The sequence below is a fragment of the Marmota monax genome, unplaced genomic scaffold, assembly GCF_021218885.2.
Source record: "Marmota monax isolate L192 unplaced genomic scaffold, Marmota_monax_Labrador192_F-V1.1 WCK01_AAM20220418_F8-fsc00053, whole genome shotgun sequence".
Taxonomy (NCBI): Eukaryota; Metazoa; Chordata; class Mammalia; order Rodentia; family Sciuridae; genus Marmota; species Marmota monax.
The window spans coordinates 8,949,517-9,021,605 of NW_026693153.1; the positions used below are offsets into that span (position 1 = coordinate 8,949,517).

At 34.7% G+C, this 72,089-nt stretch overlaps 4 protein-coding genes across 4 annotated transcripts; 1 reads left to right on the top strand and 3 right to left on the bottom strand.

The window, feature by feature from the left end:
• Positions 1-7,672: 7,672 nt before the first annotated feature.
• LOC124100045 (olfactory receptor 5K1-like) lies at positions 7,673-8,599 on the bottom strand. Its single transcript, XM_046455351.1, has one exon. It carries the CDS (start codon positions 8,597-8,599, stop codon positions 7,673-7,675), a length of 927 nt encoding a protein of 308 aa, XP_046311307.1.
• A 23,727-nt stretch (positions 8,600-32,326) lies between these two features.
• On the bottom strand, positions 32,327-33,295 carry LOC124100025 (olfactory receptor 5K1). Its single transcript, XM_046455334.1, has one exon. The coding sequence runs from the start codon at positions 33,293-33,295 to the stop codon at positions 32,327-32,329; it is 969 nt and encodes a 322-aa protein (XP_046311290.1).
• A 10,173-nt stretch (positions 33,296-43,468) lies between these two features.
• LOC124100026 (forkhead box protein O1-like) lies at positions 43,469-55,264 on the top strand. Its single transcript, XM_046455335.2, is given in 3 exon segments — positions 43,469-43,553; positions 50,621-51,844; positions 51,847-55,264. Coding segments are annotated over 3 exon segments (1,422 nt in total). The 3' UTR covers positions 51,960-55,264.
• Positions 55,265-66,796: 11,532 nt separating this feature from the next.
• Positions 66,797-67,723, bottom strand: LOC124100078 (olfactory receptor 5K3-like). The gene has a single exon (XM_046455394.1). It carries the CDS (start codon positions 67,721-67,723, stop codon positions 66,797-66,799), a length of 927 nt encoding a protein of 308 aa, XP_046311350.1.
• Positions 67,724-72,089: the final 4,366 nt, after the last annotated feature.

A 72,089-nucleotide genomic window follows, 5' to 3' on the forward strand; every position in this document is an offset into this window, starting at 1 on the left:
CTCCCTCCCATTTCCTCTCTTTGTCTCTCTTTCTTTCTTTAAGTAATTTTTGAGCACCTCAGCTGTTGCCATGCATTATAATAGACCCTAAGAATATAGATTGCACATCTGCCCTAATATAAGTAATATGGAACATAGGCTGCTACTAGAAATAAAACAAAAATGCTCATAAATATTTTTTCAAACATGAAGGTATATAATACATTTTCTTTTTGAATTCATGAACAACACTCCTAATCATTCAGTTGGGCAAGATAAAGATAAAAATCTCTTGACCATATTGGTCTCAATTTAATATCGTTATCATACGTAGCATGTACTTGCTACATTGGCTAGAATAGTTTGGCCCTCAAATTTGGGCTACTGAAATTGGGCTACCATATTGCTTCACATACACATAGAGCTAGTCCACATATGATTATCTTTTGAAATGAATAAATCAATTTTCTCTGTCCTGTTGTCTCTAATTATGGTAACCTAAAGTACCTCATTTAGTCTGTATTCAGATTTATTGGAAACATTCAGAAGGTGTCTTCCCCCCACCCACTTTTTGAAGGACAGAGCAGTAATCTTGGGCACCTGTTTGTTTAGAATGTTTAGAATGGCCCATCTGCATGTCCCAGCCAAAGGCTGTTTTTACTTTTTCTCATGTTCACTCTTTGGTTTAGTGAAGCATTAGTTCCACACTGATACATATCTTTATATGTATGTTTAAAAATTTGTTTCCCCAATAGAAATTTTTGGATTTTTATCTCTTATTTCATTTGTGTTCTTTTATCCTTATCTTCTAAAGGGAGTGTCAAACAAAACATACCAGTATATAATATCAGCATATGATTCATTTCTCCAAAAGTATCATACTAATTTGATGATATGTACTTTAGCATTTGCTTTCTTATCTTTATGAAAGGAAGCTGCCTTTCTTGTTAACTCAAACAGGACTAACGAGATTCTGTTCTCTGAAGTTGATTTTGATTCACTGGGAAAAGCAAAACACGAAGAGTTGAACATGACTTAAGTGAAGTATTAAATTCATAGGTAATAAAAGGGGAATATATGTTTGCTTGAAATGTATTAAGTTGACTGTTTTCTACCATATTTCTATCAAGTTTATACCTAAACTCTGAAGTATTTTCTTTAAAAAAAAGTATAGCTCAATAATTATCTCTTGACTCTCTGAGATTTTTAAAATATTAATTAATGTATTTATCTTATTTATTGCTATTTTTGTTTTTCATAACCATTTATATATAGATGTATAGTTTCCATATATATGGCTGTCAATGAATTAATGAAATAGCCCTTCTGAGACATTTTTGGTCATTTCTCTCCTTTTTAATATTTTCACTGTAAAACATAAACTAAGATAATGAAAAATTCTTCAAATTAGTATACTGTGTAATTTTAATAGCTGCATGGTAAATGTATTTACTTGAAAGTAGGTATTGAAATAATAAAGCATGATGACAGGAAATATTTTGTAATGCAAAATTCTACATTCAAGTGTTTTGAGGGAAGTAGAAAAGGGACTTAGTGAATGGGAGGGGTGGAAGCAGATATGGAGAGTGGAGGAAGAGAAGGTAAGGGGGGTAGAAGAAAGGAAGGTAGACATGGTCAATACAGGTATATTCATGTATGGAAATGTCAAATGACGCCCATTAACATGTACAATTACAATTGTACATTAAAATGTACAATTTAATTTAAAAAAAAAAACAACAACAAAAACGTTTTCAGAGGGGCCAGGCAGGTGGTATAGGAAGAACTAATTGTTGTCGGGCAGTTCTCTCTACTTTTCAGGAAAAGTTAAAATTTGCTTTTATGGGCTGGGGATGTGGCTCAAGCGGTAGCACGCTCGCCTGGCATGCGTGCAGCCCGGGTTCGATCCTCAGCACCACATACAAACAAAGATGTTGTGTCCGCCGAGAACTAAAATAAATAAATATTAAAAAAAAAAAATTTGCTTTTATAAAAAATTATCCTAGGCTGAGGCAGGAGGATCATGAGTACAAAGCCAGCTGCAACAATTTAGCGAGGCCCTAAGCAACTCAGTGAGACCCTGTCTCTAAAAAAAATATAAAAAAGGGCTAGGGATGTGCCTCAGTGGCTTAAGCACCTCTGTGTTCTATCCCTCCCCAACAACAAGAAACAAAAAATTATCCTGATTTTTAAATGTTTGAAATGAAATGAAACAAAGAAACAAACAAAAAATCATGTTGTTCTGCACTACTTGGGACTACCGGGGCTGAAGTCAACAATTTTGTGCAACTCTTGAGTGACCTCTTGTGATTTATTATGTGATAATTGAGAATGTCAGTTTTGTATTTAGACAGAATGAGGTCAGATTACACAGACTATTGAAGGACATGAGTGAGTGACTCAGTCACTGAGGACTTCATTTTCTCACCTGTCACTTGGGATAATAATTCTACTTATAGTATTCAAGTGAGTGTTAGATGAGGTAAGATTTACATATATCTTAGTATAAGATGGACACATAATATATATCCAAGTAAATTTGGTGATATTGATGGTGAAGGTGAAGATGTGGAGTCTTTATTGACTTAAATAATCCATAAGAGTTGACTCCTGGCTTATGGGGGTGGAGTGGGAGGTTGAGAACATCTGAGGAACTTGTATATTAAAAAGCCAAACTCATTTGGATTTCACTGCTTATTTTTGTTTCACAACAGCCACCTTCCATTTATCCAGGGGAAGACAGAATTTTACAAAGAATAGGTGAGTTTAGTTGGACCAACATTCTTTATCCAAATTCAGCCCTGTTATATCCTCACTCCTGCCCTGTGATCATTCTCAGCTCCTTTGTAAACTTTTAGTAAGTTGTGGAAGATTGTATTTTTTTTTGTGATAGGTAGATTCATTTTATTTTACATAAATTTAAGGTTTACAGCATAATGTTATGGGATACAGATAGTAAAATCATTACTAGAGTGAAGCAGATTATCATACGGAAGATTGTATTAACTAAAGATGTAAGCAATATAGTAAGTCTCATCCATGTGCTTTTCTTATATTGTGATGTTGATACTTTCTCCATCAGTGGATCTATTTCTCCTTTCCTTGAATATGGATAAAACATGACAGTCTCAATAATGAAAGTGAGGCGAAAATGATTTTATGTGATTTCTAAAACTGGGTCTTCAAAATGCCATGTAGTAGTTATACATTGAACCAAAATGGGAATATATAAAATATACTTAAATTGTACCAAGAGAAAAGGCTAAATATAAAGATTAACTGTGTTATTACACACTTGAATCATTTCTGAAGTTGGTATTTTTATAGTATCTTGAGAGCAATAGTCTAAACCTCTTGAGTATGTTGAATTTTACTTATTAAATTATATTTACTTGGACAAGAAAAATGCGATGTATTTCCATCTTGTTTAGTTGGTACATTTGTTCTCAGAACCCAGTAGCCATCATGCAAGGAAATGCAGGTTTATTCGTTTCTAGAACTGCTATAACAATGCAGCCACTAAGTACATAGATTGAAACAATTAAAAAATTTTTTATTTCAAGTTCTAGAGGCTGGAAGTCTGAAATCAAGGTGCTGATAGGGCCATATTCCTTTTGAAGCTTGTAGAGGCAAGTTCTTTGCTTCTTCTTAATCTCCAATGGTATGCTGGGAATTTTTTGCCTATAGATGCATTAATTCAATTCTTCTTCCTATGTCTTCCTGCATTGTCTTTTCCCATCTCTCTCTGTGTGCACCGATTCCCCTTTTACAAAAAGAATACCAGTCGTATTATATTAGGGACCATCCTAATGACTTGACTTTAACTTAATTACCCCTGTAAAGACCCTCTCTTCAAATAAGGTCCCATTTTTGAGGTACCAGGGATTAGAACAGTAACATATATTTTTGGGGGGACACAAAATACAATCCACAACACTAGGTTACAAGGAGAGGACACATGTTGATGGAGATTTTATCTGACAACAACCATTGCCATTCATGGAAGTGAAGAAGCCTTTGAAATGACTCTAATCCCAGTCATCATCGGACTGTAACTATGTAAGACATGTTGAGTGAAACGTGCCTAGATGATCATAGTCAAGGCCAGAAACATGAAAGATAATAACATAGCTATTGTTGTTTTAAATAACCCAATTTTAGGGTGTGTAGCAATAATTACTGGAACATGTCATGGTGGGACAGTAAAGAAGTTTCTCCACAAAAAGGTCCAACATACTCTACTTTGATTCTGTGGCTGGATCAGTATGGGTCTGTTCTGGCATTTGTCAGGGTGAACACATGTTTTGTGTGTGATAGAGGTCCATATTGCACTGGATTTCTTCCCATGCCAATTTTTTCTTTCGCTTTTCTTTCACAAGAGTTAAATCTCCAGGGCATTTCCTTACATTTGTACATTAAACTCCAACTCGGAGCCTGTCTTCCTGCCCTTCACACAGGCCTGATATAGTCCATTTAGACAGGTCAAAATATAATTTGAGGATTATCATATTAAACTGAAGAATTAAAACTTTAATGTTATAACTCTAGAGGATGGCCAACAACCACTATATTGTGCTTCTCTAATACTTCATCAACATCACTTATGATATGACATTCAAAATCATGTCATGAGATAGCTTCATTGATAAAGCAGAACGGTCCCACAAACAGTGTCAACTGCAGAGCACTTTTGTAGAAGTGGAAATGAGTGGGAAATGAGCATAAATTGAAGACCAATAGCATAAGAAAGATCTGGAAAGGAATTAAATGGTGAGTCTAAAGGTAAAAAGTACAATAAATATTCTCAGGGTCACCCATCTCTGTATAGCAAGATAACTTGACAATTCAGCCAGATAACAAAAAGTAGCAAGGATTCAAGTAAAACTCTCATGATTAAAATGTGAAAAAGAAAAGTGTAGGAAGCATAAAAATAACTATAAGTGCTAATCTTTGTATATATGGTGAAACCATATGGAACTGATCAGCCATAGAGTGATTTTTCTCACCACATTGCCCTCAACATGCCAGTCTTTGAAGTGACACTGCTGCTAGGGATGTGTGAGAATTGACACAATACATGAATATTCCTGAATAAACTGACCATGTATATAGAATTACTTATAAATATCCCTCCCTGCTTCACCCATTGTGCTGAGGTGTGTTACCTACTGATTTTCTGCTTTAGTAAACATTACTGAAGTTTAGTGTGAAATGATTAGGAAGATTGAAGAGATAGCATAAAATTAATTAAAATGGTGTTGGAGAACTGCTTGAACAAAATGTATAGCCCAAATGACAAATAGAGTCAAAATTATTAAAATTTTAATAAAACACATATTAGAAAAACATTTTAAATAGAGAAGAATTGGTACAATTAATAACTAAATGGGACACTTTTTTAATTTGTTAATGTTTGTGATTATAACTAGGATTTGGTTAAATATGAGATAATGTATTTCCAAATTTGGTTTAAAAGAAAATAAAGTTCTAAACAAAATTTCTTTTTTTTTCTCTACTTACTATAAAATACTGGTCAAGATTTTCAAAGTATTTATTTGATAAGATTTCTTTCTTTCTATTTATTTGATAAGATTTCTTTCTTTCTATACACAGTAATTCTCAGATAATGTTTGTAATTATTTTCTCCAGTAACCTTTACTACCATTTCAGACAGCAGCAGATTTAGGAAACATTTCTAATGATGTGTGAGAGCTAGGAATCATCATAGAAATAAGAATTGCTTTCAGATAAATGAAAGAAGAGTTCTATTGAAAGAGGGATAGAGTTGGTATTCACTGAGATGTGACTCTGTGACTTAAACTCCCAGAGGTTTTCCAGGGAATGGAGCTAGAGTGAAAATACCCAGAGAATTGGGAGGAACCTTTGTACAAATAGTTCCTTCCATGGAGAAACACAAAAATATTCAAACTGTTGCGTTGTAGTGTCATTGTGTGACATTAGAAGTGCAAAATCAATGTTCTTCATCTTTTCCTGGACTCAGAGGAGAGAGGGTCGGGGGAATTTACTTAGAAATTAGGGGACAACAAACTAAAGAGACCAAACCAGCAAAATTCAAAATTTAAGCCTTGTGGACTTGGACAAGCATATTTTTAGCTGAAAATTAGAGAAGCCTGAGGACTAGACATGGATGTGGATACTCAAAATGGCAGTGGCATGAAGAGATGACCACAGAGGGCCAGCTAGGATCCATCATCTAAGAGGACTACATCTTGGACACATGTACCAAATGCCAAATGTAAGGCAAGGACTTACACTTAAATGCAACCATAAAAGGAGAGAGATGAAGTTGGGAAAAATTCTAAACTGATGGGTTTAATTTGAACTAACCAAAGAAATCTTGAAATGACTGTATATAACTGTCTAAGTTAGGTTTTCTTGGAATTTACAAAGAGAAACTAGGTGGATATATTTTTTTAATTAGTGAATTTTGGAATTGGAAATATATCTTCTTTCCCATTGCTTCTTTTTAACAGACTCAACATGTTGATTTTCTCTATGAAATCAGCCTCTGGTAGGTGGCTAGCCTAGAGCACTGCATCAACCTGACAGTTGACTTTTGGGAATTTAAATGTGACCTCAGAGCATCAATAGAGAAAGTGGGAAGGGGAATTTTTGTTTTACTCCATGTGGGTCCTCCTTGACCCAGAAGTTATCAATGAAAATCTTCTCAGTGTTCTATTATTTAAGGAGATGAGAAAACTGATGTTTTCATTACTGATGTATATACTTCATTAAAAAATAAGGAGATCACTGCTTTTACAGATCACTGCTTCTATATAGCTGGGTCTAAATATGTACATGGTGAGAGAATAATTAGAAAGTAATTCTTTTATGATGTCACATTAAGATCATTCAGTCCTATTCACATGCTATACTTTCAGGGTTTGCAATGATGAAAAGAAAAAAAATAAGAATTACTTAAAATAAGTCATTTCCACAATTCAACAAGAATATTCTTCCTCATATCTATATATAATATACCTTTTCCTCACTTCCTCTCAGAAAGGGGCAAGAGAAGTTTTGACCGACATACCGACAAGGAAGCTCCTCAAATTTTACATGAGGTTTCACTGTTTGTCTAGAACTTTATCTATCTGCTGTGTGTATGTTTTTTATATATATATACACACATATACATATACACACACCCACACAAGTATAGAGGTATGTATGTGTACACATACACATGAGTAGATAAAACTCTCTAAAATAATATCTTCTCTTGAAGATTGACATTCTGTATTTAATTATTTAATTCTATGAGTTCAATTTTGAATTACAGTTCACTTTTATTTGACACATTTATTTCTGCACTACATATAAAACTAAATAAATTGTGTTGCCCTAAAATGCCATTGTAAGTACTAGTTTGGTTTTGTCTTCTGGGTACAGTTCATCACTGAAGCTGCACAGTCCATGAGCTTGGAAGCATCATAAGTTGATTCTTAAATAGGTTCAAAGGCAGCTTTTGATTTTTGTTTTCGTCTCTTAAGATTCAGCAGTTATTCCTTTCTGTGATTTTTCACCCTTTACATTTTGCTTCACAATTTGATTGCATTATAATTATTTACCTGCAATTTGTGCTTATTTTCTGCCATTCTGCTTGAAAGTTATTGCTTCATTTATAACATTAAGCTTCAGTAAATGCCATTTGTTTCAAACTTTCTCAAGATTACTTTTTCTTCAGAATTTTTCTCAAGACACTTATTACTTCTGTATTTCTCAGGCTATAAATGAAAGGATTTAATACAGGAACTATTATTGTAAACAAGACACCAGCAGGAATATCTTTATCTCCTTCTTCAAGTAAATTTGGTCTAATATACATGAAGAAAATAGATCCATAGAATAATGAAACTGACAAAAAATGTGAGGCACAGGTGGAAAAGGCTTTAACCCTTCCTTCTTTAGATTTCATTTTGAAAATTGTAAAAACAATGTAGACATAAGAAACTAAGACGCTACCTATAGTGAAGACTTCAATAGAACCTGCAAAGACAAAGAGCACAAGTTCATTGACATATGGGTCAACACAGGAGAGTCTGTACAAAGGAAGAATATCACAGTAAAAGTGGTTGATTTGATGAGACCCACAGAAAGCTAACCTAAAGAGTAGACCTACATGAATCATGGAGTGCAGGTTTCCAGCTATGAAGGCTCCTGTGGTCATCTGAACACAGAGTTTCTTTGACATCATGGTGTGATACTGCAGAGGACTGCATATGGCCACATAGCGGTCATAGGCCATTGCTGCCAGAAGAAAGCAGTCTGCAGTTTCCACAGTGCAAAGAATATAAAATTGTATAATACATTCATGAAGGGAGATCCTTCTGTCCTCAGAAAAGAAGTTCTCTAACATCTTAGGAGTGATAGCACAGGCACAACAGGAATCCACAAGAGCCAGGTTGCCCAGAAAGATGTACATTGGTGTGTGAAGTTGATGCTGTTTAAAAATCAAGGCCACCAACCCTAGATTCCCCACCATGGTGATCAGATAGATGGTCAAGAACATCACAAATAGAAGGGCCTTCAGGTCTGGGTGATCTGTAAATCCTGTGAGGACAAACTCATTTTTCATGGTGTGATTTTCTTTAATCATTCCTGACTTCTGAGAAAAAAAAAGTGTGAAATAAGGTGTTAGTTTATGATGAGCCCTAAACACTATTGAGCCTTCTTTGGTTCAAAGGAAGAGAAGCATCTTTCATAATAGTACCACATTTCACCTGGACTTTGGTGAGTGCCTAGTTCTGAGGAAGAATCCATGTTTCCAGTCTAAAACTCCTTTGTTCACTTACTGAACATTTTCCCAGCCTATTTTCAAGGAAATTTATGATTGAATGCATAAAGATGCCTTTGAATTCTTGAGAAACATAGTCAGGACAAAATGCTTCTTTATAATGGTTGGGTAAAGATAATTCATAATTTAAGTGTCAGCAATTTGTATTAGCATTCCTAAGTTCAATGACTATATATGTGGTGATTAACAATGTTGTTTAAAAGACTATTGTTGTCCACCAATTTTTATAGCACCATTGTTCACAATGGCCAAAAAGTGTAAATGACCCAAATATTCATGGATTGATGAATGTATAAAGCATGCTATACACATATGATGAAGTAGTCAGTCTGCAGTACAAATGAAAATGTGACACTTGTCACAACCTAGATGAAATTTGAAGACATTATGCTAAGTGAAATAAAACTGAAACAAAAGGAGTATCACACACACACACACACACACATATAGTATTAAGACACTACCTAACATGAAAATTTCAGTGGAAACTGTAAGGACAAAGAGTACAAGTTTATTGACATATGGGTCATTATATATATATATATATATATATATAATTGATTTACTTAAAAGTTTTGGTTTTCTAATTATAAGGATAATAGTAAAATAACAGTAGAGAATTGAAAGAAGAGTAAAACAAAAAAGAAAAAATGATGTACAATTTCATGAAACAAGCAAAACAGTATTAACATTTTGATGTGTTCCCATACAATTTTTCTTTTACCATCATACATAAATATTTATTTGAAACTTAGGATTATTCTGTATATAAATCTTTCTCTTTTTGTCTATTTTATCATTTCATTAAATATTCTAGGTAAACACACACACACACACACACACACACACACACACACATATATATATATATATAATTTAAATGAGTTGCCCAGAGTATGTGACTTTATAGAAACAGAATGAAGAATGGTAGTTGCCAAGGAGAGGGAGGAGTAGAACTATTGTTCCATAGTTTCAGCTTGAGAAGATAGAAAAGGTCTGGACATGAATGAGGATGGTGATTTGGTGGTTGCATAATAATATGAATGCACTAAAAATTTCCTACAAATTTTAAACAATTTTATTTGTATTTTCTGATAATTTACTATCTTCATTACCAGTGGAGTCCATGTTTTATAATGCTATTGGAAGTGGGGTAGGTGGGAAGAGCAATGTGAATTGAGAAAGTGAGATTAAAGAAAGGAGAGGAAAGACCAAAAATGCTTTTTGTTATCATAAAATAACTTCCAGGTTATTTATAATACCATTTGTGCATGCAAAGTAAAATTATTCATTTTTCCATGTGCATAAAAAATTTATTTTTTGGAAAAATATTGAAAAAATCTTAAGGGTTAGAAAGAAAAAAATTTTCAATTTTGCAACCATATGTCAAAAATCATGTATAAAATCAAACGTCAAACACAAATTGAGAGATTATTTGTAATGCATAAGATAGTGTTTCTATAGTTTTATTCTATGAAGAGTCTATGCAAATAATAAGGATAATCACTAGAAGGTAGGTAAAGGATAAGATCTCAAAAGAAAATTTCTTTTATCCAATTAAGAATGTTTAGCTTCAGTGAAATATCATTTGAAACAGCCATGAAGCTTGCTTACCAAGAGTTTAAAGAAACATTTTTTAAAGAAATGATAATTTATAGTGCTGTGTAGAATACAGTGAAATGGAATCCTGTTTGCATTCCTGGTAAGGACTGCTATTTCATAAATTGAATAAAATAGTGCAATTATGGTCAAATAATTTGGTATTATATGAAGGAAACTCCTAAAAGTTCACAACTATTGATCAATGAGAAAAAGTCTTTTAGAATGAAATATATAGTTATGGTTATTACAATGTCACTTTGTAAAAAATTGAAAACACTTAAATAGTAACCACTTAGGATGATTAAGTAATTGTTAACCATCCATCTGAAGTTGTATTTTACAATCCTTAAATATTGTGTTTACTTAGAATTTTTAATGAAATGATAAAATAGACAAAAGAGAAAAATTTATATACAGAATAATCCTAAATTTCAAATAAACATTTATGTATGATGGTAAAAGAAAGATAGTATGGGAACACATCAAAATGTTAATACTAGTTTTGTTTGTTTAATGAAATTGTACATCATTTTTTAAATGTTTTACTCTTCTTTCAATTCTCTACTGTTATTTTACGATTATGCTTATAATTAGAAAACCAAAACTTTTAAGTAAATCAAATTGCATACTCTAAAGACTGCTATAGTTGTAAGTTGATAAGTCCACAAAAATCAGAGGAGAGCCAACAAATACTTTCTGCTTCTACAATTTTATAATGGTTAACATCACAGTGCCTGATCTATTTCTATGAGTGTGGCATGAATTCTTAGAAATAATAATCATTTATTGACAACATTTCAGGTATCTCAACCATTCAGAAATATACTTACATCTTGCAGTAATGCATTCCTAATTTCATTTGCCCATGTGAAAAGCAATATCCTATGCACCAACTTTTAGTCTTTTGAACGCCAACGGTTCCCATGATCTCCAAGATTCTATGATGCTCACATTTATAAAAACTTCAGGATGTTTATTAAATAAACTTTCATTATTGACCCCATTGCACGTGTCCCATAGACAAAGAATTCTAACATTTTGGAGAATGCTTTATTGCATTTTTTTAGTAACTGAGAATTATTTATTCATTGGCCTAATATTTATTGAATAACTGTTTAGTGCTTCCTAATTTCTTTAGATGGTCAATTGACCCTCCTAAATGTTTCTAGATTGACAGTTTTCTAGTAGTCATTGACCATAACCACACTTCAAATTTAAGGAACATAGGAAAAGATATCTGGCAAGATATAGAATGTTTTCTTCTTCTTCATTAAAAAAATTATTGAATTTAAACTCTCAGATTATTTGGGGTTGATACATTTAAGGACAATATTTTCAAAGTGAACATTTGAAGTCTATATAATTTGAGTTGTTTTTCATTAAATGCCTTACTTACATTTTCCAATTTGAATTCACATGAAATAATTGATCAAATAGAAATAAGTTTTGCATTGACATTTTATTTTCCTAAGAATCAAAATGGAAAATAGAAACCTCCCTAAAATTATTTTGGAGATTTAGAGGACTGGATTGAAAGTATATTTCTCAATAATCTAATTTGTTTAATGCATAGGAAATGACCAACACAAACGTTTAAAGTCTATTTCAATGTAGAGGCTAACAATCCATTTCATTTAATATACAAACCACATAACTTAAAGAAATTTTTAAAACTTGACTATCCCATTGTTACTATAAAGTATGCTTTTATTTATTTTTTGGTATATTTAGGCTTTTCTTGAATTCAGAAATGATACAAATGAATAGTAGGCCTTTTCCTGGTGTTTACATAATACTTCAGATTAAAGGGAAGACATCAAGGATCTTAAAAAATAGAAAAATTAGAATTGTAAGGAAGAACTCCTAAAGAATGTAGAAAAATGTATGGTTTCAGTAGTTAGTGTTTCTAGCAAAAAGAGTTTGAATTATTTCTCACCTGTATTTCCATGGCAAGTATTTTATAAAGACCAAATGATCACCTGATTAGTGTTAGTTTTTAAAGTAGCTCCAGCAGTAAACTTTTCTTTTGATATTTTTAGAAGAATATTTCTACAAACAAGTCAATTATATTTATGCCATTGGTAAAGAATGGTTTAAATGTTAAAAATAATTCTAAGGGGATTTACTTGGCATTGACATCAGAGCACAACCTTGGAGACCCAATGTTCTGATCATCACAGACATACTAAATTAGAAAAATTAAGTGTATCCTTTGAGACTTAATAAGGCAAACACCCATTTCCTAAAATTTTTAAGGGTTGTGCATTGGTTTTTCACTCATTTGATTTTGGATCATAATTTATCCTTACTCCCAATCTGAATACAAAATACTAAGTGAAAAAAAATGTTTTGTTTTTTTTTTCTTTTCACTTAGAAGTGGTTAGCAAAGGCTTCATGGAGGAAGTGAGAACTAAGGTATGATTGGTTGGTTGCCTCCCAGGGGATAAGGTGTGGTATGATCAGAGGTTGGAAAGAGCCACTTTTTGGGGGGAGGGGGTTTATATAAGTGCTTTCTTTCAGCAGCTCTTTCCTAATTTTATTTTTTTTAAAATTTTTATTGTTGGTTGTTCAAAACATTACATAGTTCTTGATATATCATATTTCACACTTTGATTCAGGTGGGTTATGAACTCCCATTTTTACCCCGTATACAGATTGCAGAATCACATCAGTTACACATCCATTGATTTACATATTGCCATACTAGTGTCTGTTGTATTCTGCTGCCTTTCCTAACCTCTACTATCCCCCCTCCCCTCCCCTCCCCTCCCCTCTTCTCTCTACCCCCTCTACTGTCATTCATTTCTCCCCCTTGTATTATTTTTCCCTTTCCCCTCACTTCCTCTTGTATGTAATTTTGTATAACCCTGAGGGTCTCCTTCCATTTCCATGCAATTTCCCTTCTCTCTCCCTTTCCCTCCCACCTCTCATCCCTGTTTAATGTTAATCTTCTTCTCATGCTCTTCGTCCCTACTCTGTTCTTAGTTACTCTCCTTATATCAAAGAAGACATTTGGCATTTGTTTTTTAGGGATTGGCTAGCTTCACTTAACATAATCTGCTCTAATGCCATCCATTTCCCTGCAAATTCTATGATTTTGTCATTTTTTAATACAGAGTAATTGACAAAAATTGCATACATTGTGTATAATGTGAAGTTTTGACAATCTGTCAATTGTGGAATGGATGAATCTTGTTAATTATTACATGAATTGTCTCTTTTCTTGTGATGAGAACATCAAAAATCTACTCCCTTAGCAGTTTCCAAGAATACAATACATTATTATAAAATATATTCCCAATACTGCACAAGAAAATCAACTGAAATTATTCTTTTGATCTACCTGAGAATTTGTATCATTTGACTAATATCTCCACTGCCTCCTTTCCTTTCCAATTTCTCATCACCACAAGCCTTCCCCCTACCCTCTAATCCTGTCATCCCCATACTGGGGATTGAATTCAGGGGCACTGTTCCACAGAGTCACATCCCTAGCCCTTCTTTATTTTGAGATAGGGTATTGCTGAATTTACAGACTGGACTCAAACTTGTGATCCTCTTGCCCCAGTCTCTAGAGCCTCCAGGATTATAGGTATGCACAATTGCATCTCTCTAACTTGTAGTCTGCTCTGTGAGTTCCACACTGAACAGGTTCTACATATGAGATCATGTGGTATTTGTCTTTCTGCTCCTGACTCACACCCACAACATAATGTTTGTTATTTTATTTTTTCCAGTTGCTTATGCGTTGAAACACTATTGGCTTTGTAAGTTGATTTTATAATCCTGCAACTTTACAGAATGAGTTCGATGGTTCTAGTAGTTTTATTGGTGGAGTCTTTAGGGTTTTCTATGTATAAGATTATGTTGTCCACAAACAGAGATAACTGCCCTTCTTTCCTTCTCTGAATGCCTTATTTGCTGTTCCTGATTGATGGCTCTAGCTAGAACTCCAGGCCACTATTATATAGAAGTGGTATAGGTGGACATTGTTGTATTGTTTTTTATCTTTGAAGAAAAGCTGTCAGCTTTTCACCGCTGAATATGATGTTACCTGAGGGCTTGTTATATATGGCCTTTATTAGGTTGAGGCTCAATACTTCTATACCTAAATTGTTGAGAGTTTTATCATGAAATATGTTGTCTTTTGTCAAATGCTTTCCCTTTATCTATAGATATGATCATATAATTTTTATTTGTCATTCTTTTAAGTGATATACTATATTTTTTGATTTATATGTTAATATTCCTTGCATCCCAGGGCTAAATCTCATTTGATCATGGTGCATAATGTTTAAAAAGTGCTGAGTTCAGTTTGATAGTATTTTGTTGAGAATTTTTATATTTGTGTTCAAGAAGGGTAGTGGCTTTATAATTTTATTTCCTCGTACTGACCTAGTATGGCTCTATAATTATGATAGTGTTGGCCCTGTAGAATTCATTTGGAAGTATGCCTTTCTGTTTAATCTTCTAAAAGAGTTGTAGAAGGATTGACATTAACTCTTTTAAGTGGCTTGGAAGAATTTATCATCAAAGTCATCAATTCTTGTTTTGTTTTTCTCCACAATTGTGAGTGTTCTGATTATTTATTCAATTTATTTATTCATTATTGAGCTCTTCAGATTTCTTTTAATTTCTTCATGATTTAGTCTTGTTGTATGTTTATAGAAATTTCTGCATTCTTTTAGGTTATCAAATTTGTTCACATTTAATTGTCCATAGTATTCTCTTTAGACTTCTGTGGTATCAGTGATAATATTTCCTCTTTCATTTTTAGTTTCATTTTTTTTAAATTTTCTCCCTTTTTCCAGATAAAACTGTTGATTTTGCTTATCTTGCCAAATTTTTGGTTTCATTAATGTTTTCTATTTATTTCTGGTCTTATTTTTTTCTTCCTTTGATCATAATGGGTTGAGTTTGTTTTTCTCATTCCTTGAGGTATAAAGTTAGGTTGCTTTTTTTTGAGATCATCTTGTTTATCATTAAACTTCTCCCCTTAGAAATGCTTTTGCAGGGAAAGGAAGATGGCGGCGAGGGAGTGCATTACCCCCGTGTACCGCGTCACTGTGTGGGAGAATGACGAGTTAGAAAGGCTAAAAGCTATCTTGTTAGGAATTTCCAGCAAATTTCGCGTGCTCCACAACCTAGAGGAAGGATTTCCATCGCACGAGGATCAGCTACGGGGGCTCAAACGCGAGAGATTTGTCCGCACAGAGGGTCACGCTGCTTATTCAGCAAATCGCCACACGGCTAGAGTCTGCGGCGCACGCTGGGAAACGAGGAGATAGCAACGCTGTGCAATCACCGTACTAAGTGCTGAATTCTGGGTTTGAGACGGGGGAAGGAAGTGGTCCAATTCGGTTCTCCACACCGGTCAGACCACAGAGGAAGCCAGCAGCCACCATCTTGGAGAGCTGACGTCACCATCCCTGCTTTCAACTGATCGCAGCTCATTCAGCCATAGAACAGGTAATTTCAGGCTGCCATTCGCCTGCGGCTCGCAGACAACTTACTCAGGCTCAGTGCTAATTAACCCACGGAAACTGCTTCTTGGAGCCTGCTCCTATCAGAACATACACCGAGCATGGAGCGGCCGAACTCTGGCTCCCGGAACTGCTCTGGCCCAGGGCTAAAGAATCCGCGGAAACTGCTTCTCGGTCCAGGTCCTGCTGAATACTGTGGAGGTAAATACCAACCGAGCCTTCATAGGCAGTGGCAACAGGACTGAGACGGGGCTTGTGAGGGCCAGTCAGGACTCACCCGGCAAAGGGAACGAAATGCTGCCATTCGTATGGGATTCCAACATGGCAGAGATCTGATGTCATCAGAAAGCGGCGGAGGAGAGAACTTCATCGATACCAGCGGCGACGGAAACAGTTGGTCTCCTGGTAAAGAAAGTGAGTCACAAACACCCGAGTCTCTCTCACTTTATCATCAAGCCAGAGGGGCAGAGCAGAGCCAACGCCCGCGCCTGGAACAGGACCAGCGGCCCGCCGGCATGACCACAATTGGAGTAGGGGCAGAGCAGAGCCGCCACCCGCGCCCGCAAGGTAGGCAGACCTGCAACCGACCGGCAGAACAGGACCAGTGGTCCGCGGGTGTGGTAGGAGGGGCAGGGCAGAGCCCCCGCCCGTGCCTGCAAGGTAGGCAGGCCTGTGACAGACCGGCGGATCAGGCCCAGCAGCCCACCAGTGTGGTAGTCACGACACCCCAATTGGAGTAGGGGCAGAGCAGAGCCGCCACCCGCGCCTGAAAGGTAGGCAGATCTGCGACCTACCAGCGGAACAGGCCCGTGGCCTGCCAGCGCGACAGACACGTCACCCCATTTGGAGTAGGGGCAGAGCAGAGCCGCCGCCCATTCCCGCAAGGTAGGCAGACCTGCGACCGACCGGTGGAACAGGCCCAGCGGCCGGCCGGGGTGGTAGGCACGTCACCCCAATTGGAGTAGGAGCAGAGCAGAGCCTTCGCCCACGCCCGGAACAGGCCCAGCGGTCCGTGGGTGTGGTAGACAAGTCACACCAATTGGAGGAGGGGCAGAGCAGAGCCGCTGCCCGCGCCTGCAAGGTAGGCAGACCTGTGACTGACCGGCAGAAGAGGCCCAGGGGTCAGCGGGCGTGTTAGACACGTCACACCAATTGGAGGAGGGGCAGAGCAGAGCCGCCGCCAGCGCCTGCAAGGTAGGCAGACCACTGCCCGACCCTGCAAGGGAGACTTTTCAACTATACAAGAGCAATATAAATATATGGGGGGAAAAATTTTCAAAAACACAACAGTTTCACCAAGCAGAAAGAAACGCAAGCAATATGAAAAGACAAGAAAAGAAAGGACCACAAGCAATGCAGGTCAACTCAACTTTAGAAGAGGTAACAGCTGCAGCAGATGGAATGTCAGATAAAGAATGCAGGATATACATGCTTCAGATGATCTGGAGTCTCAAGGAAGACATTAGACAGCAAAATCAGACAATGAAAGATCACTTCGACAATGAATTACACAAACAAATCCAGGCAGCAAAAGATCAACTATACAGGGAGATAGAGGTTATAAAAAACAAACAGAAATCCTAGAAATGCAGGAAGCAATAAACCAACTTAAAAACTCAATTGAGAATACTACCAGCAGAGTAGAACACTTAGAAGATAGAACATCAGACAATGAAGACAAAGTATTTCACCTTGAAAAGAACATAGACAGCTCAGCAAGACTGTTAAGAAACCATGAGCAGAACATCCAAGAAATATGGGATGACATAAAGAGACCAAACTTAAGAGTCATTGGGATACAGGAAGGTATAGAACTCCAAACCAAAGGAATGAGCAATCTATTCAATGAAATAATACGAGAAAACTTCCCAGACTTGAAGAATGAGACAGAATCCCAAATCCTAGAAGCCTACAGGACGCCGAATGTGCAAAATCATATGAGATCCACACCTAGACACATTATAATGAAGATGCCCAACATACAGAATAAGGAGAGAATTTTAAAAGCTACAAGAGAAAGGAAGGAGATTACATTTAGGGGTAAGCCAATCAGGATAACAGCTGATCTTTCAACACAGACTCTGAAAGCTAGAAGATCCTGGAATAACATTTTCCAAACACTGAAAGAAAATGGGTTCCAACCAAGAATTGTGTATCCAGTGAAATTAAGCTTCAGGTTGGAAGATGAAATTAAAACCTTCCACGATAAACAAAAGTTAAAAGAATTTGCAGCTAGAAAACCATCTCTTCAAAACATCCTTGGCAAAACATTACAGGAAGAGGAAATGGAAAATAACAATGAAAACCAACAGTGGGAGGTAGGACAGTAAAGGGGGGAAAATAATCAAAGAGGAAAACAAACCATGTTTAGTAACAGAAATAAACAAATATGGCTGGAAGAACAACCCATATCTCAATAATAACCCTAAATATTAATGGCTTAAACTCACCAATTAAGAGACACAGGCTAGTAGAATGGATCACAAAACAAGACCCAACAATATGCTGCCTACAGGAGACGCATTTGATAGGAAAAGACATACATAGGCTGAAGGTGAAAGGTTGGGAAAAATCATATCACTCATATGGACTTCGGAAACAAGCAGGAGTGTCCATACTCATATCAAATAAAATAGATTTCAAGCCCAAGTTAATCAAAAGGAATAAAGAGGGACACTACATACTGCTTAAGGGAACCATACACCAACAAGACATAACAATCATAAATATATATGCCCCAAACAATGGTGCAGCTATGTTCATCAAACAAACTCTTCTCAAGTTCAAGAGTCTAATAGACCACCATACAATAATCATGGGAGACTTCAACACACCTCTCTCGCCACTGGACAGATCTTCCAAACAAAAGTTGAATAAGGAAACTATAGAACTCAATAACACAATTAATAACCTAGACTTAATTGACATATATAGAATATACCACCCAACATCAAGCAGTTACACTTTTTTCTCAGCAGCACATGGATCCTTCTCAAAAATAGATCATATATTATGTCACAGGGCAACTCTTAGACAATATAAAGGAGTAGAGATAATACCATGCATCTTATCTGATCATAATGGAATGAAACTGAAAATCAACGATAAAAGAAGGAAGGAAAAATCATGCATCACTTGGAGAATGACCAATAGGTTACTGAATGATCAATGGGTTATAGAAGACATCAAGGAGGAAATTAAAAAATTCTTAGAGATAAATGAAAACACAGACACAACATATCGGAATCTATGGGACACATTGAAAGCAGTTCTAAGAGGAAAATTCATTGCTTGGAGTTCTTTCCTTAAAAAAAGGAAAAACCAACAAATAAATGATCTCATACTTCATCTCAAAATCCTTGAAAAAGAAGAGCAAAACAACAGCAAAAGAAGTAGAAGGCAAGAAATAATGAAAATCAGAGCTGAAATTAATGAAATCGAAACAAAAGAAACAATTGAAAAAATTGACAAAACTAAAAGTTGGTTCTTTGAAAAAATAAACAAAATCGACAGACCCTTAGCCATGCTAGCGAAGAGAAGAGAGAGAACTCAAATTACTAGCATACGGGATGAAAAAGGCAATATCACAACAGACACTTCAGAAATACAGAAGATAATCAGAAATGATTTTGAATCCTTATACTCCAATAAATTAGAAGATAGTGAAGGCATAGATAAATTTCTGAAGTCATATGATCTGCCCAGATTGAGTCAGGAGGATATAGACAACCTAAACAGACCAATATCAATTGAGGAAATAGAAGAAACCATCAAAAGACTACCAACTAAGAAAAGCCCAGGACCGGATGGGTATACAGCAGAGTTTTACAAAACCTTTAAAGAGGAACTAATACCAATACTTTTCAAGCTACTTCAGGAAATAGAAAAAGAGGGAGAACTTCCAAATTCATTCTACGAGGCCAACATCACCCTGATACCTAAACCAGAAAAAGACACTTCAAAGAAAGAAAACTATAGACCAATATCTCTAATGAACCTAGATGCAAAAATCCTCAATAAAATTCTGGCGAATCGGATACAAAAACATATTAAAAAAAATTGTGCACCATGATCAAGTAGGATTCATCCCTGGGATGCAAGGCTGGTTCAATATACGGAAATCAATTATTCACCACATCAATAGACTTAACAATAAGAACCATATGATCATCTCGATAGATGCGGAAAAAGCATTCGACAAAGTACAGCATCCCTTTATGTTCAAAACTCTAGAAAAACTAGGGATAACAGGAACATACCTCAATATTGTAAAAGCAATCTATGCTAAGCCTCAGGCTAACATCATTCTGAATGGAGAAAAATTGAAGGCATTCCCTCTAAAATCTGGAACAAGACAGGGATGCCCTCTCTCACCACTTCTGTTCAACATAGTTCTCGAAACACTAGCCAGAGCAATTAGACAGATGAAAGAAATTAAAGGCATAAAAATAGGAAAAGAAGAACTTAAATTATCCCTATTTGCAGTTGACATGATATATACCTAGCAGACCCAAAAGGGTCTACAAAGTAACTATTAGAGCTAATAAATGAATTCAGCAAAGTGGCAGGATATAAAATCAACATGCATAAATCAAAGGCATTCCTGTATATCAGGGACAAATCCTCTGAAATAGAAATGAGGACAACCACTCCATTCACAATATCCTCAAAAAAATTAAAATACTTGGGAATCAACCTAATAAAAGAGGTGAAAGACTTATACAATGAAAACTACAGAACCCTAAAGAGAGAAATAGAAGAAGATCTTAGAAGATGGAAAAATATACCCTGTTCATGGATAGGCAGAACTAACATCGTCAAAATGGCGATATTACCAAACGTTCTCTATAGGTTTAATGCAATGCCAATCAAAATCCCAACGGCATTTCTTGTAGAAATAGAGAAAGCAATCATGAAATTCTTATGGAAAAATAAAAGACCCAAAATAGCAAAAACAATGCTAAGCAGGAAGTGTGAATCAGGCGGTATAGCGATACCAGACTTCAAACTATACTACAGAGCAATAGTAACAAAAACAGCATGGTACTGGTACCAAAACAGGCGGGTGGACCAATGGTACAGAATAGAGGACACAGAAACCAATCCACAAAACTACAACTATCTTATATTTGATAAAGGGGCTAAAAGCATGCAATGGAGGAAGGATAGCATCTTCAACAAATGGTGCTGGGAAAACTGGAAATCCATATGCAACAAAATGAAACTGAATCCCTTTCTCTCGCCATGCACAAAAGTGAATTCAAAATGGATCAAGGAGCTTGATATCAAATCAGAGACACGCCGTCTGATAGAAGAAAAAGTTGGCTACGATCTACATACTGTGGGGTCGGGCTCCAAATTCCTCAATAGGACACCCATAGCACAAAAGTTAATAACTAGAATCAACAAATGGGACTTACTCAAACTAAAAAGTTTTTTCTCAGCAAAAGAAACAATAAGAGAGGTAAATAGGGAGCCTACATCCTGGGAACAAATCTTTACTCCTCACACTTCAGATAGAGCCCTAATATCCAGAGTATACAAAGAACTCAAAAAATTAGACAATAAGAGAACAAACAACCCAATCAACAAATGGGCCAAGGACCTGAACAGACACTTCTCAGAGGATGATATACAATCAATCAACAAGTACATGAAAAAATGCTCACCATCTCTAGCAGTCAGAGAAATGCAAATCAAAACCACCCTAAGATACCATCTCACTCCAGTAAGATTGGCAGCCATTATGAAGTCAAACAACAACAAGTGCTGGCGAGGATGTGGGGAAAAGGGTACACTTGTACATTGCTGGTGGGACTGCAAATTGGTGCAGCCAATTTGGAAAGCAGTATGGAGATTTCTTGGAAAGCTGGGAATGGAGCCACCATTTGACCCAGCTATTCCCCTTCTCGGTCTATTCCCTAAAGACCTAAAAAGAGCATGCTACAGGGACACTGCTACATCGATGTTCATAGCAGCACAATTCACAATAGCAAGACTGTGGAACCAACCTAGATGCCCTTCAATAGATGAATGGATAAAAAAAATGTGGCATTTATACACAATGGAGTATTACTCTGCATTAAAAAATGACAAAATCATAGAATTTACAGGGAAATGGATGGCATTAGAGCAGATTATGCTAAGTGAAGCTAGCCAATCCCTAAAAACAAATGCCAAATATCTTCTTTGATATAAGGAGAGTAACTGGGAACAGAGTAGGGACGAAGAGCATGAAAAGAAGAATAACATTAAACAGGGATGAGAGGTGGGAGGGAAAGGGAGAGAGAAGGGAAATTGCATGGAAATGGAAGGAGACCCTCAGGGTTATACAAAAGTACATACAAGAGGAAGTGAGGGGAAAGGGAAAAATAATACAAGGGGGAGAAATGAATGACAGCAGAGGGGGTAGAGAGAGAAGAGGGGAGGGGAGGGGAGGGGAGGGGGATAGTAGAGGTTAGGAAAGGCAGCAGAATACAACAGACACTAGTATGGCAACATGTAAATCAATGGGTGTGTAACTGATATGATTCTGCAATCAGTATACGGGGTAAAAATGGGAGTTCATAACCCACTTGAATCAAAGTGTGAAATATGATATGTCAAGAAATATGTAATGTTTTGAACAACCAACAATAAAAAATTAAAAAAAAAAAGAAATGCTTTTGCAGCATCTTACAGGCTTTGGAATGCTGTATTTCCTTTTTTTAAATGTTTCAAGATATTTTAAAATTCTACTTTTGATTTATATTTTGGTCCATATGATTTTAGGACTGTGTTGTCTGATTTTCATATGTTTGTGTGTTTTCCTATTTTCTTCTTGTTATTGTTTTCTAGGTTCATTCTATTGTGATTGGAAAGACACTTGCTGTTATTTCACACTTCTTGAATTTGTTAGGACTGTTTTGTGGCTTAACATATGGTCTATCTTTGAGAATATTTCACATGCGATTGAGAGGAATTTTTGTGTATAATGCTGTTATTGGAATATTCTGTGTATGTCTGTTAGATACATGTGGTCTATAATGTTGTTCTATTTCACTGTTTCCTTATTGAATTTTTTTCCAGATGATCTGTCCATTGTTAAAAATGGGGTATTGAAGTCCCCTACTATTATTGTATTGCATTCTGTTATTTCAGTTCCATTAATATTTAGGTTCTCTGATGTATACACATATATTTGCAATCATATCTTTTTTGTTGAAATGACCATTTTATCATTGTGTAATGATTTTCTTTGTCTCTTGTGTCATGTTTTGACATAAACTCTATTTTGTTTGCTTAAAGTATATCCAAAATGCTATTTTATTATAATTGACCCATCTGCCTCATTTTCAACCTGTGGGTGTGCTAAAGTCAGTTTTGTGTATGGATCATATACTTGGATCTAGTTTTTCTAATCCATTCAGCTACTCTATGTCTTTTGATTGGAGCATTTGAATTGTCCGTGTTGAAAGTAATTATTATAAGAAAAGACTTACTAATTTCATTTTGTTAGTTATTTTCTGTACTTCATAGTACTTTTGTTATTTTTTTTCACTTGATATCTTCCTTTGTGACTTGATTTTTTTTGTAGTAGCATACTTTAATTCCTATCTCTTTATTTTTTTCTTTGTGCTTACCATGAGACTTATGTGAAATGTACTCCATTTATAATGAATTATTTTTAGCTAATAACAACTTAACTTTAACCACATACAAGCCCCATAAATTTTATTTTCTCTTTCCCCCACCATTTATGTTGTCAAAGTTACATAGTTATTTTTTTCATATTTTTATATTCAAATCCAAAATTATAGCTGTAGTTATTTTCTAGTAATTTAATCTTTTAATTTTATATTAGAGTTAAATTTATGTACTACTTTTAGAGTATAAGAGTATTCTGGATTTAACTATATTATTTTGCTTTTAGAATTTTCATTGAACATAATAATCATAACATATTTATGGCATATAGTGAGATAATTCAATGTATGTATATAATGTATAATGTTCGAATCAGGGTAGTTGCATTTCTATATCCTTAAATATTTATCATCTCTTTTTGTTTAAGAAAACTTAAAACTATAATGTTAGCTTCCAAATGAGTTTTATACTTTCATGTATTTTTCACATTTTTAGCTAGCATCCTTTCATTTCAACTTGTAGAACTCTCTTTAACATTTCTCATAAGGCAGGTGTAGAGATGATAAACCCTCTGAGTTTTCTTTTTCTTACTTTCCTTTATAAAGTCCTTATATCTTCTTCATTTCTGAAGAATAGTCTTTCTGGGTATAATATTTATGGTTGGCTGATTTTTAATGTCAGCACTTTGAATGTATCTCTCTCATAGCCTGCTATAATACTGAGAATGATACTAAGAAATCATGAATAGTCTTGTATGTAGCAAATTGCCTTCCTATTTCTGTACCTAAGTTCTAAGCTTTCATTTGACTTTAGAGAATTTAATTATAATGTGTCCTAAAGAAGATTTCTTTATATTTAAAGTATTTGTGGTTCATTCGGCTTTATGGATCTAGATGTTTATTTCACTCTCCAAGTTGGGAAGTTTTCTATCATTGTTCCTTTAACTAAGTTTTGTGTCCCTTTCTTTTTGTCTTCTCATTCCGGGTCTTCCACAATGGGTACATTGGTTTGCTTGATAATGTCCCTTAATTTCTGTAGGCTTTATTCACTCTTTTATTATTTTTGCTTTTTGTTCCTTTTTCTGGATTTGGATCTAGGAATGTTCCCTAAAGAGCTCATGTGTTAGTCAATGTAGTGATATTCAGAAATAAAAAGATTGAATTATGAGAGCTATCACCTCATCAGTAGATTAATTCATTTGATGGATTAATAATTTGATTGGAACTTTAGACAGGGTCATGTCATTGCTAGAGGAAGTAGGTCACTCGGTTGTAGTCTTCAACTATATCTGTTCCTAGTCCTCCTCTCTCTCTCTGCTGCCCTCCCCCAATGGCTGCCATGAGCTTAGTAACTTTTCTCCACCATATCTTTTTACTTTGATATTCTGCCTTTCTTTGGGCCCAGAGCAATGAAGTTTGATAGCCATATATCAAAGCTCTGAAACCATGAGCCCAAAATAAACTTTCCTCCTCTGAAATTCTTCTTGTCAGGTATTTTTCACAGTAATGAAAACCTAATAACACATTGGGTAATCTTAAATGAACTGTCTTTGAGCTCACTGATTTCTTCTTTTGCTTGACTGGATATGCAGTTGAAGCTCTTTATGGAACTCTTCAGTGCAGCCATCTAAAGTTTGAGGATTTCTGCTTGGTTCTTTTACTGTTTCTATTTCTTTGTTATACTTCTCATTTTTGCATTTATTGCTTTCCTGATTGCATTTATTTGTTTATCTATGTTCTTTTGAATCTTTTTGAGTTTCTTTAAGATGATTATTTTGACATTTTTGTTTGGTAGTTTATAAATCTCCATTTCTTTATGATTAGTCATCGATGCTTTATTTTGTTTGTTTGTTGATGTCATGTTTCCCTGTTTATTCATTTCCCTGTTTATTCATGCATTGGTGTTTGCACATTTGGAGAAGTGGTCATCTATTCCAGTCTTTATATTATGACTTAAATAGGGAATACCTTTTAGAAGTCAACAAGTTCAGATTGTGGTTGGAACATCTGGTGAAGTCCATGGATAGACTTGATGTTTGTATCTTTTGTAGTTTGATCTAGAGATAGTGTCCATTGAGTTAGGTGTGAATCCTGGGTCTATGAAGACTAGCCTGGATTCTGAGGTTGCAGGAGGTTGTCTCTATGAATGGCAGTTCTGGGTCCTGGGCTGCAGTTCCTGACCTTGTCTCTTGGGCTGTACTTGGGTTGGGCATGGAAAATGCACCTGCTGAAGATGGCCTAGAATCTGGAACTGTTGTGCTAGATTGTCACTGGATAGTTTCAAACCTAGAAATGTAGGGGTTTTGAGGTGAGCCTAAAGTCTGGGGTTGTGGAATTGGCCTAGAGGCTGAGTCCATGTGTACTGACCTGGAGTCTGAGGTTGTGTGGACCACACAAGCACAAAGGCTGACTGGAGGACTAGCGATACAGGAGCAGACCTGGTACTGGGAAAGTCCTGAAGATTTGGGCCATGGGGTTCAGTCTGGACTGGGATCTTCAGGGATTGGCCTGGTAAGATTTTGTACTATGTTCAGGTTTTGTGATCTTTCAAATGGTTTCCTTAGCTTTTTAAAAGATATTTTTCCTGCACGGATAGTTGCTCCAATAGATGTTTCTGCCAGGAATAAATGGCTAAAAATCCCTGTTCCATCATTTTGTTCTACCTCTCAGCTTTATCTTCTAACTCTTAAATCATTTTTTAAAAAATTTCTGCTATTGTAATTTAAGAATTTAGTACATTTTGGTATCCTAAATGTTACTTTCATTTAATCTCTTCTTATATTTTTGATGTCAGAATTTTCTATTTGATATGAATTATAGTTCTTTGAAGTTTTATTTTCTTACCTGATTTGTCTCTTTTCTTCAAAGTTCTTTGCTTCCGTTTCATTTCGATGAGACATCTGGAGCCTAACCCCAAGACTTTTGTGGGATTGGCTTGGCTATAAGAAATCTCTATGGCACTGAATTCTCCCCCTTCCAAATGCTTCTTTCTTTTTTTAAAAATTAAATTTATTCTTTTTAATTCTAACTTGTTATATTTGACAGCAGAATGTATTACAGTTCAAATTACACATATAGAGCACATTTTTTCATATCTCTGGTTGTATACAAAGTGTACTCACACCATTCATGTCTTCATATATGTACTTAGAGTAATGATGTTTATCTCATTCCACCATCTTTTTCTTACACCCCTTGTCCCCTCTCTCTCTTCCCTCCCCTTTGCTCTATCTAGAGTTCGTCTAATCTTCCCATGTTTCCCCTCCCAACCCCACAATAAGTAAGCCTCCTTATATCAGAGAAAACATTTGGCATTTGTTTTTTTTGGGATTGGCTAACTTAGCACTCTATTCTCCAACTCCATCCATTTTCCTGCAAATGTCATGATTTTATTCTCGTTTATTACTGAGTAGTATTCCATTGTATATATATATGCCACATTTTCTTTATTCATTCATCTACCGATGGGCATCTAGATTGGTTCTACAGTTTAGCTATTATGAATTGTGCTGCTATAAACATTGATGTGGCTGTGTTCCTGTAGTATGCTGTTTTTAAGTCCTTTGGGTATAGACGGAGGAGAGGGATAGCTGGGTCAAATGGTGGTTCCATTCCAAGTTTTCCAAGGAATCTCTATACTGCTTTCCATATTGACTGCACCATTTTGCAGTCCATTAACAATGTATGAGTGTGCTTTTTCCCCCACATCCTTGCCAACATTTATTGTTATTTGTATTCTTAATAGCTGCCATTCTGACTGGAGTGAGATGAAATCTTAGAGTAGTTTTGAATTGCATTTCTCTAATAGCTAGAGATGTTGAACATCGAAATGCTTCTTTCTTTTCCCTTCTATAAGAATTGTTACCAGGGGTAACAATGTGCACACTACATTGCATCTCATAGGCTATTTGTTTATAAATCCAGCCTGTGAAAATTAGTTTTGAGAGAGAAAGATTTGGCTTAAGAGGGAGAACATGTTATATCTTTCATGTCTGGTCTGGACCTTTGTCATGAGCCATCCATGGGCTGTATGTGTGAGCTATGTGCATTGGAGCTATAACAGGTCTGGTATTGTGTGTTGATTGGGCTGTGCAATGTAAGTGTGCCTTTCCTCTGTTCTGCCTGTGATCCCACACAGCACCTGAGATGGTTGTGATTTGCCAAGATGTCAATCAAACAAGACATCACAACACAAGACTCCAACTTTGAAACATTATCCCCTGCCTTATTTGGTGAAGAACATTCCATTGGATCTCCTTTGTGGGTCCCCCTCCCCTATAAAAATAAAGAGATTTCTGGTACATGCTCTCTTTTCAGCGCTGTCCAGGGTGGATGCTGACCCTAAGGTTGCAGAGCCATCCTATCCTCGACATGAAATTTACTTCTGTGTTGTGTGATTTCTTGCCATTTTCTTCACTTAATGTTGCAGCCACCTCTTTTGAACCCAGCTCATCTTGTCAGTGTGGGAAGTTGTTGAGAGACCCTTATAGTGAATTTGAGCCCTTTAATACAGTGATATAAGTGGCATAAATTAACATTTTCATGATGTATCTACTGAGACAGTGAGCACCAACCAATTGCTTATGGAATGACTCAAACAGATTGTAGGTATAAAAAAAGATGTTTCCTGATTATACCTAGTATTGGACTTAATATATTTGTTAAATAATATAGTATCTAATAAACCATTTTTTAATATTTCAAAAATATTTTATGTGAGTTAACATAAAATATCTTCTTGATTACAAATATTATTCTTTTAAGTTGATATTAGGTCTTATTTAATTTTTATTTCACCTGAGACCTCAGTGGTTCAATTGTAAATCTCAAAAACAGGTTGGCTGAATGAAACAATGAGACTTACACATATGGACAAAAACAAAAATGAAGGAAAACCTATTCTGATTTGATTAAGGATGTTTAAAAACATAAAACAGAGGAACAGTCAGGAAAACAAGAGAGTATTCATGTATTACAGTTAATCTTGGGTTAAAATAGGAACTGCCATTTATCTATTACTTTCCAGAAAATGTAAGAAGGGAGCACATGGAAGAATTTGCATTATCAACCTTAACTTTTCCTATTCAGCTTCATAAGGAAATAGTAAAAAGCAGCATAAACCAGAGATTGGCCCTAAGGGACTTTGAAAGACTAAAAAAGACTAGTATGTAAGAAACTAGTATGTAAGAAACTGCATGGTACTGGCTTAGGCACAGTAAAGAAGGAAAGATCCTTGTGTGAGTTGTAGGTTGTGTGTTTGCTTTTTAATAGTTTGATTAGTTAAGTAATAAAAATTTTACTTAAGAATATTTACAAATAGGTTGCTTTTGTTATAAGAGAGTTATAAATGAAATCATTACAAATATTTTTTAGAGTACATGTAAAATTCTCTTTGGAAAGTTTTTGAAAGTTGTTTATCCATCAGTCCAAGGTTTACAGGTAAAGTTATGAGGTAAAGTTTTGATGATACTAATAAAAGGTAAACTTTTGAAGAAAGATACAACCTCTTCTAAATGTGGCTCATGAAGTATAGAAGATCAAATGAAGTTATGAATATAACTATTAAATATATACACATAACATATTTAAGTGTGATCCTTTTAAAATTTAATATATTTTAATATTTATTCTAATTTAATATATTTTAAAATTTATTCTAATTAGTTACACATTACAGTAGATTGCATTTTGATACAGCATACATAAATTGAGTATAAATTCTCATTCATGTGGCTGTACATTATGTGGAGTTACACAGGTTGTAATAATGTTCCATTCATTCTACTACCTTCCAACCCACGTACCCCCTCCTCTCCCCTCTCTCTAGTCCAAAATACCTCTACTCCCCCCGCCACCTTATTATGAATTAGCATCCTCATATCAGAGAAAACATCTGGTCTTTGGATTAGGGGGATTTTCTTATTTTGCTTAGCATAATAGTCTCCAGGTGCATCCATTTATTGGCAAATGCCATAATTTCATTTTTTCTTTAAGGCTAAGTAATATTCCATTGTGTATATGTACCAATTTCTTTATACATTCATCTGTTGAAGGGTATCTAGGCTGATTCCATAGTTTAGCTATTATGAATTGGGCTGCTATAAATATTGATGTGGCTGCATCACTGTAGTATGCTGATTTTTAGTTCTTTGGGTATAAACTGAGGAGTGGGCTAGCTGGGTCAAATGGTGATTCTATTTCAAGGTTTCTGAGGAATCTCCATACTGTTTCCCATACTGGTTGAACCAATTTGCAGTCCCACCAGCAATGTATGAGTGTACCTTCTCCCCCACATCCTTGCCAACCTTTATTGTTACTTATATTCTTGATGATTGCCATTCTGACTGAAGTGAGATGGAATCTCAGTGAAGTTTTGATTTGAATTTCTCTAATTGCTAAAGATGTTGAGCATATTTTCATATATTTGTTGATTGATTATATTTCTTCTTCTGGGAGTTGTTTGTTCAGTTCCTTTACCAATTTATTAACTGGGTTATTTGGGTTTTTGGGGGTATTAAAATTTTTTGAGTTCTTTATATATCCTGGATATTAATGCTCCATCTGAGTGCACATAAAATATTTTAAAATAAAAATTGTTTATTTATTGTGTAAATTTGTTTGTATCATAGCATACCTCTTTTCCTCTCTTTTTTGCCACTGCATGTGATACAGATAGTTTTGTACATATTTTCTGAAGGACTGAATTAATCAAATCCAATATCAAGCCTATCCTTTAAAAAATAAATAGAAAATAACATGTACATTTAGTTAAAAGTTTGTTTAAATAAATAAATTGATAACTCAAAGTTATAGAAATAATTCAGGACTATATTAGTTTAAAAATTTTGAAAGACACATGGAATGGCAAATAAGAGGGTGGAATGAAGTTTTTATTTGCTCTGATACAAGAATAAGTTCATATTAAAACACATTTTTTCCCTACTCTGAAACACAGTCCCATCTAGATAGGTTAAAAATGTAATCTGAGAGTTATATTAAACTGAAGAATTTAAGTTTCAACAGTTTGTAGCTCTAGAATTATGACTTTAGAGAAGAATGGAAGACTGTCATTATATTCTGCCTCCCTAATGCTTCATCAATATCACTTATGATATTTAAATTTATGTCATGAGACACTGATAAAGTAGACTTGCCCCAAACAATGCCAATTTCAGAGCACTTTTTCTACACTGAATTGGAGACTAATTCCATCCCAAGAAGAAAGATCTGGAAGGGAGTTAAATGGCGAGTCTATAGATGAGTATGCAGAATAAATAAATATTCTCAGGGTCACCAAACTGCATACCAAGATAACTTGACAATTCATCCAGATAAGAGGAAATAGGTAGGATTCAAGTAAAACTCCAATAATTAAAATCTAAGAAGATAGATAGTGTTAGCAACATTAGAAATAACTACCAAGTAGTTCAAGTACTAATCTTTGCATATACAATGAAACAATATGACATTCACTGATCAGCCAAAGGGTGATTTTCACCACATAGCCCTCAAAATACCATTCTCTGAAGTGACAGTGCTGCTATGGATGTGTGAGAATTGTCATAATACATGAAGATCCCTGACTAAACTGACCATGTATAGAATTACTTTGCTTTTAACTATCCCTCCCTGCTTCACCTTGGTATCTATCTTTACCCGTTTGAAATGTGCTGCCCACTGATTTTCAGCATTAATAGTAAACATTACAGAAATTTAGTAGTAAGTGATCTTTACAAAGATTGAACAGATATTTTGATGTTAATGAAAGTAGCATTGGAGAACTGCTTGGATAAAATGTACAATCCCATTAATAAATGGTCTGGTAGAGTTAGAACAACAAAGTGAGTAAAAAAACAAAGAAACACATGTAAGACGTTCAATAGAGAATAATTCATACCAAAAGGAATAAATGGAACCTTTGATAAAATTTGAGGAGCCTTTGAATATTTTTACAAACTTGACCCAATATTATTATTACTACTACTATCATTTCTTGACATTAAAATTTTTATCAAGTTACTATACTTTAATCTAGAAAATAATACTCAGGAAAATACTTGACACTTAATTCATTATTTTAATTTTTAAAATATTATTTTAATCCATTCATTATTTTAATCCATATTTGTTATTAAAATCATTGATTAAATACAAGATAAATATTTATTTCCATGTATTTTATTTTTATTTTCAAGAAACTAAAGTCCTAAATAAATCTCTGCTTTTCTCTACTTACTATAAAATATTGGTCAATATTTTAAAAGGATTGATTTTGTGAGTTTTTTTTCCTACTTATACCAATAACTCTCAGATAAATCCAGTCTATGATTCTATTCTGAGTAAGTACCTTTCCTACCATTTCAGACAGCAGCAAGAGCAGTGTGGATTTACTGCTAAATTAAGACGTGGAGGCCAGAGCAGGATGACAATGATAATCTAGGTATCATTCTGGGATTAAAGATTCAGTGAGTTAGAAACAATGGAACATCAGAGGGAAGAGGTGTTATTTGCTGGGACTGGACTCGGAGACTTAAATTCTCAGGGGGTATCCTCTGAATGGAGATGGGTGACAGTGAAACATTTCAGAGAAATTTGGGGGATTATGAACAAGAGAGACCTCCTGTTAGGGACATGAAAACAAAACTCTGCATTTACTGGTATTATGTGACGTCAGAAGAACAAAAATGATGCCCTTTGATTTCCTCTGGACCCAGAAGAGGGAGGTCAAGATATCTACTATGGTAGATAAATAACTTATATCCAATTTATGAATTTTACCTGTGTGATCTCAGGTGGAAGGTTTTGATGCATCTAAATCATTAAGTTACAGTAGAGGTCATTTGTTTAAACTTTCTTGAGATTGTTATCTTTATCAGAATTTTTTGCAAGGCACTTTTTACTTCCTTATTTCTCAGGCTATAAATGAAAGGATTTAGTAAGGGAACTACTATTGTAAACAAAAGAGCAGCAGGTATATCTTTATCTCCTTCTTCAAGTAAATTTGGTCTAATATACATGAAGAAAAGAGATCCATAGAATAATGAAACAGATAAAAAGTGAGAGGCACAGGTGGAAAAAGCTTTAACCCTTCCTTCTTTAGATTTCATTTTGAAAATTGTAAAAACAATGTAGACATAAGAAATTAAGACACTACCTATAGTGAAGACTTGAATAGAGCCTGAAAAGACAAAGAGCACAAGTTCATTGACATATGGGTCAACACAGGAGAGTCTGTACAAAGGAAGAATATCACAGTAAAAGTGGTTGATTTGATGAGACCCACAGAAAGCTAACCTAAAGAGTAGACCTACATGAATCATGGAGTGCAGGTTTCCAGCTATGAAGGCTCCTGTGGTCATCTGAACACAGAGTTTCTTTGACATCATGGTGTGATACTGCAGAGGACTGCATATGGCCACATAGCGGTCATAGGCCATTGCTGCCAGAAGAAAGCAGTCTGCAGTTTCCACAGTGCAAAGAATATAAAATTGTATAATACATTCATGAAGGGAGATCCTTCTGTCCTCAGAAAAGAAGTTCTCTAACATCTTAGGAGTGATAGCACAGGCACAACAGGAATCCACAAGAGCCAGGTTGCCCAGAAAGATGTACATTGGTGTGTGAAGTTGACGCTGTTTAAAAATCAAGGCCACCAACCCTAGATTCCCCACCATGGTGATCAGATAGATGGTCAAGAACATCACAAATAGAAGGGCCTTCAGGTCTGGGTGATCTGTAAATCCTGTGAGGACAAACTCATTTTTCATGGTGTGATTTTCTTTAATCATTCCTGACTTCTGAGAAAAAAAATTGGGAAATAAGGTGTTAGTTTATGATGAGCCCCAAACACTATTGAGCCTTCTTTGGTTCGAAGGAAGAGAAGCATCTTTCATAATAGTACCACATTTCACCTGGACTTTGGTGAGTGCCTAGTTCTGAGGAAGAATCCATGTTTCCAGTCTAAAACTCCTTTGTTCACTTACTGAACATTTTCCCAGCCTATTTTCAAGGAAATTTATGATTAAGTGCATAAAGATGGCTTTGAATTCTTGAGAAACATAAACAGTGTAAAATGCTTCTTTGTAATGGTTGGGTAAAGCTGATTCATGTGTTATGTGTCAGAAGTTCATATTATGTTTCTAAACAAGTTTAATGATAATATATGTATGGTGATTAAGAATATTGTTTAAGCTCAGTGGTGCATACCTGTAATCTGTAATCTTGGGAGGCTGAGGCAGGAGGATCTCGAATTCAAAGCCAGCCTCAGCAATGGTGAGGTGCTAAGCAACTCAGTGAGACCCTATCTCTAAATAAATACAAAATAGCGCTGGGGATGTGGCTCAGTGGTCAAATGGGCCTGAGTTCAATCCCTGGCGCTCCCCCTGCAACAATGTTGTTTAAAAGATTATTGTTGTCCATCAGTGTTCATAGAATCATTGTTCATGGTAGCTAAAAGGTAGAAATGACCTAAATGTCCAAAGACAAATGAATGCATAAAATGTGGTATACATATAAAATCAAATATTCTTAAAAAAATAAAACTTTAATGCATTACTACATTGATGAACCTTCCTGCTAAGTGAAATAAGGTAGATACAAACAAAACGTATTTTATGATTTCATTTATACAAGGCATAAGAGTAGGCATAAGAGTAAATTCATAGAAATAGAATATAAAGTGTTGATTTTCAGAGGAGGTGTGATGGGGAACTCTGTTTTAATGGTTACTGAGTTTCAATTTGGAAAGATGGGAAAGTTCTGGATATGAGTAATAGTGATATTTGTACTTATGACAATTACAAATGTAATTAATACCATTGAACTGTGCAGTCAAATATGGATAAAATGGCAAATTTTATGTTATATGTATTTTATCATTTTAATTTGCATGTTCTAAATAATGTATTATCTCTAATAGTATTGGAATATATGGTTAAAATTAAATGCTTTAGGGAAAAGGAGGGCTATTTAAAAGTGTTTAATACCAGGGTATGAGTAGGGAAAGTACAATAAATTAAAACAAGGAAGATGGAGATATAAAGGAAGAGGGAAAAGAAAGGGGGCTCTAAAAACCTTGTGAATTATTTATAATACCACTTATTAATGCAATGCTAAATTATCTGTTCACGTACATAAAAAGCTTAAATGCTATTGAAAGAAATGTGAGATATTCTAAGAGTTTAAAATTGCTAAATTCATATATATTCAAAAATCTGAAAAAATTAAAATGTCAAATACAAATTTGGAGATTATTTGTAGTAACTAGACTATTTCTCTAGTTTTTTTCTATACAAAGTTATAAAAACAAATAGGAATAATTAGTAGAAAATAGATTAATGGCAGAAACAAAACTCTCAAAGAAAAAGCAATTTTTTAATATACCAAAAATGTCTGCCTTCATTACTAATCAGAGAACTATCATTAACTATCATTTCAAACAACTATGTGAGCTTATTTATTTTGCTTAATAATATAGCAAGATTAAAAAATGATAATATTCAATGTTCTCTGTAATGTAATGAAATTGAATTCTAATTGCTTTAATGGTTATCATAGATGTTGGAGGAAAAATTATTTGATAATGGATTAATGAAACTCTTAAATGTTTATCCTCTGAAAATGTTAAATCTTCCAGAAAGAAATAATCAGAAACTTAAGGTTCACATATAATTATGTCTACTGAAATCATATACAATATTGACTAAAGCAAAATACCTAAAGATCAGTATGAGTAAGCAAATGCTGATCATCCATATGATGGCATATTGTACAATCCTTAAAAATGATATAATAAATACAAAATATTATGTGAAAAACAAATCAAAGGGTTTTATATACAGAATAATTCTAATTTTCAAATAAGTAAGTACATATAAATATAAAAGTCATGAAAACACGTGAAAATGTTAATGCTAATTTTCTCTGTGATGAAAATAATAGATATTTCCCTTTTTTGTATTTTCTTATTTCAGATTCCCTACAACTTCTATTACTGTTATAATCAGGAAACAAATTTTTATTCAAAAAATAAAATAGCATGCTCTTAGTCTCCTCGTTTTATAACTTGACAAGACCACAGTAATCATTGGGGACCTGGCTAATGTTTGCTGTGCTTTACAGTTATATAGAGCACAACATCACTGCTGTGAGAAAGGCCTTGACAGTTAGGAATAATAATAATTTACTGACAATACTGCATTCATCTCAAATCATTCAGTAATATACTCACATATTATAGTAAGCATTCTTGAGGTCACTTTTTTTCTATGGAAAGCAATATCTCTTTGTTGTCAACTTTTACCCTTCTCAGAGTCAATGTATTTACATTTATTAAAATTTCAGGATGTTTTGAAAACTTCTTTTTTCTACTCCTTAGATATATCTTTATAGAATTCTTATCTATTGGGGAACATTTTATTTTGATTTAAATTACTTCAATTTAGGTACTTTGAGGATTATTATTCACTGACCTGACATTTATGGTATACCTGCTCTATTCTATCTGCATTTTTTTTTAACCTCTCTGTTGCCTCTTTTAGATATTTCCAGGTGGATATTTATCTGGATGATGATTGATTCCAGCTATGCTCCAAATTTCAGGAACAGAGAAAAACTTTTTTTGTAGAGATATAGGACAATCTCTTTTTTGGTTTCCTGATAATATTGCTGACTTGTAAATCTCAGATTACTTGGGGATGAGAACTTTAAGAACATCACTGGGAAAAAAGATAACATTTATAATCTGTGCAATATAAATATTTTAAATTAAATGTTACCCTTGCCAGCTTTAAGTCACTTAACATAATGATTTCCTTCAGTTTTCCCAGTTGATTATAATTGATTAAACAGAAATAAATTTTACATTGATACTTTATCGCTCTAGGAATCCAAAGGGAAACTAGAATCCTCTGTAATATTACATTGAGAGTTTAAAAGACTGTATTGAAATGAAAGTCCTTGCTCATGTAATTTGTTTAGCATATGAGGAATGCCCTACACAAGACCTTTAAATTCTACTTCATGGTAGAGGCTATTAATCCATTTTATCATGTTGTAAGGTATATGGTAAACTATATTATTCAAAGAAGTTTCAAAAACTTTACTATTGCATTCTGTTATTATTGCCAAAATATATTCTAATTTTTTTTTTTTTTTTGGTAAATTTAGGCTTATCTTGAATTCAGAAGTGAGGCAAATGAGTGACAATTATTTATTCAGTGATCTAGAGTACAGGGAAGAATCTTAAAAAATAAAAAATTATAATTTCAAGGAAAAATTCTTGTAAATAACTTAGAGAAATAAATATTTCAGAGGTTAATATTTTAGCAAAAATATATATTAAATTCTTTCTTACCTGAATTTCCCTGATGAGAGTTTTAGAGGCAAGTTGGTCTCCTAATGTTAATTTTTAAAGCAGGTCCAGCAATAAAAATGTATCTTCTTAAACATTTAAGAGAATATTTCTGCAAAGAAGCCAATGATAATATTTATGTCATTGGTAGAACATGGTTAAAATACTCAAAATAATTCTAAAGGGATTTATTTGATATTGACATCAGAACACAACATGGGAGACCCAATCTTCTGAACATCCAAGGCATACTAAATTAGAATAATTAAATGTATCCCTTGAGATCTAGTGGGTAAGGCACATGCCCATTTCTAAACAAATGTTTTGATTTTAATTTGAGTTTATCCTATTTATCCTAGTCACCAATCTGAATATAAAATACCAAACATGAAGGAAAAGTTCCTAATGGATTGGTCAGCAAAGGCTTCATGGAGAAAGTGGTAATGGAATTAGGATTGGTTATTTCAGAGGGGAGAGGGCCTGGTATGAGTTGGAAACTATAACCTTTCTCATCTGTTTTTTTAAAATTCGTTCTTTTTAGTTGTATATGATACTAGAGTCCATTTTGATTAAATTACATATGCATGGGATAAATCTCATCTTTTTTTTTAAAATGACAAAACACAATTTCTGAAATCTTTGAAATTATATCTTTTTTTTTTTTTTTGGTCCTGGGGATTGAACCCAAGGTTGTTCAACCACTGAGTCACATCCCAGACCTTTTTATTTTATTTTTTTGAGATAAGATCTTGCTAAGTTGCTTAGGGCTTCTCTAAGTTGATGAGGCTGGCTTTGAATTTGTCATTCTTTTGCCTTAGGCTTCCGAGTTCCTGGAATTGCAAGCATGTGCCACCATGCTCAGTTGAAATTATAATATGTTTTTATCTTAAGCCTTGGTTACTAAAAAAATCTTTAAATCTGTTGCAAATCCAGAAACAGTTTATTGAAAGTTCAATATTTTTCCAATATTTGTAGTGTCATGACTCTTTAGTAACCATCAAAATCAAGTATCAATTTATTTGGTTAATTACTATGATAGGCAGCTTTCTGTCATTGTAACAGACACCTGAGAAAATCAACATAGGAAGAGAAAAGATTTATTTTGTCTCATGATTTTGGTGGCTTCAGTCTATGGCTGTTTTGCTCTGTTGCTCTTGGTCTCTAGTGAGGCAGCACATTGTGGCAGAAGCATGAGGCAGAGTAAAACTGCTATCTCATAGCTGCTATGCAAAAGAGAGGAGAGGATATGGTGGGATCACACCTTCCCTTTCACAGGCTGCTCCCAGTGACCAGCAGATATCTCACTAGTATCCACAGCTTAAAGGATCCATCACCTCCCAGTGGTGCCAAAGAACAAGACTTTATTGTTCATTTAAGATTCAAATGATAGCAATTACTTATCTTGACTTTCTGAAGTCTCCATCCTTTGGGTGTTCAGCAGTCTCCATGGACTATCCCTGACCAATGTGGGCTCTGTGGAAAGATTTGTGGGAATCCATGCAAATGATCATTTTTCATAATTTTCTTACACATTTATAAAACTTTTTGTACTTACTGAATTTTTTAAAAAATCCTCATATTAAGAACCACAAATCAGCTGTCATTTAGTAATGCACTTGTACAAAAAATACTGTATAGTGTCTATAGTATGCCATCACAAATATACATTCTATTTTTATACTACTGTATTATAGCTTAATATAGAAGATAAGGGAGTCAGATATAAATAAATACATGAATAAGAAAAATAAAAGAAAAAAGAAAAAATCAATAAGCCCTATACTGAAGTCAAAATAGGGTAATGTGATAAAGATTGATGGAGAGTTATTTTAAATCAGATAAATATGAAAACTCAGGTCTCGTAAGTTCTTGTGGTTCATCACGTGTACAAAGATCTGCCATCCCTTGAGTGTAAACTTTAATATTTGTCATTGTAGGCCATTGAGGTTTGGGGATTTTTACACAAGATTTCTGCTGCAGAAGTTAATTAAAGCAATCATGGAGAATGTTTAAAAAGTCTGTAGGAAAAGATGAGTAACAAGAAGCCAGTTATGGTGAATTGGGGAAGAATGTATTAAGTACAATGAGAGGTAGTGGAAATTTCTTAAGGCAGGTATAAGCTATGTATGTTTGTGAAATCCATAAATGCCAGGGAAAGTGGTGAGAGATGAATGGAAGGATTAATCTCATAGGATTTTAACAAAAAGTATGGGGCCTGCATTTTATTTTCAGATCCATAAGAAACCTTGGGAGGATGTATTCATTTTCTGTTGCTGCTAAAATAAGTTATCACAAACTCAGGAGCTTAAAATAACACAGATTTATTATTATCTCACAGTTTTGGAAGTTATGTCTGAAATGGCGTCAATGAGCTAAAATCAAGGTGTGGGCAAGGCATCATTTCTTGTGAAGACTCTTCTTGTTCTACAGATTGGTCTCATTCCTTGGTTCATGGCCCCTTTCATCTTCACAGCTGGCCAGCTTCATCTTTCTCACATTGTATTCCTTTATTCCAACTCAACTGCTTCTGTCTTTAATATGTAGTGTCATAATTAGGCCCACCTGGATACCTTCCCCATCAGGAAGCTGATAAGCCACTTTAATTCCATCTGCAACTTTCATTTTGTCATGCCACATATCATAACGTATTCATAGATTCTGCAGATTTGAATGAGGTTGTTTTTGGGTGGCCTTTATTCTGATTACCAAATGAAATTTTTAAAGTAGAAAAATGACATTATCATATTTACATTTTAAAAAGAAACATGCCCAGGAATGGAAATGGAGAGACCAGTTACTAGAATATTTTAGTAGTTCAGAAGTAGGGTGATAGTAGTATATATGGAGAAGCATAGGTGAATTCCAGTTATGATTGGGAGGATGATTCCACAGGCTTTATTCATGATTTAGATTTGAGAGTGAGATTCAAGTGTGTAAAAGGAAGTCAACAATGAGATGTATAGTTTTTTCCTTTCCTTTTTTTACCCCCTAGGTATCTAAGGGCAAGGTGGTTGCGTCTATTGAACTGAAGGAGACAGGAGGAGGAATATTCTGAGAAATGAGAAGGTAGAAATATGAATTTGATTTTTTTTCATGCTGAGTTTGAAATGCCTATCAGTTATCTAAGTGAAGACACTGAAGAGGCAGTTGAATATAAAAGACTGAAGATTAGGAGTCATCAGCACAGATACTTAAAGTTTTGGAACTGAATGAACTATTTAAGGGAGAAAAATAAGGTAGAAAATAGAATTGTAGCCTGGAGAGCGGCCTCTGTGACTTTGTGGTTTAGAATAAACCAGATGGTCTGGCATTCAGGAGGGGTGGTAAGAGGAGAATTCAGTGGTATAAAAGTTACAGATGAGTTACGATGAGGAGTCCAGAATGCTAAATTATGGATCTTGAATTATATGAAGTTGGCCCTGAATAAAATTTGTCAAAATACTAAACCCATCAATCTGAGTTTCAGGAAAACAACTTTGTGTGTGTCAAATAGACCTCAGACTGAATGTGATGAATGTTGTTGCTTTTTTTCCTAATCATATTTGATTCATTGATCAAGACTTGATAGTGATTATCACAACAGCAAACAAAATGCTAATAGCAATAATAATTCAAGGTAGTGTAAGGTATGTTTGCTTTGACTTCTCAGTGAACTGGCAAAGCAGTCATGTAAACAAGTAATTAGAATGTAAAGTGATAAAGTCTATATTATAATCATACATTCTATGGGAGGAACTGGTGGATTATAGCTTACTCTGCTTGGGGGTGTTAAAAACACTTTGAAAACATTGCCTTTTACATTACAAAATAATACTAGCCTTAGAGAGCAAATCTCCATGTGTAAGGAGTCAAGGGACTTTATAGCTCTAATTTTTTTTTCCTGAAATTCACTTTCCCTCTGGGGAGGTAGTCGCTACTGCTGTCCAAACCATGGGAACCATAAGAGGGACTTGCTGTATGATTCACATTCTCTATGGTCCGAACGAGAAGAGTAAGAGGGATCACTCATACATGTGTCTACGAGACTAGGGAATAATTACTGGAAAAGAGTAGTGACATACAAATAGAAGAGTAGTTCTCAATCCTTCCTCACTGAAAAAGCATATGGCAAGTGACATCCACTGTATGACCTACTCTCATAGGCCTCCCAAGTTATGAGTGTTTGCCCACTGACTATCGATGATTCTTCTTTATTGTCTCCCTTTCAAGGTAGCATATTATCATGCAGAACAGTGAGGATGATATATTGAGATAATCTGGAATCATTCTAGTTACTTTTTAAAGTAAGTCATGTTTAATCTGGTGTTTATTATTAATAATTCAATTGTGATGCATGTCGTAACTGATTTTGGCAAATCAGGATATGGAAATAGCTTATGAAGGTTTCTGATCTTGATAATTTGTTTTATATGAGTGAGTTGCTCATCTTGTGCTAATGGGCCCCTATTGGGAGTCATCCCTATCTCCAAACCTACCTCTGAGAGAGAGATGCTGACTTTCCCCAGTCATGTGGAAGTTCAGCCATGGCTGAGCTCCAGAGACCCATTTCTAAGAACACAAAGAACAGAAGAGGAAGCCAGAGATCTGCTCCTATTTTCTTTTATGAGGGCTTAGCTCTTCTCTCATATCATCAACACTAAGAATGACCAACGCTTCAGATGAAATTCCAACCTGAACCACAAAATTATAAGCATATACTCAATAGTGCAATCATATTTTAAAATTAAGCTCAGAATTTATATAAGAAACATACACATAGAGGATTTTTTTATTTTTGTTTTTTGGTGTTTTATTTTTGGTACTGGGGATTCAACTCACGGGCATTCTACCACTGAGCCACATCCCCAGCCCAATTTTGTATTTTATTTAGAGACAGGTTCTTACCAATTTTCTTTTGCTGAGGCTGGCTTTAACTTGCGATCCTCTTGCCTCAGCCTTCCAAGATGCTGGTATTACAGGCACGCGCTGGGCAAGGATGTTTTATTATACATTACCCATGAGAAGATATTTGTATGATATGTAGGCATTTTGTGAAAAAAAGATTGGAAAAGGAATGGCAAACAAAATGCCAGTGGCATGAAAGCTCTTGAGGTGTTGGAGGAATAGCATATATTCCCTAGGATGTCTGGAGCATTGGGTAGACTAGAGAGCTCAGTACTCATTATGTTTTGGGTAAATTACTCAGTGCTGATTTAGCTTTTCCATCCTCTGCATGAAATTAATATTGTATGGATGCTATTCATAATCAAAGAATTTCTCAGAAGTTCTAAAGTTATTTTGCATATGTCAGAGAGTATATTTTCATTTATTTTGACAGAGGAAGAGTCAGAATATTTCCTTAGGCAGACATAGAAAGTAAGATAAAAGAGTAGCACATTAAGCTGTGCTCAGTAGATAAATCTATAACTGGAGGTATAAAACTCATTTATTTTCACTTATATTTCCTTTCTTTTTCTTTTATGTATTCATACATTTATTTTATATCATTTTCCCCCAAATATATGGTGTCTACGTTATGCTAGCTACAATACTAGGCACCATGGTTAAGAAATAAACAAAAACAGATATGATATCTGCTATCTCCTTTATAGAATTGGAGAGTGTTATGGTTTAGATATGGTTGGATCAGGCTTCTCTAAGTTTCATGCAGTATGTATGACTTTCATGCAGTATGCTGACTTTCCCCATTCATGTGGAAGTTCAGCTACGGCTGAACTCCAGAGACCCATTTCTAAGAACACAAAGAACAGAAGAGGAAGCTTTGTCCCCACTATGGCAATGTGGACAATAAAGAACCTTTAAGAGATGGGTCCTATTGGGAGGGCCTTAAACAACTGGGGGGAAATCTTCTCTCAGAAAGAATTTTTTAACTTTCATAGTATTTCGGAACTCTTCTCTCAAGGTGGCCATTATAAGATTGAGACTAACCTTGAATCCTCTGGATTCCTGTCTGGCTATCTTGCTCTTGCACATTCTCTTGCCATTTGCTATAAGGCCCCAGCCAAACAGTATACTGATGGAGTTGCCCAATCTTGGACTTTGAAACACCAGAACCATAAATTAAATAAACCTCTTTATGTTACAAAGTAGTCTATTTCCAATATTTTTTATTATAATGAAAAGCTGACTAATATATCAGGAAAGGCATGAGATATAGATATTCTCCAAATAATCACTCTAATGAATGTGAGTGTATAAGTTCTTTAAAAATAAAGCAAGGTCATTGGAGATATGAGGCTCTAGAGGGGGTGAAACTTAGTCTGAAAACACAGTATGTAGTGGTTAAGTCTGTGAGATTTGGAAACTATGATGCTTGATTTTTATTCTAATAAATAAATAAATTTATTTTTATGGTACTAGAGATCAGACCTTGGGCCTCGTGCATGTTAGGCAGGTCCCCTTCCACTGAGCTACATTCCTAGCCCAGGGTGCTTAATTTTGAATTTTGTCTGTTTTACTTTCTAGTTGATCTTGTGAAAATATTTAACTTCTATGTTCTTCAATTTCCTCATAAGAAAATATATATTATATATTACAATAGATTATATTCTGAAAATGAAGACTAAAAAAATTAGTTTTGAAGATTTGGTTCCTCTTTGTATGTGTAGCAATGGGAGACAGCCTAATACATAGTGAGTGTCCAATAATGCTATGTGCTCTCACCACTAGCACCACCATCATCATTGTCACTTGTGGTAGGTCAAATTTAGGGAGCTGACCCACTTCCTTAAATAAGTGATGACTGAGTTGAACTTTAGAGGCTGAAGAGGAGTGATCAGAAGGGTGGAGTAGATAAGTTTTGAGGAGAACAAATAAAGACCCTATTTCTGAAGGCAACATGGCAAGCTCAAGGTCCTGAAAAAGGATCAGTGAGGCAAAAAGAACCAGGGGAAGATGGTTCAAGGGATGGGGAGATATAAGTAGGAGACAGATAGCATAGGAGACTGTAGATTATATTAACAATTTGGGTTTTTATTCTAACAGCAATAAAAATCTATGGACAGTTTAAAGAAGCCTGACATGAAAAAAAAAGAAGCCTGACATGATCAGATTTTCATTTTGTAACTTAATTCTGGCTGAAGTATGAAGTAGGCAAAATCGGATGTGGACAGACCAACGTTTTATAGGCAAGAGATTATGGTAGCATGTATAAAGTGGTAGAAATAGGAGTGGAATGGACAAATTGGAGAAATATTAAAGCAGTAGTATGAGCGAAATTGTGTGCTATAATTGGATATAGGGTTCAGAGAAGGAGGATCTAAACTTTTGGTTATGCAGCAGAGTGTTGATGGCACTCATTGAAAATGGAAACATGGGAACAGGATCAGCTTGAGGAAAGAGGAGAGTAAGAAAGAAGTCTGATTTTTACTCATACTGAGTATGAAGTACTTCTGATATTTTTGAAAGAAGATGTCACAACAGCCAGGTTGTAGAACCAGCTTAGGTATCCTTCAAAAGAGAAATGGTAAAGAAAATGTGGAATATTTACACAATAAAATTTTACTAAGTCATACTGACTAAAATTATGTCATCTGCAGGTAAATGGATGAAACTGGAGAACATCATGCTAAGTAAAATAAACCCAGAAAGTCAAGGGTTGAATGTTTACTCTTATATGTGAAAGGTAGAAAGAAAGAAGTAGTTTTAAAAATGGAAGATCTCATAAAAGGGAAAACAGTGGCCTGGAGGAAGGGAATTGAGGGGGAAGGAGGAGGATGGGAATGGGGAGAAACTGTGGAATGAAATTGGCCAAACTATTCTATTTGCTTGTATGAATATATCACAAGGAATTCCACTTTTATGTACAACTATAATGTACCAATTAAAAAAAGATAATAGGAAGACCAATAGACCAGAGGAAGGGGACTGGGGGAGGAAGGAGGAGAGGGAAAAAGCTAATGCTGGGGATTGAAATGCAACAAATTATGTTATATGCTTTTATGAATATGTCCAGATGAATACCACTATTATGTATAATTATAATGCACTAATAAAATATAAAAAAATGAAAGTTAAAAAAATAAGGGAAACCAGTTGTGGGGGCATAGGGGGACATTTTGTACTATCTCTAACAACTCTGTAAATCAAACACTGTTCTAAAATACTCAAGTTTAAAAACAAAAAATAAAATATAATTTAGAAGTACATGGACTCTACTATAGTAATAAATGCAGGATATGCAAATCATTCATACTGAAAAAACAACAGAGATTGAATGTGTTTGGGACCAGGTGGAGAGGGCTGAGTGTATGCTTATGTGATGAGGCATAAAGATGTGTCAAACTGGCTACAAATGGAGTCTAAAACCTAGGGAGAGCAAATAGATAAGAAGGTCTAGAGTGACATTGTCAATAGAAATTAATGGAAGCCAAAAATATAATTTAGAATTTTCTAGTAACCACATTAAAAAGTAGTGCAAAGAAACATATCAAAACCATTTTAATATTAAATATGTGATTTAACTTAATATCCAAAATATTATTGTTTCAACATGTAATATATAAAAATTATTGATAAGCTATTTTATCTGTGCTTTTCACTTCAAGTATTTTAAGTATGATGTGCTTAAAGAATTTAAAGCACATAGTAATTCAGACTATATGCATTTTGATTATATAAAAGCCATATATTTGATGGCTACCTACTGGACAATTTGTCTGATAAGGAAGCTGAAGGGAGTGGTATAGAAAGAAAGAAGAGGGAAAAAATGGAGAAGAGGAGAGATAAGATATTACCCAAGAGTAAAGTATTTTTATTAAAAGTGAATAGTTAAAAGATTTAACTAACTTTAGACTTGCCATTGTAAAAGAGATTTTTTTTTCCCCAAAGATGTATAGTTCTGCCCTATTTTGACAAAAAGTGGATAGGCCTTACTGCCAACCCTTTCAGTTTATGTCTCATTTTTCTCGAGTTTTAGTATTAAAAAAATTTAAAAAGCAGTCTATGCCTGCTGCTTTCATTAACTCTCTTTAATTGCCTGCAACCTTGCTTAATTCCAATCATATCATAAAAACTTCATTATCCAGGTGGCCTACTCATCATGTTCAATTATCTTTCCATAACCTTTGTTGTCCTTGAGCTCTCTGGAAAACTGGACAGTTTAAACATTCATTTTTAAAACTGCTTCTCTTCATTTCAACATGAGCATTTGTTGAAGTTTCCTCTCTGACTGGATCTTAGGTATTAGAAAACAACAATTTGCAATGGCATATAGCTGGTTCTTAAAGAGAAAGGGAAATTACCTCATATGTAGAGGAACTTTCCCTTCTGACTACCCTAGGCTGTCACAGGATATAGGAGATGGGTCAGGAAGAGCATCCTTGAAGATGAGGCTACAGCATACTTTGGAGTTAACCAGATAATGGGAAGAAGAAAGAGACACACTATTCTAGTTTCTATACTCTGTTTACTGCTACAGTAAACAGAAGAATTGTGTTGAAGAATTAGTTCCCAATGCATCAATTTGCAGAGAAGAGGCTTTTAGTAAGTGATTGGATCATGAGGGCACTAACCCCATAGGAGAATTAATCCATTGATGATACATAATTTGATGGCATTATTGCAAACCGGTTGAAACTTTAAGAGAAAGTAGGCCACTGGGGATGTGTCCTTGAAGGATAGATCATGTTCCCACCCCTGTTCTTCTCTCTTTCTCTCTCTGCTTCCTGGCTGCCATGAGGACAGAAGCTTTCCTTCCACCATGACATTCTGTCTTACCTCAGACCCCAACAATGGAGCCCCTGATCATAGATGGAAACTTTGAAATCATGAGCCAAAATAAATCTTTCACCCTTTAGGTTTTTTTTTCCAGGTAATTTGTGACAGTGATGAAAACTGACTAACATATTCACTAAAATATTCTTTCATGCCTTTATTAAAAATAGAGTGTCAATGGGCCACTAGGCACTGTGCACTGTGCTAGTCTCTTGGGATAGGCAATGAGCAAGTCTAGCATAGTCTCTGCTCCCCTGGTGCTTATTGTTTGTAGTGGATAAAAACACATTTAAAAAATCATGATAACTATATTGTGAAGAAAAGTCTAGAAACATATAATTGGTGGACTTGCCTTAGTTTGGGCATGGGGACAGGGAAACCTTCCCAGGGGAATTAACTTAAAAGCTAAGGCTTTGAGATCAAATGAATTACAATAAGCATTTTGGACTTTCTTATTCCTTGGTTGGTCAATTGAGAGTTGTTTTGCACTGTGTTTCCGAAGGTATCTGCTTCTTACAGATGCAACCTGTCAACCTGTTCATTAAGACAATATTTATTTGTTTTCTTCCTTCCTTTGTCTCACTCTGCATCCTTCATGGTTCTTGGGGTTACCTCCCAGAGATCCCCTTCTTGGGTCTCCATCTCAGTGTTTGCTTTTGGATAAGCTCAAATTAAGTGGGGGAACATCAAACATATTCTCTAGTATTGTTGCTCACATATTCTTATTCTAACCTTACTTGCCACACTGGCATGCTATCTCCTTAAGGTGAAGCTTTGGGTTTTTGTTCCTATTTAGCAATACTTAAAAGGCTTAAGTACTCTATAAAAGCAGCCATTTGTATTGTTGCTGAGTATTTTTTTTTAGTTACTTTATTTACTTCACAATGTTTTATAAAAGAAAAGGTAAGGAATATTTATTTATTTATTGACCAAATTATTATGACTTGGTGGTTCTCAGAGGAAATTGCCAAAGGTGCTTGAAGGTCTTTCTCTGGAAGAGCCAAACCATTCCAAAGGTGAAGAATGCCAAGGTCCTTTGAGAAACAAACATTTGACATAGAATATCAAAGGGCAGGGCACCAGGGTGATTTTTCTAAGGTTGGATTGTTGTTTTTTTCTTTAATTAAATGTTGGCTATCAATTTACTGGGTTTTCTCTGATTCTTGTTCCCTCATATTATGAAAGTACAGTCCGTGAAGAACAGACTCCATCACTTCCTGCTAATGATGTCGCTGGCCCAAAGGGATGCCTCAGTACAAATGCTCTTCTCATTCTGTCACTTGGAAGGTTTCTTTACCAGAGATCTCTATTCCCTAATAATGCCCATTGTGCATTGTTTGCAAAGAAAGAAAACCTACTTGCAGTTATAGAACTTATTCAATTCCCAGTCTCCAAGGGCCAAACTTTTAATAAAGCCTCCAGTGAATATTCTGGTCTCCTAAACATTTCACAGGGTATTGTTAATTACCTCAGATAATCAGTTAAAGTTAAAAGTAACAAAGCCATGCACAGATTTAATGATCCTCAATGACTCTGATTTTTTTTTCTAAGACTAGCAACCAAAGGAATCTTTAGTATTTTCTGGTCTAAAGTTAAATTAAGAAAAGAAAAAAAAAACCTTTAAATTGTATTGTTTGCTATTTTGTATAGCAAAATATTGCTTTGTATCAGAATCTCATATATATGTGTGTAGATATGTGTATATATATTAATATCTGTAAAGTATACAAAATAAATGAAGACAGCAGTCATACATGAAGACAGAAAAAGAATTGGAATTTGACACTTCTTTTGCAAGGAGTGGGGAAACATAATTTTTTCATGTTTTGTTTGCTTTTACTTCGCTTCTAGTTAGTATGAATGGAGTCTCCTTAACTCTTCTTCCTAGTTACCAGGGATCATTCAGCTCTCAGACCATTATCACTGAATGATAATGTTCTTAATTTTTAAGAATTTATCAAGCTTCAGTGATAAGCTTAAGCTTGATAAATTCTTAAAAATTAAGATGTTATACACATGACTTAGGTATAAAAATCTCATATGTGTCAATAAAGTTTTACCTACTTATTCACTTGTGTAATGTAACACACTTGAGATCAACCTTAGCTGTTTTCTATAGCACTTTCCTTCCTTTTGCATCTCCTCTGTTACCTCACTTTCTCTTCTTCTCATCTCATATCTATTACTGCTCATTTCCTCATCTTCTCCACATCATTCTCCACTTAGAGCAGCATTCTCTATTCTTTTTTCTCCTTTGTATTCCCACTGAGCCTCTTTTTCTCTTGGGTAGGTGTTTCTGAAATTCTTGGGTCATTAAACTTAATATTCAACTTCATCAGTCACCACACAAAGCTCCTGCAGAAGCTCTGATGCACCTGGGATCACAGCACTCCAAGAGAGGGTGAAGTGGGATAGCTAAGACTGGCCCTGATGTTTAGGAGAAAGAGTCCAGCCCCTCTTTTAACAAATGAGCAGCACAGTATCCACTATGTACATAACCATAGTAATGTTACCACTGCATTTTGAATATATGACAATTGTCATCAAGGTAAATGCTCTGATAGAGATGTAGAGAATTACTGCATGTTATACTGTTTTTCATTTCAAGTTTCATAGTTTTTAAAAGGCAAAAATCAAGAAATACCAATATAAGCGCATAATCCAAATACAGAGTTGTTTATATGAAAGGAACAGATAAATGAATTAAAAATGGTCAGGTAAACTGGTCTTCCTCATTATAAATGTTAAGGTTTTAAGGGATTGAAGTTGTTGTAAACAAGCATATTGAATATTAATATATACTTAAAAAAGAGAATTAAGAGGATGGAATAATTTAATTCAACTCAAGAAAGAACATTTATAATAAGCAGACATAACTTTTTACTCAATGGTGAATAGCTGAAAACTTTCTAAGGTCAAAACAAGGTAAGGATATCCACTCCCACCACTTTTATTCAACATAGTGCTGGAAGTCCTAGCCATAGAATTAGGCAAGATAAAGAAATAAAGATATCCAAATTGGAAAAGAGGAAGTTAAACTGAAACTGTTTGCAGATGGCATAATTTGGTACCTAGAAAACCACAAAGTCTTCATCAAAAAGCTTCTAGAACAAGTTAAATGAATACAGGAAAGTTGCAAGGTACAAGATTAACATACAAAAATCAATAGCACTGCCAAATGCTCATAGTAAATTATCTCAAATATAAATCAAGAAAGAAATCCTGTTGACAATAGCTATGAAATAAATACCTCAATATAAATTAACCCCCAAATGTCAAGGATATACACAATGAAAATTATAAAACATTGATGAAAGAAATTGAAGCAGACACATAAAAAAATTGTTCATGGGTCAGAAGAATCAATATTGTCAAACATTTCCATATTAGACAAAGCAATCTACAGATTCAATGCAACCTTCATCAAAATATCAATGAGTTTCTTCACAGAATTCCAAAGTAATCCTAAAATTTATATAAAACAATACCCTGAATTGCCAAACCATTTTGAGGTAAACAAAAAGTCTTATTGATTTGCTAGCAAAGGTCTGTGAGGATATAGGCCTTTTAAAAGAATACAAATATTACCAGTAGGTAAAATTAGTTAGTGTCTAATGGGTGTACTTGAGAGAGCCTTTGCTCTAGTTCCCAGGTTTGGAGTTTGTTTATTCTTGTGGGCATTTATATTCTTTGGAGCCGTGAAGGACAGAATAGCTTAGCCCGGAATAAAAAAAAAAATGTTAGTTTTGTTTTCCCTGATGTTATGCAACATGAGAGGGGAAGAAGGAGAAAAGAAAGAGAAAGAAAGAAAAAAGAGAAGAGAGAAAAAACATGTTAGTTTTTAAATAAATCACCTGAGGCTGAGCAGCAAGGTTTATACTCAAAGCACAAAGTAGACTCAGGTTATAACTATAGATAACAAAATGAATCATACAACTCAAAAGACCCAGAAGAAATAATTTTGAAAGCTTCTATTATAGACTCAACACCTCATCACTTCCATCCTAAACAAAAAAGAAACATCAAGGAACCAGCTAAGCTTAATTAGGGAATTCAATTCGTCATAATCTGTCTCTACACAGCAAGTTCATACGTGTGCAGAATGAAGGAACTGGAAAAAGTTCTTGGTGGATGCTCAATCCAGAGGGAGGCAAGAGTGGAAAATCCCCCAGGAGAAGAGCTGCATCCATGGACAACAACAGTAAATTTGCTAAGAGCCGAGGCCGAGCCACCAAGAAAAAAGCATCCCTTCAGTCTGGCCAGGAGGGTGCTGGCGACAGCCCTGGATCTCAGTTTTCCAAGTGGCCTGCGAGCCCTGGCTCCCACAGCAACGATGACTTCGATAACTGGAGTACCTTTCGCCCTCGAACTAGCTCTAATGCTAGTACTATTAGTGGGAGACTTTCTCCCATTATGACAGAACAAGATGATCTGGGAGATGGGGATGTGCATTCTCTGGTGTACCCACCATCTGCCTCAAAGATGGCTTCTACTCTGCCCAGTCTGTCTGAGATAAGCAATCCTGAAAACATGGAAAACCTTTTGGATAATCTCAACCTTCTGTCATCCCCAACGTCATTAACTGTTTCAACCCAGTCATCACCTGGCAGCATGATGCAGCAGACACCATGCTACTCGTTTTCACCACTAAGCACCAGTCTGAACTCACCCAGTCCAAACTACCAAAAATATACATATGGCCAGTCCAGCATGAGCCCTTTGTCCCAGATGCCTATGCAAACACTGCAGGACAACAAATCAAGCTATGGAGGATTGAATCAGTTTAACTGTGCACAGGGACTCTTGAAGGAGTTACTTACTTCTGATTCTCCTCCCCATAATGACATTATGTCATCAGTTGATCCTGGGGTGGCCCAACCCAACAGCAGGGTTCTGGGCCAGAATGTGATGTTGGGTCCTAATTCAGTCATGCCAGCCTATGGCAACCAGGCATCTCATAATAAAATGATGAATCCCAGCTCCCATACCCACCCTGGACATGCCCAGCAAACATCTGCAGTTAATGGGCGTGCCCTGCCCCACACGGTGAACACCATGCCTCACACCTCGGGTATGAACCGCCTGACCCCAGTGAAGACACCTTTACAAGTGCCTCTGCCCCACCACATGCAGATGAGTGCCGTGGGTGGCTACTCCTCAGTGAGCAGCTGCAATGGCTATGGCAGGATGGGCGTTCTCCACCAGGAGAAGCTCCCCAGTGACTTGGACGGCATGTTTATTGAGCGCTTGGACTGTGACATGGAATCCATAATTCGAACGACCTCATGGATGGAGATACCTTGGATTTTAACTTTGACAATGTGTTGCCCAACCAAAGCTTCCCGCACGGTGTCAAGACGAGGACACACAGCTGGGTGTCAGGCTGAGTTAGTGAGCAGGCTACACTTATGAACGTACTTCAGATTGTCTGACAGCAGGAACTGAGAGAAGCAGTCCAAAGATGTCCTTCACCCCTCCTTTAGTTTTCTTGATTTAACACCACACACACACACACACACACACACACACACAAAATCCTTTTTTCCTTTCGTCAGACTTGGCAGCAAAGACACTTTTCCTGTACAGGATGTTTGCCCAGTGTTTGCAGGTTATGTGCTGCTGTAGATAAGGACTGTGCCAATGGAAATTTCATTACAATGAAGGGCCAAACTCACTACACCATATAATTGCAGAAAAGACTTTCAGATCCTGGTGTGCTTTCAAGTTTTGTATATAAGCAGTAGATACAGAATTGTATCTGTATGTTTTTGGTTTGTTGTTGTTTTGTTTTTGTTTTTTGGAATATCCATTTGGTCCAAGGAAAGTTTATACTCTTTTTGTAATACTGTGATGGTCTCATGTCTTGATAAGTTGAACTTTTGTTTGTACCACCTGTGTTCTGCTGAAGTGATCACAAAGAACTAAGATCTTCATTCTGCACCTCCATTAAACAGCTTTGGACCTGTTCACATGCCACAGGATTCACATGAGAACCAAGTAGCCTGTTATCAATCTGCTGAATTAATGGACTTATCAAACTTTGGGGGGGAAATAGATTAAATGCCAGCCTTGTACAGGTCTTTTCTATTTTTTTTTGTTGTTGTTTATTTTGTTATTTGCAAATTTGTACAAACACTTAAAATGGTTCTAATTTCCAGATAAATGATTTTTGATGTTATTGTTGCAACTTGAGATCATTTTTGGAATAGATATTGAACTGTAATGTTTTCTTAAAACTAGAGTCTACTTTGTTACATTGTCTGCTTGTAAATTTGTGGAATCACAGGTATTGGGGGCAGCACTCACGATTTTCATTTTGTATTTCTAACTGGATTAGTACTAATTTTATACGTGCTTAACTGGTTTGTACACTTGGGATGCTACTTGGTGATGTTTCTGACTAATCTTAAATCATTGTAATTAGTACCTGCATACTCAACATTTCTGGCCCTGTTTGGTCAGGAAAGTGATGTATAGTTATGGACACTTACTTTGTGTTTTGTATTTAGAAGAACTTAATATGTTTTTATGTATGTATTTTTAAGAAATTTCACCTTATCTTGCCCTGTGAACTATGTGTGCCGCATAGTGTCCAGTCTTCTGATAGATGCCTGTGTGTGGCATCGTTGCAGTTACTCCGGGGAGGCCTCATAATGTTTGGAAATCAGAAGGGGCACCTGCATCTAAAAATAATACTCTTTTGTCAAATTTGGGGTTTCTTTTAGCTTAACCTTTTTGAGTTATGCTTCAGTAAAAATGTTCCTTATAACTGCTCTGATTTCGGTCCTGATGGTTGATTTTGTAGCTCTGTCTTGAGGAATCATGTCAGTCTTCACTCTGTCCCTTTCTCTTCTGTCCTGCAAAGTTGAAGGGAAGAAGTTTTAAAAGTGGGACTTAAGTGATTTTTTAGAATGCTTTATGTTCATAAGTACAAATGACAACCAGATGGAATAGAACTTGTTTAAAAATTGGGGCAATTAATTGGAAAACCATCTGTAAGCTGTATATTTGAATTTATTTTAAAAGCTTTAGTTTAAGTAAAGAATTTGACAATTTCTTCAGCCTTTAGCAACCTAAACTATAACTGTGAGCATTACGTTTTAATATTTTCCAGTTACCTGAATCTGATAGACTAGGTTAATTGGCTTCGCCTCCCATTCAGTCTGTTTTAAATCATGTAAATCATGTGGAAAGTCTGAAATCATCCCAGAAAGAGACAGGTGCACACAGTTTTCCTTTTGCTTTCTTGAGAAGGCTCTGGTTTCTGTGCACACAGCCTAAACCACCCTTGCTTTTTTCCTAGTATGTTAATTGCATCTTCATTGGCTTCATTTTTCCTGCACATTTAACAAGAACACATGTGTTCATGATAGATTTCCAGCAGTAGGCTGGCTCTGTTGTAAGCTTCCCACTGTGATTTTTACTGTTCCAAACACTCTAAGCAGCCACCCCTCTGACCATTTTCTGTTCGGGCACTCCAAAACATGGCTTGTTTTAGAAAGCTTAGTTTCCCCCAAGCAGAGCCTCCTGCATACATAATAGAACTTGTTGGTGTCGAAGAACTCGGGTGCTCATTTCTGTTCCTGTGTCTTCTCATTTTCCTTCCCTCACATACCATCGCTTCACCATTACAGAGGGAGCCTTGGCGTTCATTGCAGAGGCATCTACAGCTGAAATCACTGTAAACTCTTACTACTTCGTAGAATGACTTTTGGAAGGTATTTCTTCCTCCTGAGTTTGTCCTGCTCACTCTACAACCCATGCCCCATTTTTCTTGGTGTTAAAGCCCAAATATAAATCCTGGACACCTCTCTGTGTACCGAAAGTCCAGGGAAAAGCATCTTGTCTATTTGGAAAGTAAACATCATGTGGCCTCTGGGAGTTCTTTTTCTGTAAGAATACTGACTTTCTGGAATAATTAGTATATTATTGTACATGATTGCTTTGTGAAATGTGCAAATGATATCACCTATGCAGCCTTGTTTGATTTATTTCCTCTGGTTTGTACTGTTATTAAAAGCATATTGTATTATAGAGCTATTCAGATATTTTAAATATAAAGATGTATTGTTTCCATAATATAGATGTATGGACTATATTTAGGTAATAGATGCCTTACTTGGAAAGTTCTGCTTTGACAAACTGACAAAGTCTAGGTTAATTAGCAAATTGTATCTCAGTTAGCAGTAAATCAGTGGAACATGCCAAGAAAAGGATAAGGATACTTAAAATAGAAATAGTTCTCCAAAGGTGTACAATTTGGACTTGTTCAGCTGCTCAGTATATGTTACCAATATTCCCTCAGGCTCCCACCCCAAACTTGAAATTCTTCTAGTTCTTAAGAGTTCCTAATTTATAACTGATTTTAAAATTAGAAGTTTCTCTAGTGGTTTCAGTTTGGGAGTAATCATTCAGTTAAAAGTACAGTGTGGTTTATGCAAACAAATAGCTTGGCATTAAAATTGGCCTCTTCTTAAGGTGGGGCCCAGCCTGGCACTGTGGCCAGGGTGGCCATGTAAGTCCAGTCAGGATAGTCACGCCCTCCCGCATTTCCACATGAGTTTAGTAACAGTGCAGATTCCATGTCCCTGTTCTGATACCCTCTGAGAAGTGCCTGATGATGCTGATGTACTTACAGACACAAGAACAATCTTTGCTATAATTGTATAAAGCCATAAATGTACATAAATTATCTTAAAAAAAGAAAGCTTCTATTATAAATAAATAATTAAGGTCTGAGGAGCTACATATGTTTAATCTGATTTATACATTATCCAATATACATATGATTCCAAGCCTCACCTGTCACCCCATTAACAAGTACAATTTATATGCTCCTTTGAAAACAAATTTAAGTTAAATTTTAAAAACTGAAAAATAGAGCAATGTGCATTGCCATACATAACAGTTACTAAGTGGCAGGATGTAGATTCTAACACAAAGGAACATTTTAGAGGGAAACTAAAATGCCAGGAAAATTCAAAATGAAGAATTAAACTATTCAAAAAGTATTTGCATTTTGGTTCTAAGATGACAGAAATAGGAGCTATGAAGAGTTTAAATGGCCATAAAATTTTAACTCAAGTTTTCAGATAGTATCAGAACCTTGGTGAACTGAGCACCCAGCCTCCTAGTTAGTAGTTTTCATTCTGCATTACTCTCCTTGTCTGTATGTCATTAATATTTTTCTTGTACTGTGTGATCCTGATCAGTCTTTTAACATGCTCTATTATGTCTCATTAAAAAAAGCTTTTTATATACCATGTTGAAGTGACATTTACTCCAGGCATTTAAGGCTGATTTAATATTTAATTGCAGTAGATGATATCAAAAGATTAAAGAAGAATTATATAATCATATCAATAATGCAGAAAAATACTTGATGAAATTCAATATAAATTTATGGTAAAAATTTAGCAAACTGGAAATAGAAGGGAAACTGTTTCTAGTCAATATGGAATAGCTATAAAAAATCTATAGCAAAGGTCCACTTCTAGAACTGCAGCATGAGAATTTCCATGGATCATTTCCCTGGTAGAATAAGCATGCATGGCAAAAATTTTATGTTAAGAAAATCCATTTTAATATCTTTGGGTATTGAGCTAAAGGCAAATAATGAAACATTCATTCAAGAAAATATACCAAAACCTGGTAAGGAGAATGAGAATCTCTTGCCTAGCCTTTGAATCACAACCTTCTCAGACATTGTGCCTTCCATATTACTTATTATCCATTCCAGGCAGATGGGGCCACAAATACAGAATTCTGTCCCCACCCCACCTCCTCTTTGAGGTTGTGTTACTTACCAGGAGTGTCCATCCTATAACATTTTTTATGTTCCTAGCTATGTGTTACAGATGCTAAATTTCAGATGAATATGGCCAAAAGTTTGGGGAATACCTTCTATCATCCAGTCCTTATACATAGGTTTAACTTTGGGCATGGCACAGTAAAAAGACTGGTGCTCTGGTCATTCTTGCCTTCTGTTGATTTATAAGGCAGCTGTTCCACATAGAAAGGACAGCTGAGAAGAGCAGAGCCTACTGTCTCTTCCCAGTGCTAACTCCTAAAGCAGAAGTGTTGCTTGGTGAGAATCACAGTTCCCACCTCCTAGTCTTACAATCTAGTCTCAAAGATGTTTCCTGGGGGGAAAGAAAGGTGTTAAGAACAGTGAGCATCAAAGGACTTCCTAAAAAACAGTAACCTTATTTGTCACTGAGTATAGAGAAACTCAAATCTAATAGTTATCTCACAACAAGTGAAGATTTTGATGAAAGGTAACTGAGTAGAGATTGGTGGCTGGTTGGCTCAAGAGAACCCAGGAGAGAGAATAGTAGGAGGAGCCTGTCCGGGGTCCAAAGGAACATCAAATATTGTCCTAAACACTATGCCTTCATATCTGAATTTAATTGAATATGACTATGGGACAAGTTATTCCCAGGATGTTGTATACAACAATGGAGGATCAGCCCCCATTTGTGGAACCTCATAGGGAGATATGATTAAAGAAAGAGATAATAGGACCTCTGCTAAAACCACAGTCATACCAGGTGACTATGTGCATGCTGCACACAAAGATTCACCCTCTAAAGAGCAGTATCTGAATTTTCACAGTGCAGGGGACACACACTTCACCTACAGAGTCCAGTGAGACAATAACAATAAACAATAGATGATATCAAGCCCCAAGGATGAGCAAGTGAGGATGCAGAGTGGACATTATGTATCATGTTTAAATGGCAAGTTTTAAACAATGACAAAAAATCATGAGAGAGGCAAAAAGTACAACCAATTCATCAGAAAAAGAAGCTGGTAATCCACAAGGCTTTTAAAAGCAATCAAATATTACATTTAATGGAAAAAGAATCTAAATAGCCACTATAAATTTTCACAGAACTAACAAAACTAGTATTAAATAAATAAGAGAAGGTCTAAAATTAATATTGCATCAAATAGAGGCCATCAATAAATAGAAAGTATACAAAAATGGAAATTTGAAGTGAAAAAATATACTAAGGGTGAAAAAATTCACTATAAGATCTCAACATATTTGGGCTGGGGCTGTAGCTCAGTGGTAGAGCACCCACCTCACACGTATGAGGCACTGGGTTCGATCCTCAGCACCACATAAAAATAAATAAAGATATAAAAAAAGAGCTCAACATATTTAAACAGACTGAATGAAGAATCAGTGAGCTTGAAAACATATCAATAGAGAATATACAATCCACACAACATAAAGAATGTTATGTTAGAATGTTGGTCTCAAAAAAATTCAAATTAAAGACTTTCTCAAATGTATTAGTCTGTGTTTTTTTTGTTGTTGTTGTTGTTAATAACTAACTTTCATCAGTAAGGTAATTTATAAGGAAAAAAGGCTTATTTTGGCTCAAAGTTCTGGTCCAAGGTTAAAGAACTGAATGTGGTGATGACTTTTGCTGGCAGAGTCCTGAGGCAGCGTAAGACTCCACATAATAAATGGGAATGTGTGTTAGTGTGTCATGTGTGTGTGTGTGTGTGCGCGTGCGTGTGTGTGTTTGTGTGTCTACATACCCTCAAGTCTCTCATCTCTTCTTATAAAGTCATTAATGTTCGGTTGTGGGGTCTCCACCATGATACCCTTTTCTAATCCCAGTTACTTCCCACAGACCACACTTCTATATGCTATTATCAGAATAAGTTTCTGTCTCTCTTAATAACCACAGGATGGGGAATTTAATTCCAATACATATTTCAGAGAAGACAAACCATTCAAACCATTGCACCAGATAAGCAAGATCTTCGAGAATTTGTGGCTAGCACACCTAGTTTAAAAGAAATACTGAGGGCTGGGGATGTGGCTCAAGCGGTAGCAAGCTCGCCTGGCATGCGTGTGGCCCTGGTTCGATCCTCAGCACCACATACAAACAAAGATGTTGTGTTCGCTGAAAACTGAAAAATAAATATTAATAAAACTCTCTCTCTCTCTCTCTCTCTCTCTCTCTCTCTTTAAAAAAAAAAAAGAAATACTGATAGTAAGTAACCCAAGAAGTATTTCATTTACACATTTACACATGGATACACACATACACATACACAAACACTAGTGAAGGTAATTATATAATTATTAAACACTATTGAAAAGCATATGTCTCCTTTCATTCTATAACTTATTGAAATAGTCATTTATAATTTAATAGGTATATAATGTAATTTGCCAGTAATAGGAGAAAGGAGGTGGGCAGAAGAAAGAACATACTGGACTAAGGAAGTAACAATACAGTGTAAAGTAAAAATTACAACAATGTATATTTTAATAAGCAAATATTTATATGTATAAAAATATAACACCACAAAAGGGGAAAAAGTAAATGGAGCTATACAGCAGTAGCATTTCTACATATTACTATAATAAACCTAGTATAAATCTAAACTGATTGTTACTAAGATATCTTTTAAGTTTCAAAACTTGCAGAAATTAAATAGATATAAAAATCATTAATGAAGCATTAGAAAAATATCTGCTAATGCAAATTAAAGCAGTAAAGGGAGAATAGAGGAAAAAATACATGAGACATGCAGAACAATAAAACTAAAATGTAAGATATAATTTTAACTGTATTAATAACATTAAATGTGAACATATTGAATAATCCTATCAAAAGGTAAAGGTTGCAAGATTGGCCAAAAAAAAAAAAAATAGTAATCCCTCTATATCCTGGCTGTAAGAGACATGGTTTAGAACAAAAGATAGAAATAAATTGAAAGCAAAAGGATTGGAAACAGTATAATACACAGACAACAATCACAATTAAGGTGTAGTACTTATACTAGCAATAGACCAATTCAACTTTGAAACAAAAGACATGTCACTAGAAATGGAAAGGAACATTCTATAATAATAGAAGTTCAGTACATCAGGATGATATGACCATCGTGATGACTATACATCCTATAACAGAGCAACATGACAAGCTGAAAGCAAAGAAGGGAGAAAAAAAACAATTTGATAATTATAGCTGGAAATTTCAACACCCTGCTTTTGATAATGGATTATACACCTAGGCAGAAGACCAACAAGGAAATAAAAGATTTGAATTACACTAAGAAAAAAAAATTAGGCAAAATAGATATGTATAGGACACTCTAGCCAATAACAGAATATATGTTTTCTCAAATTCACATAGAATATTCTCCAAGATGCCAACTAAGAATCTTGTATCCAGCAAAATTAAGCTTTAGACTATATGTTAGAAAAAGCAAAACTCAATACACTTAAAAGGATAGAAATAATACCGACAATGCTTTTCTGACTATAATGAAATAAAATTAGAGATCGTCAGTGGAAATTATATTACGATACTAAATAATATGTGGAAATCCAACGGTATACCCTTAATTATGGTTCAAAGAACTAATCATAAAGGAAAGTTGACAACACACCTAGATGAATGCAAATTAACAAAACAAAAAGTTGACTCCTTTAAAAGATCAAGAAAATTGATAAACATTTAGCTAGACTACTGTAAAAGGATACAAATTATTAAATTTAAGAAGGAACATTACAATTTATGTTTCAGAAAAAAAACAGATGATAAAATAATATACACAAGGGTATGCTGACTAATCAGGTAAGCTCTGAAATCGATAAATTCAGAGAAAAACAGTAATTACAAAAACTGGTTCAAGATGAAATAGAAAATGTGCATCTACCCATAAAAGGTAAGAGATGGAATTTCTAATTTGACAAACTACCCAACAAAAGTGTTCGGGTCAATAGGACTTCTCCAGTGGCTTCTACCAAAGATTTTAAGAGTAAGCATTAATTCTTCATAAATTATTTTTAAAAATGTAGAGAAAGTGCTCTATCTGATGTACATGTGATAAAAATTTGCACCCATTCTGTAGGTTCTCTCTTCACCTCATAATTTCTTTTGTTGAGAAGAAATTTTCAGTTTGAATCCATCCCATTTATTGATTTTTGAATTTATTTCTTGTGCTTTAAGAGTCTTGTTAAAGAAGTCAGGGCCTAATCTGACATGATGAAGATTTGGGCCTACTTTTTCCTCTATTAGGCACAGGGTCTTTGGTCTAATTCCTAGGTCCTTGATTCACTGTCAGTTGTGCCTGGTGAGAGATACAGGCTTAATTTTATTTTGCTGCATATAGATTTCCAGTTTCCCAGCACCATTTGTTGAAGAGGCTATCTTTCCTCTCATATATGTTTTTGGTGTGTTTGTCTAGTATGAGATAACTGAATTTATGTGGGTTTATCTGTGTGTCTTCTATCCTGTACCATTGGTCTACAAGTCTATTTTGGTGCCAATATCATGCCATTTTTGTTACTATTGCTCTGTAGGACAGTTTGTGATCTGGTACTGTGATGCCACCTGCTTCACTCTTCTTGCTAAGGATTGCTTTAGCTATTCTGGGTCTCCTGTTTTACAGATGAATGTTATGATTTATGTTTTCTATTTCTATGAGAAATGCCATTGGGATTTTGATTGGAACTGTATTAAGTCTGTATAACGTTTTTGGTAGTATGGAAATAACACATGGCATTTAATAAGACTTTTTAAAATTACCCTGATATCACAAGGGAAAAAAAGGAACTTCAGAACTATATATGACATGGATATAAATTCAAAATTCTGAAAAGTTCCCATTTAACCAAATACTGTAATACTGTAACCACTGAGATTTAATCCAGAAAGGCAAAGAAATATTGCAAAGCTGAAGTTGAAGCATGTTATGATTTGGATGTGAGGTGTTCCTGAAAAGCTAATGTGTGAGACAGTGCAAGAAGGTTCAGAGGAGAAATGATTGTTTTATAAGAGTCTTAACCCAATCAGTGAATTAATCCCCTGATAGGGATTAACTGAGTGGTAACTGAAGTGGTAGGGCTTGGCTGGAGGATATGGGAATTGGGACATGGCTTTGGGGTATATGTTTGTATCCTAGCAAGTGGAGACTTCTCTCTCTGTTTCCTTATCACCATATGAGCTGCTTCCTTCTGCCACGCTATTCCACCATGATATTCTCTCTCACCTTGACCATGGAGGAATGAAGCTTGCCTTCTTTGGACCTGCGAAACCGTGAGCCCTCAAATAAATTGTTTCTCCTCTACAATTGTTCTGATGGGGTCTTTAAGTCACAGCAGTGAAAAAGCTGACTAAAATAGACCACAAAAAAATAACACACATCTATCAATTGTCTACAAAACAAAAACCAAATAACTGTCTAAAAAGATACAGAAAAAGCATTTCACAAAATTCAACAACTCTTCATGAAAAAAAAAATCACTAAACTAATTAGGAATAGAGGGAAACCTTCTTAATATGATAAAGCATATGTTCCAGAATGAAAAGCATGTATGCTTTATCATATAGGGTAAATACCACAGCTAATATTATATCAGTGTCAAAGACTGAAAGCTTTTCTGCTAAGGTCAGGAACAAGACAAGCATGTATGCTCTTGCAAGGCCCCATCAACAACAGAAGAACTTTATACACAATGCCTACAAGATCTCGAAATTTTGTGAGATCATCAAAACCAAGGAACACCTAAGAATCTACATAGCCAAGAGGAGCTTGAAGAAACAAGATGACTAAATACAAAGTGGTTTCATAAATGGGATGGTGGAAGAGAAGAAGACTAGCTGTAAACTATGGAAATCAGTAAATTATGGACTTTGGAACACAGCAGTGCATCAACATCGGCCCATTAATTATTCTAAAAGTTTCATAATAATGAAAGATATTGATGATATGGAAAAATGAGTGTGTGACATATCAGAACACTCTTTACTAACTTCATACATTTTTATAAAGCTAAAATGTTTCTAAAATGTGCTTAAAATTATTTAAAGATAATAGCTTTGAGGTAAATCTCTTCTCAGAAAGAATGTATAATAATGGGGAAAATCTCCAGTTTTCCACCTACAAATATAATATTTAATCCAAGCAAGGAGTGTTAATCAATCGTATCATAATTGATGAAACATTTTGAGCAAGAAGGAATCCACACAGTATTAACATGTCACCCTACAGAATAATATAACACTCGTGTATTTTTAGCTAAGCAAAAAAGAATTAAGCAATTTATATTGGTCTATCTCAAAACGTGTGTATACATACACATAATACATATATGCATGCATGTATTGTATACCTATTTTCATAAATGTGTACATATAAATATATATGGCATATACTTATACATATTTATACTCATAATGTTGTTTATAATGGAAATAAGTTGTGTTTATAATGGAAATATCTATGGAACACTACCAATCCAGTTAGGAAAATGTAGCATACCTATCATCCCTGAAAATATTTAACTTGAATCTAATCAAGAGGAATCATCAGAAAATACAGAGTTTAGATATTTTACAAGGCATCTGTTGTATAATGAAAGGCACATATACATACATAGTACATTTATACATATGATTTACATATGGATTTGAATTATTTGTATAAATATATACTTTAGTTTAAAAAATTTTACATATTAAATAAACTCAGTTTAAAGATCTTAACCCACTCTTTTTCACAATTTCTGAATCAGGCAGCCCTCAATACCAGAATTTTAATTCAAAGAACTTTTGAGCTGCAACAGAATGCAGCAGTAACATGTAGATACTCCTTAATTAGGTACATACCATGTTTTGCCTTAGTTCAATCATCTAGTCTCCTTTGATTGACAGAAATCCAGCTGCTATGATTGACTAACACTCAGCTGTTGGTTATGATAGTATATTCCTAAGTCAGGCTTTTTGCTTTGTTTCAATACTAAGTTAGGTTGCAGTTCATTACTTAATAACATATGTGCAGAGGCACACTCTGGTCTAAATTTAATTCAAATAAACAGTATTATGAGTATAAATATGTATAAATATATGCCATATATATTTATATGTACATATTTATGAAAATAGGTATACAATACATGAATGCATATATGTATTATGTGTATGTATACACACGTTTTGAGATAGACCAATATAAATTGCTATTGCTTAATTCATTTTTGCTTAGCAAAAAATACACATGAGTATTATACATTATTATATTATTCTATTAAATTTTCTGTTGTTTTAGGAACTTTCAAAATAAATTTGGGGGGCTGGGGATACAGCTCAGTTGGTAGGGCACTTGCCTTGCATGCACAAGGCCCTGGGTTTGATTCCCAGCACCACAAAAACAAACAAACAAACAAATAAATAAATAAATTTGGGAGCAAATGTGATTGATCCACATCTCTCTTGAATTTCTGCTCACTTCACAGCTTAGATTTCTTTTTAAAATTTATTTTTTTTTTTTTTTTTTGTGATGCTGGAGATTGAACCCAGTGCCTTGTGCATGCAAGGCAAGCACTCAACTGATTTTTGATTAGTGCATTATAGCTATACATAATTGTGGAATTTTCTTAATTTGCTCAATTCAATGCAGACTTTTGTTAGCTTTCCTGCTCGTCCCTCCCCCAATTACCTTCCTTTACTCTGTCTTCCTTCTATTAATTAATTAATTAAATTGTTGCATTATATTTAAAAGCAGATTTTTTATTTGTGATATAATGAAAAATCTGCTTTTAAATATAAGTGATATAGTGACATATGTACATAGCATAGTTGGTCCATTTTATTTTGTCATTCCTCCCCATTGTCATCCTTCCAGCTTCCCTTACTATCCTTTTTCCCTACTCCTATTTTCATGAGATCTTCCCTCTTTAAAAATTTTATATTTTTCTCTAGTTTCTATATATGGGATAAAGAATTCTACCTTTGACTTCCTGTTTATGATTTATTCTACTTAGCTGGATATTCTTCAGTTCCATCCGTTTACCAATACATGACATAATTTTGTTCTTTTTTAATGGCTGAGTAAAATTTCAGTGTGCATATACAATAGAATTTCTTTATGCACTCATCTATTAATGGACACCTAGGCTGGATTAAGATTGATTGTCTATTGTGAATTGCACTGCTATAAACATTGGTATGCATGTATCACTATAATATGCTGATTTTAGTTCTTCTGGATAAATAACAAGGAGTGGGATAGTTGGGTCATATGGTGGGTCCATTTATGTTTTCTGATTCTTTTCCAAATCTCTTTTCCAAAGTGTTGGTACTAATTTTCAGTTCCACCAATAATATATGAGTGTAACTTTCCTTGTACATCCTTGTTAGCATTTATTGTTATTTGTATTCCTGATAGTTGCCATTCAAACTGGAGTGAGAAGAAATCTCAATGTATCTTTGACATGCATTTTTCTGATTACTAAGGGTATCTTACATTCTTAGAAATTTCTTTGTTGTTCTATATTTAGATTATGTAATTTATAACAAGCATTGATAGTTTAGACCATGAATTCTGGAACCCGATATCCTGGATTTGATTCCTGAGCTGAACCATTATATCTCTGTGGATAAATTAGAAAATTTCTGTAGTCTTCAACTTTTTATTTTGGGGTTATTGAAATTGAAAAATAGTAATGAGAGTAAAAGACTTAATACATGTGCTAAATAGTGAAGTGGATACACTGAAAAAGTATTTGTTAACTAAGACAATGTGTGAGAATTCATTTGAGCATTAAGGGATACATATTAGAGATCAGCAAGAGACATAATTGTTGCAACTAGCATTTAATCTATTGCAAACATAATTCTTTAAACAAATCTTAAACAGTAAGAAGATCTATTGGATTATATGACTGTAAGAGATGATTTAGTTCATTCGTTTAATTTGTATGGCATGGATTCTCTCAGTTCAGCGCTTTAGTGCTGACTATGACCGTAGGCTGATTTTCTTTTTGATGACTAAATAGGAGTAGGCTGTAACGAACTTCACACCTATTCATTTAGAGAGAGCAAGATGAATTTTTTGCAGTGTGTGTGTGTGTGTGTGTGTGTGTGTGTGAATATCTTTTAAATAAAAGAAACTCATTTCCCAGAAACTTCCATAAAAATCACCTCTTTTGTCTCAGTGGCCCCAAGTAAGTGACATAATGTTTCATCAAGAGATGTCTGGAACTCAGTGGTGGGTTAGTGGTGAGGTTTAGTGGTGGGTGCTGTTGAAATAAACAATGAAAACCATGGTGCTATTAGAAAAGGAATAGAAAATCAATGAATATAATTCTGAGAACTGAAAATTACCATTAAAATACCATGTGTATAATATACATCCAATTCAGAGATTCTTAAACTTTTTGGTCTCTGAATTCTTTTATGGTTGTGAAACATATTTCATATCCTCAGAGACTTTGCAAATGTCTGTTGATGTTTTCCAGATTAGAAATCAAAACAGAAAAACTAACAACATATTTGTCATTCAAAATTATAAAAAATTAAATGCATTTAATTCTAACATAGGTATACAAAGAATATTTTGAAAGAAATATTTACTGAATATCCAAATATTTCAGGCACAGTTTGAGTACTGGTAATATAAAATCAGAAGTGACATGGTTGAAACACACAAAGAAGGAAGTACTGAAATTTGGGAGAAAAAAATTTGATTAATTGGTATGTGAATTACAGTCTCATATGTGTTGGTTATATAAAGTAAAGTCTTTGAAAAAAATAAACATCTTATGATTTTCATTATGAATAATGTTGTTATAAAATACAAATTGACAACTCACCATATATAGGTACTTTTAATTTCAGAGTAAAAATGACTGACACTAAAAATGAAAACATTCTTAATTACAAGATATTATCTTTGCATACACATTCAAACTGTTCTCCTGGAGGAAGTAAAATCAATTTGAAGAGCAAATTCAAATATAGTTTGCTTTCCAGAGATGGTGTTGCATTAACAAATATTAGTGTTTGAGACCTTGAAATGTGCCTTAAATTATAAGATTGTATTTTGGAATTCAAGGAATTTGCAAAAAAAAATTAAATAGTAGCATCTTCTATACATGGTAACTGTTATTCCTAGTATTTTTTATTTGTGAAGAACTGGAACGGATTTCATATCGGCATTCAGGGAATATCATTTTAGTTTATATCTAATGGAATGAGGTTCCATATATTTTGAAGTACTTTAGCAGTCTTACTTTCTATAGAAATTTGACAGCAATATCATCATGTTGTCAGAATTTAATATTTTATTCCTGAAACAGGTGTTTTCTACTTTCTCAGTACCTGTATGTTAAGAAATAGATATTATCAAATTAAAATCAATTTTCCAAGAGAGATGGACAATATTTGTTTCAGATAACTGTACAAAGTTATCTCTTTATCACAATTCTTTTGATGACATTTATTACTTCCTTATTTCTTAGACTATAAATAAAAGGGTTTAACAGAGGAATGACTAGAGTATAAAATACAGCAACGGGTATATCGTTATTGCCTTCTTTAAATGAATTTGGCCGAATATACATGAAGAGCAGAGAACCACAGAATATTGACACAGAGAGGAAATGGGAGGCACAAGTAGATAGAGCTTTTCCTCTTCCTTTTTTGGATTTCATTGTGAATATAGTGAAAAGAATATAGAAATAAGAGATTAGTACTACAGTAATAGTAAATATTTGAATAAATCCTGACAAAATAAGTACCATCAATTCATTGATATAAGGATCCACACAAGAAAGTCTGTATAATGGAAGGACATCACAAAAAAAGTGATTGATTTGATGAGACCCACAGAAAACCAACCTAAATAGAAGTCCTACATGAATTGTAGGGTGGAGGTGTCCAGCTATGTAGGCTCCTGCGGTCATCTGAATGCAGAGTTTCTTTGACATCAGGGTGTGGTACTGCAGTGGTCTGCATATGGCCACATAGCGGTCATAGGCCATTGCTGCCAGAAGAAAGCAGTCTACAGTTTCAGCAAAACAGAAAAAATAGAATTGTGTTATACATTCATAGAGGGAAATTCTTCTGTCCTTAGAAAAGAAGTTCTGTAACATCTTGGGAGAGATGGCACAGGGACAGCAGGAATCCATGAGAGCCAGGTTGCCCAGGAAGATGTACATTGGTGTGTGAAGACGGCGCTCCATGTAAATCAAGGCCACCAACCCTAGATTCCCCACCATGGTGACCAGATAGATGGAAGAGAACACTACGAACAGAAGGGTCTTTAGGTCTGGATTATCTGTAAATCCCATGAGGATGAAATCTGTTGTTAAGGAGTAATTATCCTTAGTCATCTCTAGCTTTTCTGTTGGGAGAAAAATTATGGGCATATAATGTTCTAATTGAGAATATATAATTTTCAATTTTTTTTTCCTTTCATAATGGAGGGGCTTATTCTTCCAGTATCCTGTTTACTCTCAAGATTACAAGTACAATTACTATTAGGAGTCATTCATTTGGTGAAAGTGTGAGCAAATATGACCCCATGGAACAACTTTTAACATTCACAAAGACTCTTTTTTTTTTTTTTTTTTTTTGTATCAGGGATTGAACTCAGGGGCACTTAACCACTGAGCAACAGCCCCAACCCATTTTTAAAAATATATTTTATTAGAGTCAGGGTCTTGCTGAGTTTCTTAGGGCCTTGCTAAATTGCTGAGGCTGGCTTACATACACAATTCTCCTACCTCAGGCTCCTGAGTTGCTGGGATTACAGGTGTGTGCTGCTGTTCCCGGATCACAAAGCAATTTTGATAATGCCTTGTGTGATACTTAAAGTATGAATTCATGCAATTATAATATAAAATATGGGTATAATAATTAGATAATTGTACCTAGGTATTTATAGTGTCACTGTTTGAGATCCTCTAAAATAAATTTAAGAAAATTTACCTATAAATGTGCATTTTTATTACAAGAAGCATGTTTTATAGGATTAAACATTTTTGAAAAGTCATATTTCAGACATGTTAAATTTATACCTTAGAGATTGTAGAACTATCACTAAAGATGATGGAGATGACTATTCATCCTTAAAGTGAGTTACTTTGGAACATGAAAGCAATAACACTCCATGCTATTACCTTCCCTTTCCTGGTGTCACCCATTTTTACACATACTGACCCTTTCTCTTCCATGGTTTCCATTGATTATTTTTTTCCCAAATATCTAAGTCTTTTCTCTCTCTCTCTTTTTTTAGTAGGGTATAGGTTACATATAATGCTTTTCAATAAAGTTTGAACTGAATGTTCCAGAACACAACAATCTCCTTTTCTGAATTTCACAGCATATCTTCTATACCTAAAACAATTTCTCCTGTATAATGTACATTGCTTTATTTTATTGCACCTATCTGAAAAAATTTCAAACTATATTACAAGCATTTTGAGATTGTTTTTTAAAAATTTCATACTTCTGTGAAAGAAGCTGTAAAATATATGGAAAAAAAGCAGAATTGATTCCAATCCTAACTTGCCCTATGGGTGAATTGGTTTATCTAGTAATAATCCTTAGTAACCTCTTTGTCTCTGTACATTGTTATCTACAAGGAAAATTTTCAACATCAGCATCATAAGAAACTTAGATATCTTTACTTCATCTAAATTGACTCTTTTCTATTATTTTTCAGTTATCTCAGAAAATTTATAAAATTCTGTAAGGTATAACATAATAGATACAAATATTTTAGGCTCATCTTTATATTTCGGCTATAAACACTTAGAAAAAGAAAGAAACTTTAAATGCAAATAGAAATTTTGAATTCAAAGTTTGTTTTGCTTTAAGAGGCTATTTCCTCTTATTATTTAATGATATATAGGGACCTATCTACTGAGAAATCATGTCATATAAATTCCACTGTCAAAATGTATCTATACTTCCATAATCAAAACACCAAAAGGAAGATGGTAGAAAATTCTTTGCCTATAATATTAAATTCCAGTTATGTGATTAGTTGTTATAAATAATTTTCAAGGTACTAGGCTGAATTATTTAATTGATTTTTTATGAGCTTACCTATATATTTTAAAATTTGTTCTTATAAGGAAAAAATTAGTGGATTTACACCATTGTTTCTCATCCTATTTGCCATACTATGTGATTTTTGAGAAGAGCCAGAAAGATGAGAATGCTATCAAAATGTAAGAAAAAATGAAAATGATAAGTGATTCAGAAAGGTAAATATTTATGGTCATAAAAATTAGGAATAAAAATATGTTGAAATGGTTCTCTCACCTAGATTTCTCCGAGAATAAGCTTTTCAAATGCTTTCTTTCCTTTATGATAATGCTGTCAGAATTTAGAATACATATGTAGCTTTCTCTCCAAAGCATTTGGGATCAGAAGAATAAAAGTTTCAGAGAATATTTAGAGATCATCTCTAATAATCATGTCTCTTACACTGCCCACTTAAAGTTTTCCATCATATCCTAAAGGGATCACCCTGCACTGAAATCATGTTATTCCCTGGAGATAATAAGTCCTAAAAACAAATAAACTAGTTGAAATTAATTAAAGATGTCTTGTGAGACAATGAGGTGAAAGTAAAAGCCCTTCACTGAAGTATGTCTGATGATCATCTTGCTGACTTGTACAGAATTATTCTAACTTTACAATTCTCTTGACACAGGAAAGTGGGGAGCTGAAACTCCAAACCTCAGTTCATGTGTTCTGATGAAAGAAAATTTAAACTCAGTCACAAAAAGCAATGCAAGAGAACTCTATTATAGGTGAAAATAAGGTAAAAACAAAGTGAGGCATAAGCAGAGAACACTCTCAATAGAGAGAATGGGCTGTTTCCAAGCAGAAAACAATAAAGGAGACAATGCTAAGTCTCCAAATTTATTACTGTTTGATGTTAGGAGAACTGGGGACTGTATTTTGTACTCTTTGACGATCAGGTGATCAAGTCCTCCTTCATGTCAGGTGGTGGACTTTTTGACCTTAGTCAAATTTCAGAAGTGTCACAGTGGCTATCCTATTTAGTGGGGCTTCGCCTACATGTCAATCCCACATTAATGTGGGCAATGGGGTCAACAGCTGGTCAGAAGTTACCTTATTGTGCCTACAAGGAAATCTTGGAGTGTACCTGGATCAAAGCACTTCCAGAGAGGGTGAAGAGGGATTGCTTAAGCAGTCATGTCAAATCCAAGATGTTTAGGAGAAACAGTCCAGCCCCTCTTTTAATAAATGAGCAAGCCCCTATCCAATGCATTGATTCAACTTGACTTTCACACTCAAGGACCAGGTGCTGAATCAAGCCAGCCTGACTCTGTCTGGACATGTCAGTGAGACAGTGGTATAAAAACAGTAGTAAGTGAAGGTAGCTTCATGAACACACACACACACACACACACACACAAAGAATGACGATATTTTCCAGTTCCTTATGTATTTGGTTTTTTCAAAGACAAAGGTTCTATTATAAAATTTACTTCCATGCACATTCACAGAAAAACTGAAAAAAGAGAAGACATATAAGGCATAAATGAATAAAAGGAAAATTAAAACATATGAAATATGTAACTTTGATGGCTACCAAATAATAACTATGATTAATAGTGTAATCTACATCTTTCCAGAATGTTTATTTTCCTTCAGAAAAGTGAAACCTTATTGAAAAGTGCTCTAAATTCTCTATATCCCAGAAATGTCTCCATATTACCAAGTAAAAATCTACACATAAATTTCAAGTAAATAGCAATTATAAATGCCCATAGCAAATTATCTCAAATATAAATCAAGAAAGCAATCTTATTTATAATAGCTATAAAATAAAATAAAATATCTTGATATAAATGAACCCAAAGATGTCAAGAGTCTCTGCAATGAAAATTATAAAGTATTGATGAAAGAAAGTGAAGTAGAGACAAAAATTGTCCATGGATCAGAAGAATTAATATTGTCAAAAATATTCATACTAGCCAAAGCAATCTATAGATTCAATCAATTGTCAACAAATTACTAGTGACCTTATTCACAGAACTTGAAAATAATCCTAAAATTTATATAATAGAATAAATGCCCGGGGCTAGGGATGTGGCTCAGTGGTTAAATGCCCCTGGGTTCAATCCCTGGTACTTAAACAAACAAACAAATTAACAACAACAATAAACAGAAACAAATATGCTAAATAACTAAAGCTATTTTAACATAAAAAAACAAAGCAGAATGAATTTATAACACCTGACTTCAAAATATATTATAAAGTATTTGTTATCAAATAGCATAATTATCAAATAGCATAAAAAGAGACATATGGAACAATGGAGCAGAACAGTAAGCCTAGAAGTAAACCAATACATCTGTAGCTGAGAGATTTATAAAAGGATGCTAAGAATACATATTAGGATAAGACATTCATTTAAATAAATAAGCTGCTAAAATGGAGAAGAAAAAAATCATGCAGAAGATAAAACATCATCACCAAACTCTCAGTGTTTGCAAGAATCAACTAAATAACGATTGAAGACATAAATATCTTATGAACCTATGAAACTACTATGAAACCTATGAAACAAATGTTTTGAAAAATTGGACTAGGCAAGGAATTTTTGTAGAAGAACCCAATAACAAGGAATCGAAAGCAAAAATAGGCAAAAAAGATTGCATCAAACTGGAAAGCTTCAGCACAACAAAGGAAGTGATCATTAGAGTGAAGGA

Excerpts from the sequence above, each read along its gene's own strand:
- LOC124100045 (XM_046455351.1), bottom strand. The coding sequence starts at position 8,599 with ATGATTAAAGAAAATCACACCATGAAAAATGAGTTTGTCCTCACAGGA.
- LOC124100025 (XM_046455334.1), bottom strand. The coding sequence starts at position 33,295 with ATGATTAAAGAAAATCACACCATGAAAAATGAGTTTGTCCTCACAGGA.
- LOC124100078 (XM_046455394.1), bottom strand. The coding sequence starts at position 67,723 with ATGACTAAGGATAATTACTCCTTAACAACAGATTTCATCCTCATGGGA.